Source organism: Megalopta genalis, chromosome 11 (assembly GCF_051020955.1).
Source record: "Megalopta genalis isolate 19385.01 chromosome 11, iyMegGena1_principal, whole genome shotgun sequence".
NCBI classification, from domain to species: Eukaryota; Metazoa; Arthropoda; class Insecta; order Hymenoptera; family Halictidae; genus Megalopta; species Megalopta genalis.
This window is the reverse complement of record NC_135023.1, coordinates 2,053,500-2,114,045: the sequence shown is the minus strand read 5'-3', so window position 1 is coordinate 2,114,045 and position 60,546 is coordinate 2,053,500. Positions and strand designations below refer to the sequence as shown.

At 40.1% G+C, this 60,546-nt stretch overlaps 1 long non-coding RNA gene across 1 annotated transcript; it reads right to left on the bottom strand.

Annotated features, from left to right (window-relative positions):
- Positions 1–12,755: 12,755 nt before the first annotated feature.
- On the bottom strand, positions 12,756–48,269 carry LOC143260264 (uncharacterized). Its single transcript, XR_013034398.1, has 3 exons — positions 45,462–48,269; positions 45,051–45,394; positions 12,756–12,886 (listed from the first exon to the last, which is right to left on the bottom strand). It is a non-coding gene; the product is annotated as an uncharacterized LOC143260264 (long non-coding RNA).
- Between the last annotated feature and the right edge of the window lie 12,277 nt (positions 48,270–60,546).

The window sequence follows — 60,546 nt, the reverse complement described above, 5'->3', positions numbered from 1 at the left end:
CAGTAAATGAACCGTTCAGTGCACATATCGCTTAACTCCATAAAAGAAAAAGTTGAGAAACGCGATGAAACGATGTACATTGTTTTCTAAAATTCCTGTTATAATATAGATTCACACATATAATGTAGAGTGCATAAATACAGATATAGCTTTCATCTGACGCTGTATAAAATTAATAAGAAAGAATAGCCAAAAAATAATCGTCAGTAATGTTACAGCTTTTATGTGACTGGTGGAGTTAATCAATTTGGCAACTGAAAAAAAGTAGTAAAGTTAAATTCAGTCTTTAAATTTTTAAGTTTTTTATTACAGAAAAAGTTAGTTATTATATATTTTTATTACAGCTTTTGCATAAACATGAATGTTCACAGTTCTGTTATATTATATTATTTGTAATTAATTCATCAGAAATATTATAAATAATGTCTTCTTCATCAGCTGGATGTGAGGATTCGTCATTTCGATTTGTTGTCAAGTTTTTATAGTAATCATGTTCAACAGGAGGAATGTATTTTAGCAGGTCCATCATGTCTCTCCATTTTTCCCTTGTCACAGTTCTGCCTTTAGGATATAATAAAGGCTGATATATATTTTTCAAACTTTGCGGTCTACCTGATACAGATTTTCTTAAATTAATGGCTTTAAATTCTGTATCTTCATTATAATCACATTTGAATTGTATGAGATGGGGTTTGGACCTTTCTAATTTTATCCAGCGTATTTTAAGCCAATTTACTGGAAAGCCTGTGACGGTTACTTTTCTGTTAATGATTGATTGTTCTAAAGGTTTTGTTGAAAAAATATCTTGGTGGGTCATTTGGATTAGATGAAATGGAGCTTTCTTTTTACATGTTTTGATTATATTGTACCAATCATCTGGTGAAAAAATGTTTTGATTTTTTTTCGCACGTGACTCAATAATGGCAAAATCTGAGTCATTAGGCAAATAGCTGTGCCCACTTACCAAAAATTTCATTTCAATTGACTCAGCTCTTATTTCCATACTCTGAACAAGTTTCAATAAACTTAAGACAGTTTTAATATTTCTGTTTTGCCCGGTACACGAATCCGAATATGTTATTATTTTTTCAAAGTTTGTAGCGTAAGTCTTTATGTACTTTATTAGACAAGATGAAATTTCTTGAGACCCACGAGATCCTTCAGTTTCTGGCCAAACAAACATGTGGCTTATATTTTTAATGAATTCATGACATCCGAAATTATAAACACATAAATTACGCTTATAATAAGCTACGGATGTGGTCAGCTTGGGAAAGGACAAAGCTTCTTCCAAGTCGAAAGAAAATAAGAAAACTTTTTCTGATGTTGCCATTCGGTCGGCAGCCATTTGGCTGCGAGCCCGTTTAGCCTCTTCTAAGTGAGTTTCCTTTTCAATTTCTGCCATCTTCTTTGCCTCACCGTCTGAGGATTGAATTTTTATTTGCAAAGCATCACAATTTTGACACGTATCCTTTGATGGTTGTTTAAAATGTAAATTAAATTTTGTAGAGAACACATTATAGTAATACTTTTCTTTCACTGGTACTACATTTTCCTTTTCACATTCTGTGACGTATAGTTCACACATCTTCTTAATATTTAAGTCAGGATCTAAATATTGTCGTCTTGGATTATGAGCTCTAGTGTAGTGACTACGGTATCAACCAAAGATGTAACTTGTTCTTTAGGACAACATTTGTATATCCGCCCATCGCTCACCTGATAAGTGTCTCTAAAATATTTTTTGCAAACGAGAATATCACGTGTGTCTTTTCGAAAGTAATATGTAAAAGAATGTGATCTTCGTTCTTTAGTTTCATTCGTGGGGCGCCTTCTTTTTATTTCGTTGACTTTAATACAACCTCTTAAGAAAATATTTTGGTCAAGCTGACTATGTAATCTATAAAATGCCTTCATGGCAGTCTCTCTCTCATTTGAAAAAATTTTTTGGTTGCACTTTTGGCGGCATCTGCATTTTATATCGACAAATGTTTTTGCAGGTATTAAATTTCCTCCCCTATTCCTATATGCCAAACCTTTTGTTCTGTTATGCTTTTGTAAATTTCGTGTCCATTTATCAGGATTACAACTTCTTTTCCTCCCGATCAACGTGTTTGTTGCGAAATTTGTACTGTTGCAATCAGATGAATCCGAGGAAAACGATAAACGTCTTCTTGAACCACACTTTCTGTTAATAAATCGTATTGAAGAACCATCACTGTTTTCGTCATCCACGTTGTTATTAGTCTCACTCATCTTGGTTATAACGGTATAATATTTATTTCTTTAAAAACAATCTGGGAGTAATGATGAAAAGACCAAGAAAATATGTAGGCCGTGCAGTAATGGTGAAGTAGACAGTAACATTCAGCGTGCGAGATCACTGTTATACTAACTACCGTTTGCATTGCGCTTTTTTTTAATCTGTTTGTCGATGCGATTTTATTACCAATATTATTGAGAGGGGGGAAAGCATCTTCGGCTGTTTAAAACAAAGCGTTGATGCATGACAATAAAGCAACGATTACATTAGGGTATGGAGTTAATCAAAATGACTTCTGAAATAAATTACTTATTTTTCAATGGCCAAAAAAATGTTGCCGTTTAATGGTGTTAATTTTTATTACACAGGGAAGTTATTATAAATATAAAAAGTTATGACTATAGCAAGTGCTTTGACACATAAATTTAAGATTTTTCAGAAAGTGGAGTTAATCGATGTATGCACTGAACGGCTCAAATAGCACGCAGTAGTAAACTTTTCATTCTTACAAGGCACAGTAACTCGATCGAAAACTACTATTTATATTTTGTTAAATATTTTATGTTCCTTATATATTTCAATTATAATAAAATTAGTAGTTATGTAAAAGACATCAACATATATGACATCAACAACATAAAAGACATCAACATAGAAAATCATATAATTTATCGAAAACTTCAGACGCCACTTTAATGGGCACAGTAAGTGACATACTAATCCTATCTGGCTATCATACAGAACTGAAAATTAACAGTTATGGACCTATATACATAATATCGATTTTAAATGTCGGCATTCAACTATCACATTTCTCCTTGGTGCTCGAAGACATCGTCGCTACTCGGCAGTTATTTTGTGTGCGTTGAGTTTTTTGTTTCAATTGATGGGTCAAACAGCGCGTTCTAGTCAGCCTGTCGCAGTTACATAAACGGATATAAAGGACATAAAATAGCACGTGTGCATACTTCGAATAAAATATCATTATTTAATTGGATACGCGGTATTGTGCTTTTTGTTTATTTCCATCATTAAACAATGGAAACTGTTTGATGAGAATTTTTGGATTCTCCATAATTCTTTCACGAACTGAAACCGATGTCATAATTGTTTTCAATCTCTGCTTTATGAAGGTATATTCAAGAATGTAAAAGTTTGAATCTTCAAAATTCTGGCAAAAGTTATCCGCAAATCTATTCGTAGCCTTCATATAAAGATAAAGATAAAAGATGAAAATTATATTCAACGCCACGAATAAATACGCTTTGAATAAAAAATGTATGTATTGGAAATGGATGTAAAAAGAAATGTGCACTGATACTTTCTGATAGAAAAATATCTTTACTTCGCGACATGTGAAGAAGCTCAAAGAAGAAGAAACTCAACGAGCTACAGTGCCGGACGAATAGATAGCACACTTTAAAATTAACGTAATTTAGATTTATTTAAGGTAATAGCCGAGATTCTAATACTATATAGATTTGTAAATTACTGTTATGAACATACACAAATAAAATAAAATTACGTTACGCCAGTTTAAACAATTTTACTTAGAAAAAAAGAATTTTTATGGAAATACGGTGGAAAATAATGATGGCATATTTCACTAAGAATTATGTTGCGACTCCATGTAATTCCAAATAAAAAAAAACATGAAAAAAGTGTAAAATAAAATATTTTTTTGTTTAGGATTTAGTTTTCGAGAAAATCGAGATTGAAAATTTGCTAAGCGCTGTACATCGCTTATAGCCGGAAAAGCGTATGTACAAAGCAAGGTTTAAAACCTGGTTTTCTCAAAAACGAAATCCTAAAAAAAAAGAAGTCACTCTATATCTTTTTCATTTCTTTTTTATGAAGAATAACCCGGTGACCGCTTGTATATAGTTTCAGGAATACCCTGTACATATTTTTCAACAGGGTGATGCCGCGAATTTTTTTCTCGAGGATTAATCAGCAAGATCATATCGTTGAAAATTGTTGCGAAAATCATAACCATGCATTATGCAAATGGCAGATAATTTCAAAAGATTGCCGAATGATAAAAATGTATTTAAGATGATAAGAAACAATTAGAACAAAAAACTAATAAAGAAACTTCGTAGATAATGACGACTGTTAATAAGTGGAAAGATGAAGCCACAAAACATTAGGCATTCAATATTATTGCTTGATTTATTGACATACATAATTTTTAGTTAAGTGTGCTAACATTTTGTCCGACTGTATTTGCATAAAAATTCTCTTTTTTTAAATAAAATTGTTTACACTTGCGAAATGCAATTTTATTTCATTTGTGTATGTTTATAGTGGTATTTTGCCAATTTATATAGAAACAGTATTTTAGTTGTAATGTTACATAAATAAAAATTACATTAGTTTTAAAGTATGTTATCTTTTTGTTAGATACTGTATTACCCCGAAATGAAAACTAGAGAGCATAATCGGAAACTTGAGACCAAGCATCCACATATTCGACACTTTCCTATCTTTATTTGAAAAACGATTCTATGAATATTGATTTGTTTTTGTTCTGGAACAATGTAGTTACGTGTTGATAATTAAGTGGTATTTTTATTTGTCGGACAAATTCTCGACTAATAAAATTATTTATTTCAAACACATCGAATAAAGATACTTATTTTATTAGGACCCTCCACAATATTGCATAAAGATGAAGAAATATCTTTTCTTCGTAACGTTTCTATAATTTATTATCTAAATAATGTACAACTCTGCTAGGTTGTCATTTGTTTCGCAATTACAAGATGCAAATGAATTTCAGCATAAATTATACTGCAAAAATATCGTACAGTATTTATGATGAAATAGTTGAAAATGTTAAATGCTAGATGTTTTTAATCGAGTAGTACATATATTTAATCGATCCAAAAGTTTCAGTCATATTACTACGAGATCGATTAATATTGTATTAAAAAATAATGCACCGTCAGACATAATAAAATTCGTTTATTAGAAGTAAGTTAAAAAGATTAAATATTTAAATTATGGAAAAAATTACAACTTAAATTACATTGCACACACACACACACAGCTACTGCAGTAACTCGAAATTTTATATTATTTTCACGATTCCCTTAGTTTCGTTAATATCATTTAGTCCAAGTAGACTAATAAATATACGATCAAACCCTACCAGAAAATCTGAAAAATTTAAAACACTGATTGCAATAGATTATGTATTGAGGAACAGTCTTTTCTCTATTCCTGCGAAAAAGAAACATATCAATTATTTTTCTTCCTCATTATTTTGAACCACAATTTTCAACAAAGAAGAAGCTGACAAAATTCTTTAATATATTAGGAAAGGTCTATGGTTTATTTAGAAATGGTTTCATAAAAAAGAAACGAAATACGTCGAGATACACCATATGCTGTGCAATGCTTCGAAATTCTCGTTTACGATAAGCATAGTTTCAGGACAGTCCTTCCGTCCTTGACAGCAATTGCAGGGAATACTATTTTATGGCACCTTCAAGTGGCTTTCTCGTTTAGGGTCTCCGACGAGAAGAATCAAGCCGTCAGAGGAATGACTTACAGACGACTCGAGACAATAGATACGAACATGTGTACGCTAGAGGCGAGCAGGACAAGGATGGCTCGCAACATCGAGATCCCATTGAATTAGGAAAGGACGAAAGAAATAGTATAAGCTTCTGATAGAATTGTTCGGTACCTACGAATGCATAGAAACATACGCCGCTTAAGTTATATAATCACTTTTAATGAAAAACAGCGATGTATCATTGACTGTAGTTTTCATAACAGTCTAATAAGATGTTGGATAACCCTTGGATTTGAGGACTGCATTGCATCTGTGTGGCATAAATTCAATTAATCGAACACAAAACTCAGTCGGAATTTCTGACCATATTTTCGTGATTGTTTCCATTAATTTTGCTTTATTGTTAAAAGATCCCATTCCCATGTGATAAATAACCAATTGTCGGATTTCAAAAGACGTATTTCTTCCTTTTCATCCCATTTTCACAAGTAAAGCGTCTGATATCACCAATAATTTCTGTGGTACCGAGTTCTTACAACGAATTTTTATTTATTTATATAAAATATGTGTTAGCGGCGTCGTCAATGTAATACAATATTTTACTCTGGCATCTAAGATGTTGTGTCCGAATATTTTTGCGACGTTAAATTTTGTAACAATCTTGTTTATCGCTTATTATACAAAAGAACATGTGCAATAACTAAACAAAATTTATTTTTCTACTTACTTTAAGAAGTGCTTTATTATATGAGAAAACGATTCAATAATACTGCCATAAACAATAAAAGGGAGCAATAATTTTTCTAATAATATCGTGTCCGAATATTAATGTGAGTCACGTGTATCTATTTAATATAAAGGATGTGAAATAAAACTGTAATAAGAAGTATATACATTCGGGTAAACGATGGAATAAAAAATGCTCAAAAATTACTTTTGCCTATATCTTTATCCGAAATATATTTAAAACATTAAGAACTTAATTTTGAAAAAAATCGAGAAAGAGCAATACTTATGAAAAAAATTAGCCTCATCGGCGCTCGCACAACGTTCAAAAGACTCGTATCTCGCTCGCTCCATCAACCAACGACGTTGTAATCATAACGAAGATTTTGTATATCACGCATATCATAGTTTCATATCTTGAATTTCGTGTTCCTAGTTAAGTAATCGTTTCTTTAAATGTAAAACCGTTTAATACTGCATAATATACTTATTAAGTGGACAATATTATACTTAACCAAGTTAAGTATGGAGAAAATGTCGAAAGTTTGGTTTTTATTTTTTATAATATTGTTTCACCCCCACAAAAAATCTGGCAGAGATTGCTGACAACATCAGAGATTGCTGCTTTTGGCAATATCCTCCGATAGAATTAAAATGGCGAAGACAAGATGTGTCATTTCCGAAAAATTTGCAACTTTCCGTTTTGTTTTTACGTTCTCTATTTTTTGTGATCACATTTTACGATCGAAAAATCTGAAAAAATTCTCTAACATGTGGCCTGTTATACAAAATGGATCAAATCTTTTTAAAAATTTTAAAATGCCATTGTTCATCAGTTGGTAAATATGAACAAAACTTTGAAACTGTTTTAAGTAATTATATTTAATTACATATTTTGAGGTTAGCAATCTGTTGTTAAGAAGTTAAAAATTTTTAGGTTAAATCACTGCATACTACGTCGACGTATTTTTCGTTTGCTCTCTAATGCGGCTCGGTTTGCGCCGAATGACGTGTTTATGATTAATCTATTAATTTAATCATTTTCCAGTTATTTTACCTTATTATTAATAAAAATATTAATACAACTTCGACAAACACAAAAGTAGACAGCAAATAAAGGATGGATATCATTATAATGCAATGCGACACTTTTTTATTTCTTATTTTTTCTTAACGGTAATTGTAAGATTTTTCTCACTGTAATTGTGAGGTTTTTGTGATTAAATTAAGATCAAATACAATATAATTTTTGTAAGATTATATCTTATAAAATTACAAATTTTATAAAAAATATAAATATACTTTTCATATTAATACTTACTTGATTATAATTTATGGTAAAAAATTTGTTTGTTCTTATTTTAATCAGAAAAATCTTACAAACACATTTACGCAAATTTTATTTAAAAATAAACAAAAAGAAGGATGTTTCATCTTTGCATTATGTATTTTGTACCTGTTGTCCCATATTCAAGCCCGGATTAGATTACGATCCATGTGACTCGTTCGACTTTGAATTTTTTCGGCATGTCAAGGGGAGCCCCCAACCCCCCTCAGTAGTAAGTGAAAAACTACCTAGAACTACCATGCACTTATGCAAACAAAAATTACGTGTTCTAAGCAAAATGACCTATGCAAACGTAATAAGTGGTACCACTCAAGAAGGAATTGAGCGAATTTTCAAGAAACCAATCACATTTCAAGATAGGCGTATACAATCCTGTATGAGTGGAGAGTGTTCACAGTCGCGATAACGTGGGAATGATTGGCCTCTCGAATGTATTTAGAATATTGATTCAATTACGAATTATTTTAATCACGAGTGTAATTGAAATACAATATAATATATATGTATGTATAATTATTTGTTGTTTGAAAGTTTAAATGAAAGAGAAAACAATTACTTATTAATTATCTGAAATAATAAAATTTGTTTATTAATTACGAATACGATTTCAATTGTTACTTATTAATTATCATTTAATGGTTAAGTATTTATTATTCATGCGGTATACCGTGTCCAATAAATAATAATTACGTCGTAGTTATTAATAATATTTTAATTTATTTATTAAGTACATTGTAATTCGTAATTAATGTAATTGAAATACTTAGTATTTTGTAATTATACTCCTATTTAATTACAAATCACCTTGTATTTTAATTAAATGGCGATCTCAATATCGAATTACATTGTAATTGAATTACTTTGTAATTATAATTCCTTGAGAAATTCAAATGTTCGCCAGATCCTTATCCTTAATCGATAAGGATTTGATGAATTGTCCGCAAAAGACCGCAATTTCTAAAGAGCATTCCATAAATCGCTCAAGTACTTTTCCAACTAAGGAAAATCCACTGTAGGTTGGTTCCTCAACTTTCTCAACTCAACTTCCAAAGCTATACAATTACGCTGTAAAGGTCGTGACGAAGAAAGAGAGTCCCGCACAGCGGTGTGGCGCGTCCACCGCGTGAACGTTATAATTTTGAACATTATAACTTTTTCACCCGCTAGACGCGCCACGTCGCTGTGCGGGACTCTCGCACATGCGTCGCTTGTCCTCACTCCTTGCGTAGCCTTTTTCGTGAACAGGTTGGTCGTAACATATAAATTCCTTACCAACAACAAATACATATATAGGAGTGTGGTGACATGAAACAAACGTCTGACTTGCAGAATGTCTTGTCGAGCACTGTCGTTCGAGTATGTTCAAGTAGACGCAAGTGTAGCGCGAGGCTACGCCTACTAACAATGCTGCATGTTCGATAATTTCAATCCCCGATTTACATGGATGGATCTCTCGATAGGAGTCATATAGTATTACATAAAAGTCATTGACGTACCATATCAGCCGCAAGTTTCGAATCGTTATCCCATTAAAAATAGTATGTCATTCCCATTCCTAATTAACCCGCACTTTTTTGCTAATTTTCCTTTCATATGTCAAAATTCAAGTGTTTACCCATTATTTCGTCTATAAACACTAATTCTCCGACTCAGAGAGAGATTTGCTTCGCAAATTCCACTCTCTTTGTTTTATTCACTTCAGTGATGTACGGTTGCTTCCTCACAATTTTGCTTTTAAATCCTGCCCAATGTAATCTGAATCGTTCTTGTATGCATTTGATTTTTATTTCGTTCCTGGACTTTTGATACAATCTCAGACGCACTTATATCTGGCTTCTTTTTAATAATCCTAAGAATTTCATGTTTTTGTACTGTTAATTTTTTTGGTCTGCCACTCGGTGCAATATTCTTTCTTTTCTATATTTATTTACTAGGGTAAGTGGGTTATTTACTGTGTTTGTTCCGGCCGAATCGCGGACCGCGGGTCAACGCACGTTCGACATTCGATGTACGCCGTCTCGCCGTTTTTGTCGAATAAACGGCGAGGCGGCAAGACAATAACACGATCGACGTGCGTTGGCCCGACCGTCAAACGCTCGCCTCGGCCGTTGTAAACACGCGGCGTTTTGCCTTAGGAGGCAATGACCCGGCCTTCGACGCCTGACGATGCTTCTCCTTGAACATCGGCCAGGTGTCTATATATACTGCCGCAAATTTGATAACGGGAGATTTTTGGTAGACAACGTTATCGCTTATAGACCAGTATTATACAGCGCCCATGCGCCCATACGAAGCCGAGCTTCCATTTGATAGTCTCAGTGAAGCCGTGCTTCACTTCGTAACAAATTCGTAGCCGTGCTGCAATTTATACGTCGAACGGAGCCGTGCTCCAAGAATTGTAAAGGAGGACTGCGGAGTCCAACAAATAAATCGTTGTCGTCTCCTCACAACTTCCGGCGGTTTTTTTGTGCCGTGCGCAACAGTGTTCATTAAAGTGTCGTCCTAAGTTTTCGACAAATTAAATGGTTTTCTTAACCCTTATCGCAATTCTTAAAATATTTAAAATATATGTTGATTAGTGGTGTGCGTGAACTCGGGATTTCCCGAAACCCGATGCTTGGAACGGGATGAGGAGATGTGTATCGGGTCGGGACGAGATCGGGACGACAATATTCAAGATTCCTGAAAACATTCGATTTCCTATGCTACCAATTATTACAAAACGACACATCGCCGTACCTAGTACAGAATTGACTAGCGAAAAGATGTTTTCAACAATTGGAAATATCGTTGCAATCGAGAGAACCAAGCTATTACATACTGTCATACGTAGAGAATTTTAAATCAAACTATACATATCTTACTTTTCTGGTTTGTTAAAAAATATAAAATTTTGCAAAATAAACTGCAACAATGGAAATCAAAATTTTTTAACCAGTATTTTAAGAAGTCCTAAACATTTTCGGAAAACCCGAAAGTTTCAAGATCCCGTCCTGATCCGTACTCGCACACCTCTAACATTGATGTCTATTATATAATATAAATACACAAATTTTATGATAACCGAAATATATAAAGAACACAAAATAATTAACAAAATCTAATATAAAAATCAGTTTTCGATCGAATTACTGCGCTCTTAAAAAATGAAAGGTTAATTACTATGTGTCAGTAACTGAGCCTTTTCTAATTACCATGTGCCAATTTCTGATCACTGATCTAGTTACCGTGTGTCGATTTCTGTGCACTGATCTAATTAGATCTAATTTGATGTAATCAGTTCTAGGTAAATACTAAACTTCGAAAATTGTATGAGCTTTAGGTATCATAACTTATTATACATGTTTCAGTACTTGCAATATTATTTTAAAAAAGGAAAGAAAATTACGTGCAGTGTCCATACATTTCACAGACCAAGAAATTAACGTTAAATGCAATACGCAGTTTGTCATAAGAGGGCTCTGTAATCACAACGCACACATAAAAAAAGACATGAAAACTTAAAACAAGACGCAAATATATCTAGGCAGTGGATTAATTATTATTTTTCTGTAATTTTGTCGAGTTTTATAGATATAATAGTTTATTCTTTTGTTTTGGAAAGCATGATTTTTGTATCTTTTTCGTCTTTATTTGCAACCTGATTCATAGGGCAAAATGACGTCAAACCATTATTAGAAATTTAAGAAGTTAGTTTCTGCATTTCATAAATCTTAGGATGTTAAACTTTTGATTCGGTTGTGAAAATTACAGGTGAAGGGAACTAGTCAAATAAAATGGTTTTCGTTCTGTGACACTATGTTTCCTGAAGCATTCTGTTATATCTTGAATATATTAGATCAATTGAGAATAAACACAAGAAATTATCGTAAGATCGGCAGTACCCCAAAGTAGCCATGTTGCAGTAACGAGGACAATCGTTTCCGACTTCAAAATGTCGTGGCCACTTAACATATAAGCGACTTTTTAGCCGACATTTCGAGCTCTACATTTAATTATTATACAATGCACTGAAACACTTGACTGAGCATTCATCGCAGGTAACTGTTAGGATAGCTGTTAAAGTGATAAGGTACCCTGCGAGTTATTGACCTAAAAATATAAAAATAACTGTCTGTTAAATATGAGTTACCTAGAATCATATGATACAGCAACCATTAACTGCTATTGTAAAAAAATACTTAGTACCTAGAATTGTCGTAATGGGAACGTCAACTTCTGCCAATTAAATTCTTATTCAATGAAGAACGGCTCCATTCCATTCGTAAAGTAATACATTCAAAAATAGCATATCAGTCATCCCTTTCACAATACATACCTGGTTTGTGAGAAATAATATTCACAGCCTGTCTGTAATTTAAATGTTTACAAGCGAAAAATAGTTTATCAAGAAACTTATAAGAAACAGGAATGCCTTGCAGCGACACACGGTCGGCGATCAAATATCCATTCGAACTGTCTGCTTTCAGATGTCATGGATTAGGTGAGAAATATCTTCCCTGATGTTTATAAGCCTGGAAATGACTTTATTCTTTTACTATTTTCACGTGTACAGCAAACTTCGCTGATGAAAACGTCGCCAGCCGTGTACCGATACGGAATTATAGTCGTCGATTGTCAACAACAATAAAAACAAGTCGTGAGGATTAGCCTAGCTTCCGATGTAGCTGAGTAGAATCCATTCTTCTTTTAGTTTAATAGCGAGGTTAGGACCTCGTCATCCGGTCTGGTAACGGTCAGATGTAGTTCAGAACAACACTTTTCCGTCAGCCCGGCCGTCTTACGGCGAGGCCATGTCTGTGGACCGTACTGATCTGTTGGTGTGAGTTTTACGATGTACCCGCGGTGACGTTTGTATAAATGGACCTCAAAGGTCGTTACGTTACCTTTCATTTGGCATCCTTACGGGCATTCTTACACTATTGTTTCAGATGCATCGTAATCGGCTGATATTGGCTAACGAGACCGGCGATACCGATGCTGCAACGAAGCATCCCGGAGGATCGAGAGCTTCCGAAATATTGAACTGAAAGAAACAGAACGTCGCGATCATTCTCCAGCATTCCAGGAACGTGTCCAGGAAGAAATAAAAGAAGATCGCGGAGACACCGCAGATATGTATCAATTTCGATCGTGAATGTACACATGACCATTGTACCATTTTTATATCTTTACATTTGTAGCGACCAGTCGTGCGCACAATAAGATCTTCAGTCCTCGTGCAAACGGCCAACGTAATTTATGACACTCCTTCGAAGAAGCTATTTTTGAGAAGACAAGCTCACCACTTGATAGCACATGTTTGCACAGTAGAGTCTTTTTAAGAAATTCCTCAATAGCTAAAGAAACCGTCATAAATTAGGAGAGTTTCCGAAGGGTACTCGAAGCGGGCCCAGCGACCCAAAGGCCATGTGGTCCGACGTGGGTGACCCGGAGGAAAATTTCCACACGTTGTCACGTACAACTCATCATCCCCTCCGATTACCGAGCCATCCCGAAAATACGCAAAGAGCGTAAGGGGCGGGCGGTAAAAAGGACAAAATGAGCAACGCTGATTGGAAAGGCCCAACGCGTGGGGTTGACCAATCAGGGTTGTTCAAGAATTTTACCAGAGCAAACGGCGAAACGAAGAATCAAACTCGATCACTGTATCACGACTCGTCCACAGACATAGTCCGCGAAATAAAAAGAACTTTCTACCACCGCACGCGAGAGTACTATTAATTACGAACAGACCCTACCCGAAACATTTTTACATTTTTATTAAATTATTTCGTCATTAAAGTTATACTTCGAATACGCCCATCCCAATCCTACAAATACTCCGGCGGACAATGATAAGGAACCTCAATATTTCTGAGGATGAACACCTATTTGTTTATATACATGGAAAATGAATACACGTCACAATATGGTAGTATTTTTGACGTAATACATGAAGAAATGAAATAAATCGTTCGATTCATTTGTTATTTATGCAAAAAAGTGAAATTTTGTGTGGACGAAATGATAAGGCACTTTAAATATGGAACAAAAATGCTTTGACGTTGTCCCCGTTTTGACCGGTGGTCAAGCTGGAAAATGAGGCCAACTCCGGGATTTTACAGGCTCCTAGGCAGACCACCCGACATAATGCACGATATTCGGGAATTCGATTCATGACGCAGGAAAATTCGTTCGGGTAGAGTGCCAGGCGAGCCCACCTGAGACGCATTCGACCAGCCTATCTTTCGGACATCCGATCCCTTTTACCTGCGCTATCATGTACGCCGTTATAATTGTACATGCATTCGATCACGTACGCCACAATGACAAAAGGTATAAAAGAGTAATAAAACAGTCGTTCATTGGTAATCAAGCATAATACATTCCTTACCTTACTTATTAGCTCTGTATTATTACGCCACGGCTAACATACGTAAATTACTGAATAAAACCGCGCAAGTAACATGCAAATACGAGGCATAATTCGCTGATCACAGCACAATACACGTGTGCCAATAATTAGGCCAGTATCCTCCCCCTCCCCTATATATACTTCGTTTATGCTAAAGTAGCTACTACCATTTGGGACCAATTGTTTTTTTCCACCTTGTGCCATCCACGTAGACCGAGAATTTTTCTCATCAAGTATACTTAAAACCATTTATTTGTTGATCGCGTCTGCGATTCTGTAATAAAGACTCGACGTGTTTACATGTATTTAATCGTTTATTTAGGTTCAACCATTCCGACTAACAGTCTCCCATTCTGGGATAGTTCCAGCCCCGAACAGAAATGAATAACACATGGAAGGGATGAAGCTGGGTTATGTTAGAGGAGGAGGAAACACAAATTTTTTGAAAAGATGATTATTTATTGTATAATAAGGATGACGAAGAATTATGACAGAGGAAGAAAATTGTAACTTTGTTTTTAAAAATTAATTATTTAATTATTTATTTTTATTGGGATTATGGCTTGGATTATTTATTTACTGTACAAAGTTTTACTAAAACTTTTATTATAATTTTTATTTTTAAGAAGATATATGTACGTTATGCACGAACGACTGATTGCCCAATTTCAACTAACAGACCGCGACTGAATTTCGTCCGCGTATATACCTTTTTGATGTGATCCTCTCCACCAATTAAAGACGGTCATTTATCGCGTTTTACATTGTATGCTACCGCTGGTGTGCTCTAACGACACCGGCGATAATGGGTGTGTATCGCGGTGTGTATTTATAAATTACAGTTTATATTACCGCCTGTGCGCGCTTAAGAAACCGGCGCAATGAAATCTGATAATTTCGAACTTCAGTCCCAAGCAAAGTATAAATTAATTTTTGTCCGAGGCTACAGTTACTTCTTCAACAATTTTAGATTACAACTATTACTACTACTACTACTACTACTATTGGTTGTCCTTTTAATAAATATATGTACTATTAACTCTGAATACACTTGGTAATGATATAATGAGTAAAAGAAAAGTGATAATAATAGAGTACACCTATATCGGCCATGAATTGAATTTTGATGAAATCGAATCGATTATGAATTGGGTACGAGGTGTGAAATCCAATCGAATAAAAAAATGGATCGTGTGCTACGAATTAGTTCGCGGTCAATTAGTATAACAACAATCCACCACCGTCCCTGATAGATCCGCATTTTTTAAAAATTGCTACGCAATACATCGTTCTTTTCTAGCACATGTTTATATATTTTGCATGTTTGTATTTTTTCAGAAGTAAACAAGCTGTAGGATCAAAAATGATGCGCAACGCAGGAGTCGACGAAATGAAGATTATTCGAGCAAGAAATGCTCGAAAAATCTCAAACCCATATTCATTGTCAGAAAGCATTTCATCATCGAGGCAGGGATGCAGAAGAAATCACGTGCACGATCCATCATCGCCGAAGGATTCAACATTGTGGACTTACGGTCCGTGGTCGAACAAGCTTAGTGATAGGATATTACTCACGAACGTTTGCATGTTCCACCGGTTTAAGGAGCTCAGGATTAACAACAACAATGTGCGTCCCGACATTTCACCGGGACGTTCGAGCGACTCAAATGAGTTGCGAGCTAAGATATCTTGACGCAGTATTGGAACCTAATACTTTAGAAGAGACATTGTCAATTAAACAATATCAAGACCATACGATTCGTGGATTAAGAAATAGATTGGAAACAAGCGAGGAAAAACATTATGAATTAAGGGACGGTTAGTTTATAGGAAAATAGAAAAATTAATAATGATAAATTGTTATTTTACGTACCCGCGTGTTTAGAAAATAATATTATTAGACTAATGACAATATATATATATATATATATATATATATATATATATATATATATATATATATATATATATATATTATATAAATATATATAAATATATATAAATTATTAGGCTCATGACAATTTGGGGCATGTAAGTATTGACAAAGTCATCGATGACATAAGACAAATATACTGGTTTCCGGAAATGCGACAAAAGATTAAACAATATATTAACAATTGTTTGAAATGTATTGAATTTTAGCTAATTAGTGGTAGACAGGAGAGGTTTTTGCATAGTTTACCTAAAGGTGACCTACCATTTCAGACAATTCATGTGGATCATTACGGAGAAGTGTGGAAAAGGTTTTATATATGTTTTGGCAGTAGTGGATGGGTTTATACCAAATTCGTTAAACTGTTTGCTTGTAGATCGACAAGATCTGAATAAGTGATTCGAAATTTGACAGAGTTTGAAATGAAGCATTGTGTCAGATTGTTCGAAAACTAAAACGATACCGGATTGTGAATAAGTTTAAGTTTGTGTGTGTTTGTATGCGTATTTGTTGCATTCCGTAAGACTTATTTTTATTATTTCTTATTTACGTTTTGTGTAATATGAATTGTATAATTTTGAAGATCTAACTCTTGGAAATAAAGTTGTGATTCTTTGGTGACCATGGATGGTCATTCTACAGTTCAGGATTGGCTGAACTGTAGAATGAATCGTGTTAGCTGTGAGATGCGATCGATAAGAAGATTGTTTAATACATTACGATGTTTATTCGAGCCGAGCCTTTGTGAAATAAACAATTTAAAACTTCGACTCAGAATAATAAATTTGCCGATTCATTTCCTACAGTATCATGATACAAATGTAGAGCGACCAGATCTGGGATGAGATCCTGACTACAGGAATCCTTCCCAACTCCCCAATAGTTCAAGAAACCGAGCCAAAAACAAAACTATATCAGTCACCTCCTACGAAAATGCCAAACGAGAATACGCCCCAACCAAGGACCAAGCCATAATACTGCATGCTGTAGATGGTATTACCGTCAGGGACTATGCATTAGCCATAGGAAAGATAATAAGCCCCAGATCTATCAAATACATATCGAGAATTTCAAACGGTAGGGTATGCACATACCTAGATAACAAAGAAACTGTCAGCAACATAACAGCAATATTTAAATCAATTACCATCAGCAACACAAATATTGAAATCCGTCCTATGATTTCGCCGACCCAACGTATCGAGCTGTCAAATGTAGCATCGATCATCCCAAATTCAGTAATTGAAGATGCATTTAGAACCAATAACATCAAACTCTGCTCAAGAATAACCGATCAGAGCAGAGATATCTGACCCTGAATTTGTGCAGCTTCAGACGTCAAGTATACGTCGATATCGACGTCCTGAACAAATTTCCAAGCACATTCTTAATTAATTTTGACGATACCCTACACAGAATTTGTGCCTCTACTGACAAACAGATTTGCTTATTATACAAAAGAATATGCGCAATAAATAAACAAAAAATTTATGTTTCTACTAACTATAAGAAGTGCTTTATTATATGAGAAAACTATTGATTCAATAATACTATCATAAATAATAAAAGGGAGTAATAATTTTTATAATAATATCGTGTCCGAATATTAATGCGAGTCACTGTACTTGAAAGCAGTAATCACAGACCCAGATTTTGCAAACATATTAAGTTTCAGAAGAAGACAAGTCTACAAACTTGTTTATAACAAGTCTCTGAATATTCACCACTTCAGAGAAACAGATCTGCTTCAATTGTAATCAATCAAGCTATAAGCAATGTCCTAACAATACAAACACGAACGAAAACGGTTCCCAAACCGATCCGAATATAAATCCCCTCCCCCCGCATTAACGTATCAATCATCAATGATATATTCATATCGGTCTACGTATTGTCGAATATCAAGAAGGCAGGACAAATACAATGGAAATAGAGCCAGAAGAATCCAACACAAACAAAACGGAGAATAAGAGACCGCTATCTATAACATCAGAAGAAAGTCATATCAACCCAATAAAATTAGCGACTTGAATTTCAAGATCTCTGCTACAATAACATTAAAAAAAGATTAATCAAACGAACAGAACCACCCTTTTGCAACACGTGCAACCAAACTATGTCGACCAACCACGTCCTTTTCGAATGCAGAAAATACGAAATATCAAGACAAAAATACAAGATACTACCCGTCGTAAAATTCCTAAAGGAAACCAACATCTCCCAAGAAATAAAAACAAGAAACAGGACAATAAACCGTCGCTAATGACATGAAGGTCGATGCGACGTTAAACCTGAAAAAAAGATTCTTGGTCTTTTCCACAACAGTTTTCTTGTACAAATTCGTTGTATATTACCATCGCTTATCAAAAATGAATATCACGAGCCAGGCTCGCGAACGAGAGTTAGTCGCGATTCTTATAATTGTTGTTACAAAGCAGTTTAGTTATTAAAATTTAAGAAATCCCTACAAAATGCAAAATACAAAAGTGTTAGATAAAAGCAATCATAACGAATCCAGTGATAGTAACGTGTTTGCGCCAATCACAAAGCGTGTAAGGCGTATGATTATAGTTGGGAGTAGTGAAGAGAAAGGTACGACAATCATGGATTTGCCAGAAAGTAAAAAACACACCAATAGTTTGGAAGTATTCTGAACATCATGGAAAAAAAGCGTCTATTTTAAATAATTTAAGCGAGAATCCAACAATGTTAGACCTATTTTTTATTACATTTGATAACAAGTTTCGGGAAATGCTGACCATGAAAACAAATCGCTTCGCACATCAGACAATTCACGACGAGCGAAAAGACGGCATGTGGACGACACTTGGTATCCTGTTATCTTAGATGAAATAAAGGCCCATTATGCACTGTGAATTTTGATGGGTCAAGTGAAAAAAATCAAATATTTAACTGTATTGAACTAGAAGAGCTGTAGTAGAAACGCCAATATTTAGACAAACGATGCCTTTTAAGAGATTTCGGCAAATTTCGAGATTTTTACATCTCTCTGATAATGAAACTGCTGATAGTGATCACCGACTTCTAAAGATAAAAGCTATCATCAACCTTTGGAATGAAAAATTTAAAGAAATTTACACACCCAATGAATATGTCAATATAGACGAATCCTTAATGAAATATAAAGAGAGTTTAGCGTACAAACAATTCAATCCATCCAAAAGAGCCTGATTTGTATTAAAAATTTACAAATTGTACGAGGCAAGTACCGGTTTCTGTCACGGATTTAAAATATATACTGGCCAGTACAAAATTGATCGAAATGATAGTGCGTTAGAGAACGTTGTGATAGAGCTGTCATAATTTATAATAAACAAGGAATATACTTTGTCTGTGGATAACTGGTACTCTTCACCAAATCCGTTTTTAAAAATTACACCAGAAAAAGGCAAACGTAATCGAGACAGTGCGCAAGAACAGGAAAAATATGCCAAACGCCAATCAAAAGCATATTTTGAAGAAAGGAGAATGTATATGAAGATGTTGCAATAATTTGATAGCTGTGAGGTGGAAGGACAAGCGCGACGTGTATATGATATCAATGAAACACGAAACTGGAGAGATGGTCGAGTAATCAAACAAAGAATTACAGAAAGTAATGAAGCCTAAATGTATTCTGGAATATAACAAGGTTATGGGTGCAGTTGATCATCAAGATCAGTTGTTTGCCTGTTTCCGAATCATGAAAAAAGTCATCGAAGGATGCCGAAAACTTTTCTTTTGCATGTCAGATATGGCTCTGTTCAATACCTACATTATGCATAAAGCTATTCACAGTTGAAAAAGGGAGACTTATGTTGATTACGGTATAAATATAGCAGAAGCAATTTTACAAATTGTCGAATTACCGGACTACAAAATGCGTGGAAAATTTAGATCAGTTGAAACACCTCTTCGACTCCAAGTTCATACATAAATATAAAATTCGAAGCGAAACGAAGTGAGAATGCGCGAGAGGTAAAGTAGCTTCTGCCGGAATGTTTTAAGAAGTATCATACCGTGGAGGATTTCTGGAGTTGTACGTATTTTCTTATTAGATATTCATTCAAGGTAAACATTTTTTATGATTGATTTTTTTTTCTTTATAATATGCTATGTAACAACAAACATGATTTCTGAGGGTGAAAAAATAATGTATGTAAAATTTCAAAGCGACTGGATAACGGTAACCCGTGTCGCATCGGGTTCAGAGATTTGAAATTTCTATTATGTACGTTAATTTTAATATAAATGTGTACCACTGTTTTAGAGGCGGTACTAAATATTTTTTATAATAAAAATGTAATCTTACATGTATATAATATTATCGTGACTTAATTTAAAATTATACGTTATAATAAAATTAATTGAAATATCTTATAAAATGTCACATACTGATCAATATACGGCTTTTATTCAGATTGATTTGCTGGCATCTGGATGACGTCACCGATAATCTACTAATACTTGTAAAATAAATTGTTTATTATATTCATTTTTCATTATAATAAGCTATTACATTCCGTGATAAACTTCAAGCCTCGTCTTACACTGTCATTAACTAATTTTAAATTCCTTACTATTTCTAAGGCTCTTTTATACGTTTCATCGCTTTTCGGAATGGAGGGATTATTATATAAAAATGCTCATTCCATTCAATCAGACACGAGAAAGCTTGAACATGATTAACTAGACATTATAAGTACGATTATAGGAGAACGATGCACCCCGATACATGTCATACAATTTTTATTAGGCTCTCAGGAGGAAGAAAGAAGAAACGTAAATGAAGAAACGAAAGAACTTCAAGAAGAACCGCAAGATATGATTTTTCACAGTAACGAAATTGTGAACAGAAATTACGTATTCTAATCGAGAGAATAACATTTGAAACTGCACACGCTCCGACGAACTCTCCTCACTCTCTTTCATTTCTCGAGGCCCATACCCAATAATAACAATCACATTCACATTCTCCCTGTTTTTTATTATGTTGACTTATATGTCTAATCATGTTTGGAATAATAGAAAATGTTACCTTTTATCTTTTGTAATAAACTTGTTCCGTTCCGTAGGACCTCCCGTAGAATCCTCATCCGCGGCATAAATTCGCCAACGAGCGAACGCAATCGCGGGTCGAAAAAGCTCGACTCGCTTCGCACACACATTTTGGTCCTTCGAGCCGGATCCGCGACACATTCCGGTCCCTCGAGCCGGATAAGTGCGAAACAAACTGGTTTAATTGATTCGGTTAATCTCCCGACCACAAGTCTGGAAATATGTAGTCCTATGCTTTTCTGGCCAGTGCTCAGTCGATACACTTGACTAAACCAATTTCACACCAACCGATGATTTTCGAAAAAGAATTTCATAATTTTGGTATTCTAAATAATGTTGTATACATAATAAATCTCACAGGTGTATTTTAAAAATTGGTGAAAAAAATTTCTTTAATGATATTACAATAATTTAAATCTCTGTAGTTTCGGGAAAATACTCTATATACTATATTGTAGTACCATATAGTGTTTGTTTGAATTAGTTTTATTTATTTTGATCTTATTTTTATTAATAAATATTTAGCGTTATTTATAAAACTTACATTTGTAGGATAGTAATGCATAAATGCTAACTGAAAACGTGATCATTTTTTTATATCATTATACTCGAGGTAGGAAAGTTAATTCTTAATTCTATCAATTCAAATGAATTCTGCAGTATTTATGGAGTATATTTTGATTCCAATAGATCATTTTGGACATATGTTGCACAATGTAGTCATCGAGACGAGCTTTTCTATTTCTTCCATCGAATGTGTCGACCCGATGTCGCGTTCAGTGATGGTTCGTGAAAGAAATTATTCGTAATGAGACTTAATTCTGTTTGTACTATACACAGTATTGTACTATAAGGAAATTATACATATATCTGTTTGAACCGTTCAAACGAACACGGTAACTCCTACTAACGTATAGTTTAAAGCTAACGAGAAGACTTTTGCGACCAACGTGTCCGCACTGTGTATAGTCGCCTTCTCGTCAAGTCGGAATAATGCATATAGCGGCTTGAGTACGAATCATGCATAAATAAAGTGTGGATAGTAAAGTATTACTATATTACTTTCATGCATGCTATAGCGAAGACAACCTGCAAAATTGACATCACTTTTATCAACACTAAATTAAATCGTGGGTTTAAACATGAATGTTGAGTATTATCAAAATCTGAATCATAATAACGTTCTATGTGAAATATATAATAGAATGAACCATCTACATCTTACAGTTGTATGTATTTGCGTAACCGGAGTATGAAGTTTTGGAAATATGTAGTACTCAGGAAGGCTCATAAAGTGCAAAAATAAGTTAAATGTTCGACAATTTTCAAAATTACTAGTTCGTTATTCTTATAAAAGTTTATGTTGCAAATATATCTTTTCGTTGGGAACTCTAGTAGTGTTGGAAGGATGAATTGGATAGTGGACTGTACAGTAAAGAACGCTAGTGTAATAACACTAAATATATTTTAACCAATAAGATTTGTACAGAGCAGCATAATATACAATAGAATGATAAAATCTATTGATGTATCATGAAGGTCACGAATTTATACGATCAAGCGATCAATTTATGATTACAAAGCTGTAGCGAAATTTGCAAGTGCAATTGATTATAGCGAAGCTAGGCTGCAAGCACAAAAGTATACAGACACTGGACTGCAAGAGCAGAGAACTTAGAGTTATATATACTAGCGCAACTATATGTATCTACGTAACAGTAGTTGATAACTAATGCCACGTTCGCGGTGTGAGGGCCTATTTATTTCGTTGTGAATATTGAAAACTAAGCAGCATTGAAAGTTCGTTACAGTGCACGAAGGCAATGACCTAACGAAGAGCGCTGCATGGGAAACAACGAAAAATAGGTAACGGATTTGATATTGGGATTATTGGAAGGTGATAAATACATTGCGACGCTGCAAAAAAAGACTGTTTGAAGTGTTTACTACGGGTTGTCTACCTGGACGGGCGTCGAACTCGAACAGCTGAGCTCGACTTAATGTAAAAAAACTAACGTCGCGCTAGAGTTCTTATGCATCGAACCAAGTGATACCAGTAAAGAGGAGGTAATGGACTGCATTAAATGGAACATTCAGATTGAGAATACTCCATTTTTTATTACTGCAGAGCTATGCATTCTTGGTAGTTTGCAGAACATTTCTTGTACTCTACGCGCCCGAAATAACTAAATGTTTTCCTAAAATGGTTATAATATGGAGGAAGAAAAGCAATGTAACAGTAGTCGTTGGTTTCATTAGTCGAAGGCAACTATGGCTGGATACGACAACGTTACTTACCTAAGTATTAATTACAGGAAAATATAGCCATTTTCAAAGAATCATAAATTAACTTCACAACTATCGACTTCAATTTCCAAAGTATTTCAGAATAATTGCTGATTAATTCAGGGTTACAAAATTTCAAATAGTGTACATAACTAGAAAAGTAACGCGCAGTGGATACATTCTTGGTATACTGGCAACAAATATTAATCACATAATGAAAAATAGCAAGAATGCACGATTCCTAGTAAATATTGAAGTGGAAATACAGAAAGCAGGAATTTGCTTGCTTGATGATTTACAGTTTTTGCCGTCAACAAAAACAGATTGGGTCAACATGGAAGTTGAGTGATGCAGTTTTCATGTCAAGATTCACGTCAGTGTTCAGCAGATATCCAGATGACTATTGCGGAAGTAACCAACAAGAAAAGTAAGACTACATTGATCTGAATTTCGACGTACTTTTGAAGCAAGGCTTTGAGAATTGCTTTTGGATCTTCCATACCAAACTTTCCTGAATTTGGTTAAGAATCTGAAATATTTACTTCTCGGGGTGAACAGGACCGGAAGTGTTTCTGCGAAGCCGTGTATATTATCTATGAATCAAATTGTGCAGTAATGGTACCAAGAGTCATTGAAATCTGGATCGGTAATTTTTATTTACTCGTCATTATATGGTGTTGCCTTCCATTAATTAAAAACTTGCAACCATATTTGGATAACAAGCAATACAGCTTCAGAGGATTGATTTCTCCATTCAAATCCTACTGCCACTAGAGATATTGCTTTCTCGAGTTCGTTGATCAATTTACTGTCTGCTTCCTATTCTGACACGATTAAATCAAATACTCTAGATGTATAAAAATCCATGTTTAAAATGTTTAAGTTGGAACATTCATTCGATGAAATTGATAATGCAGATTGTCTAGTTGTAGCAACTTTTTCGAGGACAAAACCTTGTTGTTGTCTATTAAGTAAGCTGTAAAGTTAAAAAGTAGGTGCGTCGAATCTTTTCGAGCAAACTCAAGCATTTATAGCATTGCAGAGTTAATGCAATTAATAAACTTATTTCTGAGGTTTTTCATAGTAGTGTTATTGGTTTAAATAGGTCTATGATTTATATTGGACAGTATTTATCGCAGTTCTTCTTGTGAAATGGAACCGCATTGTATATTATGTGCTTGAGTACGAACGCTGTGTATTTCGAACCTACACTGATTGTGATACACTGCATTGGTTTAGGTTGAAGTACGGAAAAGACTCGGTCAGGAAAGAAATTTTTCATTCTTATTGGAGGTTTTGTAAACGTTTTTAAAAAAGACAGAAATGGTAAATGTTTATATTGTTTATATAACAGTGCAATACATTCTTCGCAATATTTCGGGTCGTAACATTCCAATTTGAAAAAATCCTTCTCGCTAGCATTGTTTTTATGTGAAATGAAGTCATTTGCATAATTTGGGCTTGATCGAGTTTCGGAGATGCGTTCGAGACTAGTTTCGGATTGACAATACCTTTTTCAGTAAACTTGACAATTTCGAATTTGACGAACGTCATCAATTAAATTGTTAGAATATTCAAAAATCTTATTTCTCTATAATCATAAATAAATTATTCTTGATGATATAATTAAATAAGTCAATGCGGGTGAACTCCTGGGGCGAATTTTACTTCTGTATTCTATCGTATTCTGTAGATGCTATTTTTATCGCTGGTATGCAGGGTTTCTCAAAATAATGTTACTTGAATTGACCTCAGGAACCCTCCATTTCCGCAAGTAACATAATTTTGAGACACCCTCTATATGGTGTCAGAATGTTCACTTTACTGTACACTAGAGGTAAGCAGGGATCTGAGATTTCAGGATAGAGTCGGGTCGAAAATTTCCTTTGAGTTTGGGTCAGAACCCGAAACTTTTGGTCCCGAAATGTTCAGAAATATAGTGTATATTACATATTACATGTTACTTGTGAACTCGCCATGAAATCTATATAGCGGGGCAGTGTCCTTCGGGAGCCGGTTTTGCAAGTAGCACCTTGCTTCTAGGCTCCTGGTGAAACGCTGACGAGTGGTTGTTTTTGGTTTATGCTGTGATGTTGGATCCGTTGCTGCCTGTAATCCAGACTTATCAAGTGAATTACGTGATTGTGGTTACTTGCAGGATGTAAAAAATTCATTTTAATGAGTGACTGAAGGAGAAAAATTTGCAAAAAAACTCCGGCTTGAGAGGATGCCGTTGAATAATATGGTGAATAATATGATTATATTGTTACGGTGACTTGTCCGAATCAAGTCGCTGTAACGTGAAACTGCCCTGTTGTGAACAACTCCTTAAAAAATAATAGAAGATAGGTGTTGCCACGGAGAGTGTTACCAACGGACAATCGGAGAGTCGAAATCGGACCGTCGAACGAGCAACATTTCAAATTGAAAGATCTGAACTATAATCGTATTGAGTTGTATTATAGTTTATATTCTTTATTGTAAATATATATAAAATGCCGCGACGCGAGAGAAACGGAGTGATTCGCAACAATATGATAAGTAGAGGATAGGTGTGGAGAGGAAAGGAGGGTAGGGTGAGTCAGCGATGAGGAAGTGGGGGTGTTGAATTGAGTGAGTAGTGGTGTATTACCATTTGTTGCTTTGAGTGTGATGGGGTCAAGTCAAGTTGAATTAGGATTGTACGTGGAAAAGTGCTGAGAGTTGGAGTTAACTATTTGTTAAGGCTCGAGAATTAGTAGGTTTCAAGATTATTGGAGTTGAGAGGAAGGGAAGGAAAGAGGAGTTCGTTGTTATGATTGTTGTACTTTGTTGAGCTTGTAGCTCCTGTAGTGGTTGTTGCTCTAGATGACGTGGAGAACTTCAACGTTGAGTGTTCTGTTGAGCAGAGGGAGTGTACAAGATCTGTGTGTATGGGCTATAATTGCCGCAGTTTGTTGGTTATAGTTGCTTGAGATGCGTCATGGACGGGGGTAAATGAAATGTAATTATTGGACGTGCGAATTGTAAAAAGAGATAATAGGAGTGCAATGCATGCAACCGCGCAGGAACATTTGCTATGTTACGAGCCGAGGGCCAGGCAGCTTTGCGTGGTCAGAGGTTCGATGCGATTGGGATTTTTTATAAGGGAGATTGCGTGGACCAGCCGATGCTTCTTTCAGCACGGATGGCTACCGAGTAATCAGGATAGGATTTGGATAAACTGGATAGGATGAATAGAATAGATGATAGAATAGAATAGAATAGAATAGGATGCCTCGTAACTTTTGCAAGAAAAATTGAAGATACACCTCGAGTAGTTGTTTATTGGTTAAAAATTTGTATATTATTAAATAATTAAAAATATATGATAAGTTAATTATATTTAAGAATAATGTTAAGATGTAAAGATTTATAAATTTAGATTACTTCTTTTGAAGTAGAATTGTTAATTAATCTATGAATATATAAAGATATTTATTAAATATTAATTATTTGTTTAATGGATCCATTAAAATATATCTATGAGGACAGATAATATTTCTAAATTTATAGTTGATCTATTAAAAATATATATTAATAAATTTAATAATCCTGTGATTTTTTTATATTTTATAAATTTATAATATATATTATATAATTCTCTAATTATAGTTAATTAATAAAATATTTGAATAAAATATAGATATTAATATATATTATAATAAAACGTAAATATATATTTAAATATGTATTTATTATACAGGGTGTCCCAAAAATGTCTCGCAATACGGAAATGTGGGGCAGCTGAGATCATCCTAAGTAACTTTTTCCTTCGCGAAAATGTAATCTGCAGCTTTGTTTACGAGTTATTAACGAAAAACACTGACCAATGGGAGGTGACGGCGCGAAGTTCGAGAGCCCGCAGCACGAGACTTTGACAGAAGGTCCGGACGGACTCGAGCCGCGTTCGAAGTACTGAACAAGTCACGAAGCGTGAAATTTCCGGATTTTTTTTTACTATGTGAAAGTGATATTTTTAAACAAAGAGCTGTTCATCTTTATTTTAGAACGTCTGAATATTATTTATCATTTTAATTTTCTAGTGTGCATGACACCTCATGGGTACCATATGAAATTTGTATGCAAGGTGTACAGTGAAGATTAACAAAGTTCGTAAATGATATTTTAATTTAAATAATTCGGTGTCCGAACAGAATTCAACGAATGATTTGCAAAGCTGATTTAATAATAAATAATCGCATTAAGAAACGTAAAGGATTTGTTTATTAGATCGACTTATTATCGATTATCGTGAGAATGTATCGATGTCCTCTATTGTCTATAGCATATCGTAGAACCTCGACGATGTCGGCTTGCCAGAGATTGTTACGTAAAGCAATACCAAGAAGTATAAAAAAAGAAGGAGTTGAGCCGTTGCCCAACTCTCTAACTCTTTATTACAAATAATACAAGTTTTATATGATTTACAATAGTTTATACCGAGTACAATAGTTCCGTAGCTGGTGGAGGATTCGTCAAGGCTGAGGTTTGGTGCGTTGGAGACTGGTATTTATATCGGTCTTTGTCAGGGGTTGGTGCTTCCAGAACATTCGGCGACGGGGCCATGTGCAGGATCTTGGGTGGGTTATCTTCCGGATGACGTAGTGTCTGTGTGTAACATGAGAATGTATTAAGGCCCTTACAAGATCGTCGAGTCCTCGCACGATCGCTCGCCTGCGCGGGAAGAAACGCCTCGCCGGAGCATGCAGTTCGTTCACCAAGTTTACTTTCTCATCGCTCATGATTACCACTGACACCTCTCTCTCTCTCTCTCTCTTGCTTTATCGGGTCCGCGGTCGCTTCAAAACGAAAGATGAACGAATTCTTCGTTTAACTTTATGCTACCGAGGTTTCTCGGTTCAATCATTATCTTCTTCATCTATGTTTCAACTCAATATTTGTAAATCTATCGTTCCAATTTTCGTCCACAGATATCGCTTGATTGGTTTCGCAGCAATTCCAACGAATACTCGTTCTATCGAACCACCTGTTAAATTTATCAACAGGCATTTCATTCATTACTGCAGTAACGAGTATCGAACGATTTAATTTATAATCAATCCGACTTCTTCGAAGTTCTTCGATTGCGGATATTATTTCGTTGTCGTGACCAGTGGGCCCGGCATTTTTCGATGCCATCAGCAATATCAAACGATACACCAGCTCGTTCGGATCGTCCCAATGCACGTAATCGATTGGATTGTTGGTTACGCGCATCATCGTTGGAATTTGTATACCCTTTCCGCGCAACGTCGAAAACATCGGTCCTACGATAGTTTTGTACTTGTAACCCTTATTCCCCATCATTTGGTTACCTCGCTGATGCGCGCGCGTAGCGATGAGAATGTTTCTGTAAATATCCTTATCGACCTCGATGTACAGGTTCTCGTCGGGTATTCTTTTGAATATCAATTCGTAGAGACCTGATAACGATATCGTCGTTGCTTTTAACATCAAACGTGGTGTTTCCAAGTATCAGTTTGTCATTATAAAAATACACTCCATACACGTTGTCCAAATTTTTCGGTGGTCCGCTAAAGGAATTGCGCAAGTATTTGCTGGCTAAAGGTCCAAGATTGTTGAACAAATGTTCTTATTCGTCGCGGTGCGATTCAGGACTTTTCAAAATGTTTCGCACCGATGATTCCAACGATGCTGTGGCCGTTGGAGACGATTCGAAAGCTTTCTCTTGTTGCTCCGAAAGTATCGTAGGTATCGTTTCGTGCGTCTTATTGCCACCCGCCTCGTTAAGGTCACTGTTGCCACTGTCGTCGTCGTCATCGTCGTCGTCGTACAACACATAGCCGATGTCATCGTTGGTAAGGACAGGGGAATATATTTTCTTTTTCTTCTTCAAATGCATCCTTGGCGTTAAAGCTGCTTCGTCATGCTTCCTCTTCTTCTTCTTGTTCCATTTTCTCTCTACTTTCTTCATAGAGAATAGCGACTGCGTTTACGGATCCAACGGCCGATCCGCTATCGGCATATTATCGTTCGCTTCCGTAGCTGTATTTTGAACCAGCTGTTTCAACGGCTCCTCGATCGGGCGTAAATTCGTCTCAATGTTCGACTCCGTATTCATTTTCCCAACCTTCATAGCTAAACTATTTTTACGTATGACATCACTGGTCTTGGCTATTTCTTTGGCGATCGCGGCTCGCCGGTTTTCCTTAGACCGACGCATATCGGGCGGTACGATGCGACTTCAACGACTCTTGCAGTCCAAATGAGCCCCGATCACAGTACGACAAATTCGTTAAACCGCGCCTGTAACGACCACGATTCGCAGGGCTGTCTTTGTCGATTACAAGGAATCCGTACTTGTTTCGCCAATACCTCGTACAAAGTGCGTTGAACGTTTCGAACGACATATCTGTATTCATATGATTCGTGACATCTTGATTGAATAGAATCACTAGATTTGCATTGTCGCGAATCAAATGTTTAGGTATTCTCGCGTACGATTGCGACAGATAGAAACAACCGATGTGCGAATGTCTGCCTATCGCGAAATATTCTCTCATGACATCCTGTTCGTCGCAAGCAACGTCGTCAAAGATAAATATCGAATTCGGCCGAGCATCTGCCTGAGGAATCACGTCCGCGTTGTCCGAGTAGGCAAAATAACCTACATCCCCCACGGACGAGAACAAGTTGCTCAAGTATTGATACTATGGTTGACGCTGCGATTTCGAATACACGTACAAGTTTGCGAATCGCAGCCAATTCGGACTCTCCAACAGACTAATCATAACATTCGTTTTACCCGCTTTGGGAGCTTTGGAAGCGTTGACAGATGGCGCTGCTGGGGTGATCAAAACAATAAACGATGCGAAAGCTGCGAAGAAACAATTGGAAGAAGCGCGACGACACAATCGCGCTATGGAGGGCCGCGGAGTGTATCTCGCGCCGTACAAACGTGGAAAAGGAATGAAGAAGAAAAAGAAGTCAAAAGAAAGGAAAAAAGATAACTCGACGACGGACGTGGAATTGAAAATCGTCTGTAAAAAATTACCGCATTTTCGCGGAGTTTTCATGCGCGATGAATTGCCGAAACAAATATGGGTAAACGAACGAGGAATAGTGAATCTGGATAGCGGTCATGGTTCAGGAACGCACTGGGTCGCGTATATAAAACATGATTCGCGAGTCAGTTACTTCGATAGTTTTGGAGATTTTCGACCACCGATCGAATTGATTCGTTATTTCCGACCATCACGTACAATCACAAGATTTATCAAAGTTACGACGAAAGCGTGTGCGGACAATTGTGTGTGAAATTTCTGCGAGGAACTCTGATATAGTTCGTCGCAAGGATGTCATACACGCTCACGTTATCGGGAAGAAGTAGCGTGTTAGCATCCAAGTACTTCCCGCCTATAGATCTCAACAATGCCGATTACGAAGTGGGCCTGCTCGATTTGCAAACTTATTACACAATACCAAACATCAGTTCAAATATCGGTATTGGGATTTTGGCTTGGATTATTTCTCAAATAAATATGATATTAATTCCATTTCTTAAACAGCTTTATTTTTACTTTCATTTGAGAGAAGGTATATGTACGAACTGACGCCTGCTTATATACCTTTTTTGGTGTGGTCTTCTACACAATCAGAGGCGGTCATTCATCGCGTCTTACATTGTATTCTCGGTGCTGGGATCACTAACGGTCAGAGCACGATGTGTTCTAACGACACCGGCGATGGTGTATGGCGGCATCTTTGATATACAGTTTACATCACCGTCGGTGCGCGTTGACGAAACCGGCGAAAAACGTAATCTGATATTTTCGAATATCAGTCCCCAGAAAAACCTGACCAGACCATTTATTTCTTATATTAATTGAACAATGAGAAAAAAATTCTGTTATTGTACGCCTATTCCAACTCTCATTTGGATGAACTTCTGTCCTGGAAGTGGCTTGGTCAGCATATCTGCCAATTGATGACCTGTTGGAATATATTTTAATATTACCACTTTATTCTCTACCTTTTTTTTTTTTTTTTTTTTTTTATTAACGTGGGGGAAATCTGCTGGTAAGACCCGCCCGAAGGACGGGACGGGGGTAGTGCGGGGTTTGACCCGCTAAAACCCCCACGGCGGCCTAGGGCGCTGGCGATTAGCGGGGGAGCCACGGGAACTCTCAAAGAACACAACCGCGGCTCCTCCTCGCCTGGCCGGCCACCAGGATGGAATGGCGGTGGCCGGCCGCGTCCCGGGGGGGAGATTATCCACCCCCCATGAATCATCTTGATTCGGCGGTGCGGGGGACCGCACCCCACACTGCCTCGTCACTCCCAATATGGGGAGGACATCTTCAGTTGGCAGGCGGCGGGCAATTAAACCAGCATAATCTGGTACACCCGCCGCCCGCCTATTCTCAGCTGCTCGGGGGGGGGGGAGCTCTAGGCGTGGGCGCACACGCCGCACCCCCCGCTCACGGCGACCCTGCTCGGCAGCCACCTTCTGCAACATTACCTGTTCGCAGAAGGCGATGGCTGCCGCCCATTTTCTCGGGCTCTCCAGCATGGCCCCAACTAAGCTGGAGAGAGCGAAGTCGCGATCAACTTCCCTTCTTAGGACTCGGCGCAGCATTGAAAAGGCGGGGCATACCTCCAGTGTACTTTATTCTCTACCTACTCTCTGGCAAAGTGATATTTAATATCGATATGTTTTGATCTTTTGTGACTAGTTGGGTTGTTTGCAATACTAATGCAACCATTATTGTCTTCATAGATTACAATGGATTCTGATATATTTACTTTGATACTGGTTGCTAAAGATTTTAACCATAATGCTTCTTTAACTGCTTTAAATAAAGCCATGTATTCAGCCTCAGTCGAAGAGACCGCGACTGATGATTGCTTTTTCGTATTCCAACTAATTGTATATTTTTCGAACAATTTAAATATATAACCAGTTGTGTCGTTTCCATCCCAATCTGAATCAGCATACCCTGCTGTCTATCAAGATGTTATCTTGATAGACAGCAGGGTACAAATCCATAATTCCTTATTTCTTTTATTTGTGTATCTGCTCAAAATGCTCACAGTTACACATAGATCAGGTCGCGTACAGATCATAATATTGTTACGTGCCGAGGGCCAGGCAGTTTGGGTGGCCGGAGGTTGCATGCAATTGGAATCTTTTTGGATGAGGTGCGTAGACCAGCCGATGTTTATTTCGACACGGGTGGCTACCTTTTAGGTTAGGATGAGGTGCGTAGACCAGTCAATATTTATTTCGACACGGGTGGCTACCTTCAAAGGGGTTTGGATAAGGTGGTTGGAGGAATTGGTGTTAGGATGCCTCGTAACTTTGTTAAAAAGAAATAAGGATATACCTCGAGCGGTTGAGGTATACCTTGGTGGGTTCTTACCTATTACTGGTTCGAAGCAGGAGATGGTAATAATTGAAGTGGAAACCAAAAAGCTGGTAGAAACTAATTTATTGCGCGCTGGGTTTAACAAGTGTGAGTGTGTGTTTGTGGACTCTAAACGCGCTCTTAGTTTTTCGCACTGAGCCGGCGGGGGCTTTCGATTTTAGGCTGTTACCTCTGAGATTTGGTTGAAAGAGAATTTAACTCGATCTTGCTAATGTTTCCGTCTCAACGAATGTCACGAAACTAGCCCGCTTCCCGGTCGCGTTAGAGCCCTTTATATACTAAAATTTTATGGGAAAAATGGTAGTGGCGGTGTTGCTACGTGGTCCGGTTCCAGAACGTTCGTCGTCGTACCCCCTCGGAGGCACTCGACTCAAGATATACAAATCCACCCCCGACTGGCTGCCGCCAGCCTGGCGTATGCCTTCAGGAAGGAATATAAAAAATACGTGGGAAGATTCCTCGTATGTTACAATATACATCAAACAACCAATAACATTTCGACAAGGTGCCTCATATTGTTCGTCTGAATTCAGGGCTTCATAATTACCCCCCCGTGTCCGCTACCTTGTCGTGGTGGGGGGCTTCGTGCCCTAATGATCCTCAAGGCTGTACCGGCGGGGATTTTATTCCCTGGCAGGTTCTACCTAGCCGGAGTGGCTTGAGGTGAGGGGCCAACTAAAGTCGGACACATACCGTAAACCTGTGGTCATGTTTTACAGGAACGGGGGTCTTGCCTTAACCGGCCGGACCGCGAGGATGACAACCTCTCTAAAAAATCCCTAGCCCCAAGCAGTGTTGCGCGGTGAAGAGGGCGTAGCTGGAGTAAGCGCCAGCTACGGTTGGTGGGTGCACCAATCGTTAGCGGACAACCCCGGGGTACCTGGCGACCCCCCGGTCGTATTAGCCTTCCCCGGGTATGGCGGCTCTACCCGGGGTGACCTCCTTTCCGACCACACTCGTGGGATGAACTATGGATTCTTCTTTTTCAAAAACAACCGGGGAGGGGGGTAACGAGCGAGAGGGAGAGGCGTGCGAGCCAATCGTGCGCCTAGAACGATATGTAGAGCCGGTGTCGCGGAGGCTTTCTGCCACACGCGGCACAAAGAGGCCTGCGGAGGGCCTTGGCGACTGCGACGGGGGGGAGGAGTCGGACTTCTCCGTCTCCTCCCACCACTCGTCGCAGAGCGTCCCGGGCACCTCCAGGAGGAAACGGGGCCGGCCACCGACGACCGGGAAATACGTTGGCCTCCAAGAGGCCAAACGCAGACAGGCTGAGGTTGATAGAAGCCTCATAGCGGGCATTTTCGACCCGGCTGCCCCGGGGCCGAGGCCTGCGAGATCCAGCGACCCGCTGCCGGATGAGGTTGAGGTCGCTGCGGATTTCCGGGGCCGCCCGACGCGTGACGTTGCGGCAGCAGTAATGGAGTGCCTGGGCGATGTGGCCAGAATCTCCAGTGCTGCGACGGGACTGAAGGCCAGTGCGGTGCGGTCCCTCCGGACGGCGGCCCTGAGCAGCCGGGTGGGCGTTGCGGAGCTGGCAGTTCGGTCGGCTCCCAGCGCCACCCGGCTGTTGGAAGCCGAGAATGCCCAATTAAGGGAGCAGTTGGCGGAGTTGCGAGCTGAAGTCGCCCGACTCCGTCAAGCGGTGGAGGCGGGGCCGGCTGTTGCCGGGATGGCTCCGCCGCTGCCCCCTGGTGGGGGCAAGGGATTGCTGCCGGATATCGGCGCTCGGGGGCCCCAGACCCCTGGGCGAGGAGGGTCCTCGCCCCCACCCGCGGCTGTGCCAGCAGATTTGCTGGCACAGATCGGCTCCGTTATCGATGCCAAATTGGCATCGTTCAGAAGGGAGCTGGTCCCGCGGGTGCGAGGCCCACGATCGGCGGCACCCGTGCCGTCCGCCCCACCCCTGCCGATGGACAGGAGGGGGGGAAAGAAAAAGGGTGGCAGTGGGGGAGGGACTGTGGTCGCTAAGGCGACACAAATGCAGCCCGCCCCTACTGTTGCGCCGCCCTCCACCACACCTCCAACTGAGGTGTGGTCAAAGGTAGTTGGCCGGAAGGCCAAAAGGGCGGCTGCCGCAGATAAACCTGCGGCAGCTGCCAAGGCTGCTTTGACCCAGAGGGCGGCGAGGCGGGTGGCACCGGCTGCTCCCAAAAGGGCTCCCCTGCCGCCGCGTCCACCCCGCACGGCTGCCGTTACTCTAACGGTACCGGCCGGCGGGGCGATGACTTACGCCGAGGCGATGGCCACTGCCAGGTCCAAAATAGACCTGGCAGAAATTGGCATCGCCTCGCTGAAGCCGAGGAGAGCGGTGACGGGGGCAATAATTTTAGAGGTCCCCGGAGCTGATGGCGCAGCCAAGGCCACTGCCCTGGCCTCTAAGATGGCTGACGCGCTGGCAGGGACCGGCGTGAAGGTCGCGCGCCCAATCAAAAAGGCCGACCTTAGGGTGCGCGGCCTGGTCGACTCGACCACGCCGGTGGAGGTCGCTGCAGCTGTCGCCCGTGTGGGAGGGTGCGACCGGGGGGATGTGAAGACCGGCGAAATCCGGTCTTCCCCCTCTGGTTTGGGCACCCTCTGGGTCCAGTGCCCTGCTGCGGCCGCACGCAAAGTTGCGGTCGCCGGCAAACTGACAGTGGGCTGGACCCAGGCGACAGTGGAGGCCCTCAGCGCCCGGCCCTTGCAGTGCTACCGCTGCTTTGGCTTAGGCCACACGAGGCAGCGGTGCACTGCGGCTGAGGATCGGTCCGGCTGCTGTTTTGGGTGCGGCAGTCAGGACCATAAGGTGGCTGGCTGCACTGAACAGCCAAAGTGCCCGCTTTGCGCGGGTGCTGGCAAGCCGGCCGGCCACCGCCTCGGCAGCCGGGCGTGCCCTGCCAGCGCGAGACGCGGCAGAGGGAGCAGGGGTAGGAGAACCACGACGGCCAAGGCGGCAGCCGCCGTGGCAGCTACTAATACAAAGGATCCGGCACCCAAGGATGCCGCCGTTGCGCCCGCGGGGGCGGTTGGGGCTGATAAAACCCCAGACGCCACCGCTCCCGCGGCGGCGATGGAGATTGAGGCGCCGGAGTAATGGGGCCTACTGGCCCTATTATTCAGGCCAACCTGAACCGCTCGGTCAGGGCACAAGACCTTTTTGTGCAATTCCTGGCCGAGCGGGGTGCCGGGTTGGCCGTAGCGGCGGAGCCGTACCGGGTCCCCGACCATCCTCATTGGATGGGGGACTTGGACGGCTCCGCTGTTATAATATGGGCAGGCCGGCCGGGGTCCCCGGCGTGCTCCGTTATCGAGCGCGGCCGGGGATACCTGGCCGTTGACTGGGGCGGCACCGTGGTTGTGGCGATCTACGCACCTCCGAGGTGGTCCCTCGAGGAGTATGAACAGTATCTGGACGTGGTGGGGAGATGCGTCTCTCGCTGCCAGCCACGTCCGGTGCTGGTCCTGGGGTACTTCAACGCCAAGTCTTCAGCTTGGGGTTCCCCCAGGACGGACCCGAGGGGCCGGGAGGTGCTTGATTGGGCGGCGGGACTCGGGCTCTGTCTCCTAAACACGGGCTCGGTCCATACGTGCGTGCGGTATAACGGGGGGTCCATCGTTGACCTGTCATGGGCAACGCCCCCGGCCGTGCGCCGTATTACGGGGTGGAGGGTGGCGGAGGAGGTCGAGACGCTGTCCGACCACAGATACATTGTTCTCGGCCTCTCCGCCGCCCCATCGACGCCCCGACGTCGCCCCGCTGATGAGGGATCGCCTCAGCCACGGTGGGCGCTGAAGCGCCTCGACCAGGACGCTCTGATGGCGGCATCCCACGTCGTGGCCTGGCCGGCAACACTGGCCGGGCCAGTCGACGGGACAAGGGAGGCCCATTGGTTCCGGGGCGCAATGACGTCGATTTGCGACGTCGCCATGCCCCGGGCCAGGGTCTTCCCGAGGAAGGCGGTGTACTGGTGGTCGCGCGCGATAGCGGATTTACGCACAGAGTGCGTCCGCGCGCGACGCCAGTACGCCCGCGCCCGTCGACGACGACGTTCCGACGTGGAGCTGGCTATCCAGCTGTATGGGCGATACAGGGAGAAGGTGGTCGCCCTGCAGCTGGCCATCAGGCAGGCGAAGAGCCAGGCCTGGCGCGACTTTCTCGGGTCTCTGAACCGAGATCCGTGGGGGCGCCCATACAAAATGGCGATGGGACGTTTACGTCCCTGGGCGCCCCCTCTGACGGAAAGCCTGGATCCGGGGATGCTCGGACGGGTCGTGGACGCGCTATTCCCCGTCAGCGGGGAGGCGTCCCGGCCCGTCCCTCAGCTAGAGGGACATGAGTGGTCCCCGGATCTGGAGGTCGCGCCGGAGGAAATGGCCGGGGTAGTCAAATGGCTTCGGGGCAAGAATACTGCCCCGGGGCCGGACGGTATCCCCGGCCGGGTCTGGTTGCTTGCCATGAGCGTCCTGGGCGGGAGGCTCAGAAGCCTCTTCTCCGGGTTCCTGAGGTCCGGGGTGTTCCCGGACCTCTGGAGGAGAAGTCGGATGGTCCTCTTAAGGAAGGATGGGAGGCCTGCGGATTCTCCCTCCGCGTACCGGCCCATTTGCCTCCTGGACGAGGTGGGCAAGATCTTTGAGAAGATCATTGCTGCCCGCCTCGCCAGGCACCTGTCCCGCGTCGGCCCCGATCTGGCGGACTGCCAGTTCGGCTTCCGGGAGGGGCGATCGACGGTCGACGCAATCGACCGTCTAAAGTCCCTCTCGGACAATGCCGTGGCACGGGGCGGGGTCTGCTTGGCGGTGTCGATCGACATCGTCAATGCGTTTAACACCCTGCCCTGGTCCGCCATTAGGGAGGCCCTGGTTGAACACCAGGTGCCTCCCTATCTGAGGCGGGTGATCGGGGCCTACCTGCGGGACAGGTGGGTGGAATACCTGGGCCGGAACGGGACGATACGGAGGGAAGTGGACTGCGGGGTCCCACAGGGGTCCGTGTTAGGACCACTCCTGTGGGACCTGGGATATAACGCAGTCCTGGAGAAGGCCTCCCTGCCCGACGGTGCCACCCTTGTCTGCTATGCGGACGACACGTTGGTGGTCACCGTCGGGGACACCTTCGAGAGGACCATCCGACGAGCAGAGGTTGCGGTGGCAGCCGTCGTCGCGAAGATCCACGATCTGGGGCTGAAGATGGCCCCGGAGAAGGCCGAGGCCGTCTGGTTTGGACGGCCTCGGTCGCGGCCACCGGCCGGATCGTGGATCTGGGTTGGAGGAGCCTTCGTCGAGGTGAAGTCCGAGATCAAGTATCTCGGACTGATCCTCGACAGCCACGGGAGATTCGGGGCGCATTTCGGCCGCCTCGTCCCCCGGGTTGAGAGGGCGGCGGCCTCGCTCGGCCGCCTGTTGCCCAATCTCGGGGGACCGGATAACATGGTGCGTCGCCTATACCTAGGCGTGGTGCGGTCCATGGCCTTGTACGGCGCCCCGATCTGGGCGCCGTCCGCGAGGGCAAGCCGGCGCATCACTTTGTTGTTGCGCCGGCTTCAGAGACAAATGGCCCTTCGTCTCATACGAGGTTACCGCACCACGTCTACCGTGGCGGCGCTTGCTCTGGCGGGAGAAATTCCCTTCGAGCTGCAGGCGGCGATGCGCGCCTATGTTTATAGGCGCATATGCATCGCTGGCCGGGCTCGGGGGGACCCGCCGGAGCAGGAGGCGGTCCAGTGCTTCGAGCTCCAGGCTCGGGGACTTGCGCTCGCCAGATGGCATGCGGAGCTTTGTTCCCATGCCGGCGAGCGCGTCCCTGGGGCTCTCCTGCCACACTTCACCTCGTGGCGGGAGAGGCGGTTTGGCAGGCTCACCTACCGTGCGACGCAGGTGTTCACCGGGCATGGCTGCTTCGGTGTATACCTGTGTCGCATCGGTCGGGAAGCGACGACGGTGTGCCACCACTGTGGCGCGGAGGAGGACTCGGCGCAGCATACACTGGAGGTATGCCCCGCCTTTTCAGTGCTGCGCCGAGTCCTAAGACGGGAAGTTGGTCGCGACCTCGCTCTCTCCAGCTTAGTTGGGGCCATGCTGGAGAGCCCGAGAAAATGGGCGGCAGCCATCGCCTTCTGCGAAGAGGTGATGCTGCAGAAGGAGGCTGCCGAGCGGGGTCGCCGTGAGCGGGGGGTGCGGCGTGTGCGCCCACACCTAGAGCCCCCCACCCCGAGCAGATGAGAATAGGCGGGCGGCGGGTGTACCAGATTACTGGTTTAATTGCCCGCCGCCTGCCAACTGAAGATGTCCTCCCCATATTGGGAGTGACGAGGCAGTGTGGGGTGCGGTCCCCCGCACCGCCGAATCAAGATGATTCATGGGGGGTGGATAATCTCCCCCCCGGGACGCGGCCGGCCACCGCCATTCCATCCTGGTGGCCGGCCAGGCGAGGGGGAGCCGCGGTTGTGTTCTTTGAGAGTTCCCGTGGCTCCCCCGCTACTCGCCAGCGCCCTAGGCCGCCGTGTGGGTTTTAGCGGGTCGAACCCCGCACTACCCGCACTACCCCCGACCAGCAGATTTCCCCCACGTTAAACAAAAAAAAAAAAAAAAAAAAAGGGCTTCATAATTAAGCTTACTTTCAAGTGGAGTATTTATGGGTTTACAATTATCCATATTAAATTTCTTCAATACTTTTCTAATATAAGTACTTTGGTCTAGAGTTATATTTTCTCCACTCCTTTCAATTCTAATGAAACTGTTCATTACCTGTTCATTAAGTAGTCTTTGAAATTATTCATCTTTACGATATTAGCTGTCGCAACTACCAAATGATCGACATACAAAACTACATAGATATTTTTTGAAATATCTCCTTTATCTAAAATGTAAGTACAACGGTCAACTGGGGAATTCTGAAAATCTTTTTAAGAGCCTTTTCGAATTCTTCAAACCAGCATCTTGCTGCTTGTTTTAATCCATACAAAGCTTTATTTAATTTACAAACTTGATTCTGTTTGTTTTCAATTCCCTCAGGTACTCTCATATAAATTTCCTCCTTTAATATACCGTTTAAAAATGCGGTTTCTACATCCATATGATGGATTAATAAATTAAATTGATTAGCATAAGCAATTATAAATCTGAAACTTGAAATCCTTGCAATCGGAGCAAAGGTTTCATTATAATCTACTAAATACTTTTGGCTAAACGCTTTTGCAACCAGCCGAGCTTTATATCTTAATGGGTTTACAAATTCATCATCTTTTATCGTAAATACCCATTTACAATTTATTATATTTCTATTGCTAGGACTTGGTACTAATGTCCAAGTTTTATTCACCATAAGAGAATTAATTTCTTCTCTAATAGCTTGTTCCCATTGTTCCCTATCATTTCTGTTATTTGTTTCCTGATACGATGCAGGAGTTTCACAAACTACCGATTGTGCACACATCATATAATCAATCGGCATGTCCTCTTCATCATATGAAATGTGCGGTTTCCTTTTAATCCTATCACTCCTTCTTGGTTCTGATAACATTCTTTTACTGCTATTTGTACTATCTGTATTTGTACTATACTGAGAAGAAGACCTATCTACTGTTATTTCAATATTATCATTATGGAATTTTTCATTGATTCTGTTTGAATTTATACTCTCTAGTTTATCTGTTTTTCCATCAACAGACTTACTATGATCACCCACTGATTTTGACTTTACGTCAGAAACATCAGTTTTATTTCCGATATTTTCCGAACTTAAACTATCTGGTTTGCCATTATCAGATTTCTTTAATTCCTTTATTGAGTTTGACATTACGTTAGAAATTTCAATTTTATTTTGAGATTTTTCACAACTAATCTCTTTAACATTTGCTACCGGCCTTGACTTTAGGAAATTAACTTCGTCAAATATTGTATCCCTGACAACGAAATACTTTTCCTTTTCACGTCCCACACTCTATACCCGTTTGTTTCATAGCCTGCTAGTATTCCTTTCCATGTCTTTTCGTTACATTTGGTTTTACTAGTTTTATCATGCACATATAGTGTAGAATCAAATATTCTTAAATATTTTATTTGTGGAAGTAGTGATTGGACCGCACACGTCCGTATGTACTATAAACAAAGGTCTTTTTACATGATCTTTATCTTTTTCCTTTTTAAACGGCAATCGTGCTTGTTTTCCATTAACGCAAGCTTCGCATAAGTTATTATTTGGTATTATTTTATTTACCAATTCGACATCGCTAATCATTCCTTTATTTCTTAACTCTAAGAATTTACTTTTTTCAATATGTCCCAAGCGTTCATGCCATAGTTCAAAATTACCTTTGATAATACTGTACATTTGGACTGAGTTTACTTGTTCATGCTTTATTTTAAAATCTATTGTAACAAGATTGTTCGAGGACTTACCCCTGATGATCGCCTTACCGGATTTAAAAATCTGTACACCTTGTTTATCAAATACAATCGTATTACCCATACTTTGCATCTTTGATACAGAGAGCAAGTTATATGGTACTTCCGGCGAATATAGGACGTCCTTCAATTCTCCTGCGACTCCTGTGTCACTGAGTACTTCCAGTGTGTCCCTTTTTGTTGCCATGATGTATTTTCCAGATTTTGTCACTGATATCCTGATCGGTGTCTTCAGCTCCTCGTTTTGCTAAGTCTACCCTATTGATAATATGGTCGGACGCTCCTGAATCCAATAAAAATTAAACCCGTTCTCTTCTATCTTCAGTGCATTCCACATATCCTGCCATGAATGCAAATCCATCTGTATTTGCAGCATTTGTATTTTGCTGCACACACTGCACTGTTTGTAATGTTCTCCTGTTTTCGCTATTTTTATAGTCCATGGTTCTCTTGTGGTAGTAACAATCCTTCTTTATATGTCCTTTTCTTCCACACTGGTAACATTTTGTCTTCATGTTCGTAGACGTTTTATTTCGTATTTAAAAATTTCCACGTTTTTTGTTTTTATAGGAAAGTCTTGATTAGTGAATCTCCTTTTATTATTATTTTGTTTAATTGCCCGAAGAATCTTTATACTTGAATCGGCATTCTCATTTAACAACTTCACCTCATGATCCAATAGCCTGGTTTTTACGAATGCAATACTTAAGTTGTCTTCAGCTAAAGTTTCAATAGCTGTTATCATTCCATCATAAGATGATGGAAGTGTTAATAACAAATGAGAAATTACATCTATCTCTTCTAATTTTCCTCCAGCTGCTTTCAATTCAGTGATTAGGCCATCAAATGTCGTGAAGTGTCTCATCAATGGGGTATCACTTTGCAATTTTATACTCAGTAATTTCTTTTGCAGAGCCAGTTGAGTGGTACACACGAGGTGTCATGCACACCAGAAAATTAAAACGGCTGCCACGGTTAAACTTCATATTATTTCGGGTCCGAAAAATTAGTAAATATTCTTCAGACGTTCTAAAGTAAAGGTGAACAGCGTTTTTCTTAAAAATATCACTGTTATGTAGTAAAAAAATCCGGTAAGTTCTCGCCTTGTGACTTGTTCAATACTTCGAACGCGGCTCGAGTCCGTCCCGACCTTCTGTTAAAGCCTCGTGCTGCGGACTCTCTCGCGGACCCTCTCCCTCGCATCGTCACCTCTCATTGGCCAGTGTTTTTCGTTAATAACTCGTAAACAAAGCCCCAGATTGCATTTTCGCAAAGGAAAAAGTTACTTCAAATGACCTCAGCTACCCCTCATTTTTGGCTGTTAAAATAATCGTCGAACACCCTGTATAGCGGTATCTTTGATATACAGTTTACATCACCGTCGGTGCGTGTTGACGGAACCGGCGGAAACGTAATCTGATATTTTCGAATCTCAGTCCTAAGTAAACTATAAATTAATTTTTGTCCGAGGCTAAAGTTTCTTTTTCGACAATCGGAGACAATAAATTCTATTTCGGCGACGAGGGTGAGGAGATAAACATCCCGGACGGCTCGTACGAACTGGGGGCGATCAACGCTTACTTGAGGCGTGAGATAAGCGCGCGGTATCCTTCTCCAGCCAAAGATAACAACGATGTAGAATATCTGCTGATCCTACGAGCGATCAACAATACTATGAAAAGCGAAATTAAAAGCGCATATAAGATAGATTTTACGAAACCCGACACCGTGGGTCCAATCCTAGGATTCTCTAGGAATCGCATTCTATCACCGAACACGTGGCATGTATCGCACACTTCCGTGAATATCATTAACACGAATATTATTCGAATAGAATGCAACGTAACCACCGGTTCGTACGATAACGGGAAACTGATTCACACGATACACGAATTCGCGCCTAACACGTCGCCGGAGTATAAAATATCGGAAACACCGGCACGAGTCATTTACCTCCTGATCGTTACACGATCAATGGAAGATTTAACGGTTCGCATCGTGGACCAGTCTGCACGTTTGATTGATTTTCGAAACGAAGAAATCACGGTTCGGCTGGACGTTCGTCGAATCGTCTCATAACCTTGACATAGCCGTTATGTTAATTCATAATAATAATAATAGGATATCGAATACGTCGAACATAAAAAACGGCGCGCCATTTCGACAATAAGTAGAAGAAGAAGACGAGGAAACTAACCGAAACATGGAATATCTGCGATCTTTGGGATTCATCGTTACCAAGTAATCGAACTCGCTTCACCGCCATGTCCGACGACATTCTGAACATCTCTGAGGCACCAATCTTCGACAATCGAATAACTACGATCGACATGCACATCTACAATACGTACGCCAACACAACGTTTGGAAACAGTGATGAGATAAGAATACCCATTCAACATCAAGACTTGTACACTCTTCCGTGTAAAAGCTTCCTATACGTGGAGGGAAGACTCAGCCTACCGGGAGGATCGACCAACGACACGGTGGCTCTAGAGAACAATGCGGTAGCGTTTATGTTCGACGAGATACGTTATGAACTGAACGGAGTGGAAATCGATCGGTCCAGAAATCCCGGTACAACGACGATCTTGAAGAATTACATCAGTCTGAACATTACGAAGAGCAACGCGCTTGTGATGTAAATTTTCACACTTAGATATATAAAAAACTTTATTTCATTCAAGCTGGTTACGCCTGAATGTACAATACAATAAATGAACACAGTACAAATTTTAATAGTAACGACGGACAGCAATTTGATGTGTATGGGTCAAAACCCTGATTCCAACTCAATGGTCTGTCTTTGATGTGCGGTGATTTTATACAGGCTCTTATCTCGCTCCACGTGGAGCAGGCTCTTATCTCGCTCCACGTGGAGCAGGCTCTTATCTCGCTCCACGTGGATCGTAGTCGGCTGGACCTCAACCGGATGTTGTTATGATGGTGTAACGGGGCGTGTAGGCTGTCACACGCTGTCCAACGCTGGCTGGATATACAGAAACGATGATCAACGGAGGGAAACTCTCACCGTAACGCTTACGAATTTGCTACATTTCAACTTTTGCGGGCATATGAACACATTGCTAGACTTCTGCGAAGATTACAAACGTGTTGTAATAAATGCTCGGCACGGATTGATTTTGATTCGCGAGCGCAACGACGCTAACGCGTTACGAAGCAGGTCCGACAATGCGAAACCTGTCCTGGATTTGTATAAAATTCAATGGAGAATGCCGCACGTCACTTTGGATGGAATACACAAGTTGTCGATGCTGCGTATGCTTGAGAGCGAAAGATCGATCAGCATGAGTTTCCGTTCGTGGTTACTGTACAAATATCCGATGCTGCATACAACCACGAAGCACACGTGGGCGATAAAAACAGCTCCGCAAATGAAAAAACCGCGGTACGTGACATTCGCGTTACAAACCGAAAGGAGAAACGATTTAAAGAGAAACTCAACCCAATTCGATTCGTGCTTATTATCCAATATTCGACTTTACCTGAACTCGGAGATGTATCCCTATTTTCGATTGATGCGTATGCTTTTACACAGCAAATTTACAAATTAAAAAATATTTTAAACTTTGTATTACATTTTTTTTATTCATCGTTGTCGTCATCATCGTTGATGGACAAAACGGACATTGCGCGCTAAACATATATTATAATCAAGCGTTTTTTAAAATAAATTTTTAATTTCATTAATTTTCAAACTCACAATTATTGCACACGCCTCTGTCTTCTCCTCCATCGTCTGGTGAAGGATGCCACACTCGTCCACGCTTCTTGGCGGTATCGACGTCGTTCGAGGATCGTACGGACAATTCCTGGACCAAAAGCGATGCTCCAACATGGGTTTGTCCCAGGCTTCCCACCAATAGAGTTCTATGCCTCACATGAAGCATTCCATGAAATCATCCTCCCTCAGATAATAAAATCCAGCGATCGCGAGCTCCTCCGGCTTAATAAACGGGACCGGTCAATTTTCAAAGCTGCGAAGCCTGTCCTCTTCGCACCGATAATCCATACGTTCTAATGTTCTCTCTCACTCTCTTTCTCTCTCTACAAAAAGGCGCGATAAAAATAAAAAATAATTGTAACTGAAAGAAAAAGAAAAAAAATGTGTTACCTTTCGATTTCATTAGCCACATCCAAAATACACGAACTTTGCTCAAACAACAATGATATTGAATCTTCTCTTTCGAAGTTCGCGTCCAGCAATGGAGCCTTCATGGTATGTGGTATTCTTGATTCATCGGTTCCGCGATCAATGAATTGAATTTCGGACAGCCGAGATATTCCAAATTGAAACTGCGAACTCCTATTTTATTTAAAATATTTTTTAAATGTTTGTACGCGACGACGGGATCCTTGTAGTCTCGAACGAAATTTTTTATAATAGTGCCAATGTCCTCTTGTTGATAATTCTTTTTCCCCTATAAATTTTTAAATAGAATCCCGTGCACGAAATTCGAGACATGCCATGCAGACTTCTGATCGCTTCTGGATAAATCCATGTAGCGAACGCGCAATTCGAATTCAAATAATTCATATTCAGCGCTATGAGCATTTACGATGGCTAATTCTTTACAATTAAATTTGTTGGCTACGAAGAAACCGTCCATATCGACAATAAAATCTATTGCGGGCATCTTAAACGTAAACTTACTTTTTGCAAAATATATGTCTATAGCAACACGCACCTTTCCACTGTACGACAACGATTTAATTTGCTCCGCGTTATGCTTCATCTATTTATTAACATGCACGCACGCGCACTTCACTCTCCACAACGTCGTAAAAATGCAAGCGCTCCCTCTCTAATCTACCCCTCTCTCTCTCGCTCTCTCACTCTAAAACATTTCGTACAATGTAAAAATGCAAGCGCGATAAAATAACGCCACATGATATTAAATTCAATAAGACAAGAAGACTGCATAGAAATCGTCTCCAGACTCGTTACAAATGCGATGCATTCGTCGTGTGCGACGGAAACCGTTGCGAAAAAATGGTTAAACATTATAATTAAAGACATTATTTTATGTCGAATAATATCACTTTAATTAGTATATACTTTCATATATTTTATCATTAAATTAAGAATATATGGTTACTTTTGTTTAAATCAAAACAACTACCGTGAGAACTGTTTCTAGATCAAGATTTAGAAAGGTTTTAACTATTTGTATTGTTCTGCCTCTGTTGCTCTCTCTTTCGATGATTAGAGGAGCTTGCCAGACAAATATTATCTGAAGCAGAACTACATACTAAAGGAGGTGATAAAGATCCAACGGCGAGAGAGAAAGAGCACTGAGAAATTTCTTTGAAATTCTTTTTAACCTCTTTGAAGTAGGTTTGCAACTGAAAGTCTACCAAATGCTCAAAGAGAAGAACGAAACAAACCTGATTGCTGTAACAATGAAGTTTTTGCATGATAAGCTTAAGAAATTAATCAAAAATATTTCCAAATATGATGATTTGTGTTGGGACAAAAGGTTGGACAGAAGAGGAGCTTGCAAGACCGAGATTGCAGAATCTATAGCCTACGTATTAGCTGCTGTGGGTAAAGTAGATTATTTTTTTTTTTGAGGACCTGATTACAGGTAGTAGAGGATTCAGTATAAAGCCTTTACAGGAAAGTTGCAAGCAATATGCGCAACAAGTTAATCAGTCAAAGGAAGGCTCATGTTTGGGTAATGCTTTAAAAGGAGAATATGAAAGCTTTGTGAATATATTCCAAACATTGAATTTACTGCAGAAGATATTGAAAATATGGGTTCCGGTTCAGAAATAAGAAATCTAAAGTTGAAAAATGTTCTATGCGGAAGTCCTGAAATTGAAGGAAAATTGATATATGAAAAGTATGGCGCAAAAATTAGGTAAGGTGGATCCAGCTGATAATATTATTTATATGATGAATTACAGGAACCATTTTGTACCACTTCTTAGTAATATTGAAAAAGATATAAAGAGAAACATGAAAGTTTCTAGAGAGGAAGCTCGTGGTAATGTGATATAGATTCAAACTCGAACAATATTTCCAAATCTTACATTTCTATGCAACTACGAGATATTAAAAATAACTCACACATACAAAGTGGTCATTCAAGGAGTACAAGTAAGGAAAATCGTGAAATTGGTGCAAGCTCTAGAAAACGTAAACATACTGTTACGGACAAAGATAGTAAGGTACCAAAAAGTGGGCACATTGATATAAATGATACTAGCAATGAGGATTCGGAATTTCTTAATGATTTACAAGATGGATCTAGACGGGATGGATTGAGTAATGCTTATCAACGTATTCCCCATCAATTGATTGGACTTATCTATCAATTAGACTTGTCGATTCTCTGCTTACTAAGGAAGTCCATATATAAACATAAATATCCTTCATTATCGTTAGCGTTTGAAAAGTCTGATATTGATAAGTTTAGTAACATTGTTCTTTGCTACGAGAAGAGGTCTATTAATCTACAAATTGACGGTCTATTAATCACAAATATTATACAGATAATAATATTAGTTATGCTAGATTATTTACTAAAGAAAATCGAAGTTTTTCCATGAATAATTACCTTAATAGTTTTGTTAAACATATAATCTCTAAGACAGATGATTTATCAAATGATATAGAATACCTTGTTATCTACAGGGTGTTCTACAATTATTTTAACAGCCGAAAAAGAGGGGTAGCTGAGGTCATTTGAAGTAACTTTTTCCTTTGCGAAAATGCAATCTGCGGCTTTGTTTACGAGTTATTAACGAAAAACACTGGCCAATGAGAGGTGACGGTGCGAAAGAGAGAGAGAGTCCGCAGCACGAGGCTTTGACAGAAGGTCGGGACGGACTCGAGCCGCGTTCGAAGTATTGAACAAGTCACGAAGCGTGAACTTCCCGGATTTTTTTTATTACGTAAAAGTGATATTTTTAAGAAAAACGCTGTTCATCTCTACTTTAGAAGGTCTGAAGAATATTTACTAATTTTTCAGACTCGAAATTATACGTAGTTTAACCGTGACAGCCGTTTTAATTTTCTGGTGTGCATGACACCTCGTGTGTACCATATGAAATTTTTATGCAAGATGTACAGTGAAGATTAACGAATGATTTGCAAAGCTGATTTAATAATAAATAACCGCGTTAAGGGACGTAAAGGATTAGTTTATTAGAGAAATATGAAAAATATTATCAATAAGAAACTCACCCATTTAGTTGAGAATGCATTTGCTGACTCGTATGTACTGACCTCGTACAACTAACAGCTGATCCCAGGTCGGTGGCCGCAATATTCGAGGGATACTGTCGGAGGAACCTCTGATATGGTTATCAAACATTGATCAGTTAATTAATCACTAATAATCCAAATCACTTGTGGATATTAAGAAAGATCACTGAGACTCGTTCGCGTATAATCGTTTATTCGACGCGTTCGTTCGGAAGTCCACGTTTCACTGCCGAAAAATTCAGGCCTTGACTGTGGGCCCTTGTTGTTCGTCATTCGGCCGTCCGAGGAAATGACACCCGATACCATTTTCTTCGCACGGCCATTAATTACGTTCTAAGAGCGCAGGATACCGTCGGTGACAGCGGGTCAGTCGCAGTTTACGTCTCTGCATATCTTGTTTATTTCATATGGTGGTACCCTGCGCTTCGAAGAAAACGGTATCGGGTGTCATTTCCTCGGACGACCGAACGACGAACAACAAGGGCCCATGGTCGAGGTCTGAATTTTTCGGCAATGAAACGTCGACTCCCGAACGAACGCGTAAAATAAAAGATTATCCGCGAATGAGTCTCAGTGATCTTTCATAATATCCACAAGTGATTCGGATTGTCAGTGATTAATTAAGTGATCAGTGTTTGGTGACAGTGCACTGAAAGATCAGCTGTACAGTATACGAGGTCAGTGCCCTTCGACATCGTGAGCCACAATTTCAGCCAGCAAATACATCCTCAACTAAGTGGGTGAGTTTCTTATTAATAATATTTTTCACATTTCTCTAATAAACAAATCTTTACGTCCCTTAACGCGATTAATTATTATTAAATCAGCTTTGCAATTCATTCGTTAATCTTCACTGTACACCTTGCATAAAAATTTCATATAGTACACACGAGGTGTCATGCACATCAGAAAATTAAAACGGCTGTCACGGTTAAACTACATATTATTTCGGGTCTGAAAAATTAGTAAATATTATTCAGACGTTCTAAAGTAAAGGTGAACAGCGTTCTTTTTTAAAATATCACTATTATGTAGTAAAAAAAATCCGGAAAGTTCTCGCTTCGAGACTTGTTCAATACTTCGAACGCGGGTCGAACTTCGAGTCCGTCCCAACCTTTTGTCAAAGTCTCGCGTGCTGTGGATTATGTCGTGGACTCTCTCTCTCTCTCTCGCACCGTCACCTCTCATTGGCCAGTGTTTTTCGTTAATAACTCGTAAACAAAGCCGCAGATTGCATTTTCGCAAAGAAAAAAGTTACTTCAAATGACCTCAGCTACCCCTCATTTTCGGCTGTTAAAATAATTGTGGAACACCCTGTATACTAATTTAGGCTTGAATCTTGCGAAAGGAAAAAGATTAAAAAGGGGACGATTTAAAAACTTTTATCCGTCCAAATTTGATAGCATGGAAGAACGTGATATCATATTAAGAGACTTTTTGTTTATAAATGATAATATACAAGGGCGTGGTTTTTAACAATTTGCGCGAGATAAAATAATAAGAGAAGAACTTTTAAAGCGATTAGAATTTTCGTCTGCTATGCAGACAGTAATAAAAGATAGAAAATATTCCCAGAAAGAAATAAAAGAAGCATTTTTGGATAAATTAGTATTTGCAGTTAATCAACCTAATAGAGAAGAAGTGAACAGCATTATCAAAAGTGAAATGGAAAAAAATAGTAAAGTTCACGACGGTTATGTAGCATTACAAATCAGTTTCAAGCATTACGTTGCTTTACGATGCTTTATGTTTGTTCCGGCCGAATCGCGGACCGCGTTTCAACGCACGTTCGACATTCGATGTACGCCGTCTCGCCGTTTTTGTCGAATAAACGGCGAGGCGGCAAGACAATAACCCGATCGACGTGCGTTGGCCCGACCGTCAAACCCTCGCCTCGGCCGTTGTAAACACGCGGCGTTTTTGCCTTATGAGGCAATGACCCGGCCTTCGACACCTGACGATGCTTCTCCTTGAACATCGGCCAGGTGTCTATATATACTGCCGCAAATTCGATAACGGATGGAATTGTCAACAATTTCAGTGCAGATACCATTACAAGTTTTATTCAGCGCCCTTGCGCCCGTACGAAGCCGTGCTTCATTTTTATAGTCTGTGCGAAGTCGTGCTTCATTTCATACTAAGTTCGAAGCCGTGCTTCAAATTTAACCTCTGAACGGAGCCGTGCTCCAAACATTGTAAACGAGGACTGTGGAGTCCAACAAATAAATCGTTGTCGTCTCCTAACGACTTCCGGCGATTATTTATGTGCCGTGCGCAACAATGTTCTTCGCTTTGTTCCGCGTTGTTGCTTAAAAAAGTATTACGATGTTTTACGTTGTTATACATTGTTTTTACGTTGTTTTATATTGTTTTATATTGCTTTACGTTGTGTTACATTGCTTTACTTTTTTCGGATTGATGATTTACGGTGTTTTACGATGCTTTACGTTCTTTGCTTTGTTCCGCGTTGTTGTTTAAAAAAGTATTACGTTGTATTAGTTTGATGTACATTGTTTTTACGTTGCTTTATATTGTTTTACATTGCTTTACGCTGTGTTACGTTGTTTTCCTATTTCTCGCATTGATGATTTACGTTGTTTTACGTTGATCTACTTTGTTTCACGTGGTTTTTTAAAATAGTATTACGTTGTTTTACGTTGTTATACATTGTTGTTACCTTGTTTTATATTGTTTTACATTGCCTTACGTTGTGTTACGTTCTTTTACTTTCTTTCGCGCGCATTGATGATTTACATTGTTTTACGATGCTTTACGTGCTTTGCTTTGTCCAGCGTTGTTGTTTGAAACATTATGACGTTGTTTCACGTTATTATTCATTGTTTTTACGTTGTTTTATATTGTTTTACATTGCTTTACGTTTTGTTACGTTGTTTTCCTTTGTTTCGCATTGATGAATTACATTGTTTTACGATGCGTTATGCCCTTTCCTTTGTTTCGCGTTGTTGTTTAAAACAGTATTACGTTATTCTACGTTGTTATACATTGTTTTTACGTCGATTTATATTGTTTTACATTGCTTTGCGTTCTATTACCCTGTTTTTCTTTGTTTCGCATTGATGATTTACGTTGTTTTACTAAGCTTTACGTCCTTTACTAAACCTTCTACTTCGCATTGATTTGAAGCTAAATCATGTGTTTCGCATGGAATTGAAGCTGACTCGTTTGTTTTGCATTCAGTTCAAGCTAAATCATTTATATCGCAAATATATGAAGCTAAATCATATGTGTCGCATGAATTTGAAGCTAAATCGTGTGTTTAGCATAAATGTAAACTGCATTATGTGTTTCGCATTGATTTGAAGCTAAATCAAGCGTTTCTCATGGATTTGAAACTGAATTGTCCGTTTCGCATGCATTTGAAGCTAAACCATTTATATCGAATGTATTTGAAGCTAAATAATTTGTTTCGCATGGATTTGAAGATAACTCGTTTGTTTCGCATGCATATGAAGCTAAATCACTTGTTTCGCATGGATTTGAAACTAACTCGTTTGTTTCGCATGCATTTGATACTAGATCATTTATATCTCAATTACTTGAAGCTAAATCATTTGTTCAGCATGGATTTGAAGCTAACTCCTTTGTTTTGCATGCATTTGGATCTAGATCATTTATATCGCAATTATTTGAAGCTAAATCATGTGTTTCGCATGGATTTGAAGCTAATTCGTTTGTTTCGCATGTATTTGAATCTAGATGATTTATATCTGAATTACTTTAAGCTAAATCATTTGTTTCGCATGGATGTGAAGCCAACACGATTGTTTCGCATGCATTTGATACTAGATCATTTATATCTCCATTACTTGAAGATAAATCATTTGTTTCGAATGGATTTGAAGCAAACTCGTATGTTTCGCATGCATTTGAAGCTAGATGATTTATATCTCAATTACTTTAAGCTAAATCATTCGTTTCGGGCATGAAGCTAACTCGTTTGTTTCGCATTCATTTGAAGCTAGATCATTTACATCTCAATTACTAGAAGCTAAGTCATTTGTTTCGCATGCATTTGAAGCTAAACCTTCTACTCTGCATTGATTCGAAACTAAATCATGTGTTTCGCATGGATTTGAAGCTGACTCGTTAGTTTTGCATGCATTTCAATATAAACCTTCTACTCCGCATTGATTCAAAACTAAATCATGTGTTTCGCATGGATTTGAAGCTGACTCGTTTGTTTCGCATGTATTTGAAGCACATCATTTAGATCGCAAGTATTTGAAGTTAAATCATTTGTTTCGTAAGTATTTGAAGCTAAATCATTTGTTTCGCATAGATTTCAAGCAAAACCTTCTACTTCGCATTAATTTGAATCTAAGTCATGTGTTTCGCATGGATTTGAAGGGAACTCGATTGTTTCGCATGCACGTGAATCTAAAACATTTATATCGCAAGTATTTGAAGCTAAATCATGTGTTTCGCATGGACTTTAAGCTAAACCTTCTACTTCACATTGATTTGAAGCAAAATCATGTGTTTCGTATGGACTTGAAGCTAACTCGTTTGTTTCGCATGCATTTGAAGCTATATCATTTGTATCGCAAATGTTTGAAGCTAAATCATGTGTTTCGCATGGATTTGAAGCTGACTCATTTGTTTCGAATCAAGTTGAAGCTTTATCATATATATCGCAAGTATTTGATGTTAAATCATTTTTTTCGCAAGTATCTGAAGCTAAATCATGTGTTTCGCATGGATTTGAAGCTGACTCGTTTGTTTCGCATGCAGTTGAAGCTATATCATTTATATCTCAAGTATTTCAAGCTAAATCATATGCTTCGCATGGACTTGAAACTACACCTTCTACTTCGTATTGATTTGAAGCTGAATCATGTGTATCGCATGGATTTGAAGCTAACTCGTTTGTTTCGCATGCATTTGAAGCTATATCATTTATATCGCAAGTATTTGAAACTAAATCATGTGTTTCACATGGATTTTAAGCTAAACCTTCTACTCCGCATTTATTCAAAACTAAATGATGTGTTTCGCATGGATGTGAAGCTGACTCGTTTGATTCGCATGCAGTTGAAGCTATATCATATACATCGCAAGTATTTGAAGCTAAATCATTTCTTTCGCAAGTATTTAAATCTAAATCATGTGTTTCGCATGGATTTGGAGCTAAACCTTCGACTTCGCATTGGTTTGAAGCTAAATCATGTATTTCGCATGGATTTGAAGCTAACTCCTTTGTTTCGCATGCATTTGAAGCTAAATAATATATATCGTAATTATTTGAAGCTAAATTATTTGTTTCGCCTGGATTTGAAACTAAACCTTCTACTTCGCCTGAATTTGAAGCTAAATCACCATCTTTCGCATGAATTTGGAGCTAATCTATGTGTTTCGCATGAATGTGAAGCTAAATCATGTGTTTCGCGTTAATTTAAACCTAATTCATGTGTTCCGTATGAATTTGGAGCTTAATCATGTGTTTCGCAATAATTTAGACCTAAATCATGTGTGTCGCATGAATTTGTAGCAAAATCATGTGTTCCGCATGAATTTAAAGTTGCATTATGTGTTTCGCATTGATTTGAAGCTAAATCAGGCGTTTCTCATGGACGTGAAGCTACCTCGTTTGTACTGCATGCATTTGAAGCTAATTCATTTATATCGCAATTATTTGAATCTAAATCGTTTGTTTTGGATGGATTTGAAGCTAACTTGCTACTTCGCATTGAAATGAAGCTGAATCATGTGTTTCGCATGGATTTGAAGCTAATCCATGCGTTTCGCATGAATTTAAAGCTAAATCATATGTTTCGTATGGATTTGAAGCTAAACCTTCTACTCCGCATGAATTTGAATATAAATCATGTTTTTCGCACAGATTAGAAGCTAAGTCATTTGTTTCGCATGCATTTGTAGCTAAATTATTTATATCGTATTTATTTGAATCTAAATCATTTGTTTCGGCAGACCTTGAAGCTACATCGTAAGTATCGGCTGAATCTGAAACTAAAACAGCTTTATCTGCAAAATTTGAAGCATAATCGTATGCTTCGGCAGAATTTGAAGACAATTCGTACGTTGTGTCTTAAATTGAAGTTAACTCATATGTTTCGGATGACCCTGATGCTATATCATGAGTATCGGCTGAATGTGAATCTAAATAAGCTGCATCTGCTAAATTGGACGCTTAACCGAATGTTTCGGCAGATATTGATGCCAAATAGTATGTATAGTCCAAAACTGAGGCAAACTCATTTATTTCGGCAGAGCTTGAAGCTGTATAATAAGTATCGGCTGAATCTGAAGCAAAATAAGCTGCATCTGCTAAATTAGAAGCTTAATCGTATGTTTCGGTAGATATAGAAGCCAAATAGTACGTTAAGTCCAGAATTGAAACTAACTCATATGCTTCGTGTGACCTTGAAGCTATATCATCAGTATCGACTGAGTCTGAGGCCGAATCAGCTGTGTCTGCTAAATTTGAAGCTAACTCATATGTTTCGGCTGACCTTGAAGCTGTTTCATAAGTATCGGCTGAATCTGAAGCTAAATCAAATGTATCTTCTAAATTTGAAGATTAATCGTATGTTTCGGCAGAATCCGAAGACAAATCGTACGTTTAGTCTTAAATTGAAGCTAACTCATATGTTGCGGCTGAGCTTGAAGCTATATGATAAGTACCGGCTGAATCTGAAGCTAAATCAGCTGCATCTGCTAAATTGGAAGTTTAATCCTATGTTTCGGCAGATATTGAAGCCAAATAATACGTTAAGTCCAAAATTGAAGCTAACTCAAACGTTTCGGCTGACCTTGAAGCTATTTCATAAGTACCGGCAGAATCTAGAGCTAAATCTGCAGTATCTGCTAAGTTTGAATCTTAATCGAATATTTCGGCAGATATTGAAACCAAATCGTACGTTTAGTCTTAAATTGAAGCTAACTCATATGTTTCGGATGACCTCGAAGCTATATCTTGAGCATCGGCTGAACACAACGTAGCACAATGTAAATCACTGCAAAACAATATTAAACAACGTAAAAACAATGTATATCAACGTAAAACAACGTAATACTGTTTTAAACAACAACGCGGGACAATGCAAAGGACGTAAAGCATCGTAAAACAACGTAACATATCAATGCGAGAAAAAGTAAAACAACGTAACACAACGTCAAGCAATTTAAAACAATATAAAACAACGTAAAAACAATGTATAACAACGGAAAGCCACGTGATACTATTTTAAACAACAAAGCGGGACAATGCAAAGAACGTAAATCACCGTAAAACAACGTAAATCATCAATGCGAGACAACATAAAACTACGTAACACAGCGTAGAGCAAGTAAAGCAATGCAAAGCAATATAAAATACGTAAACGCAATGTATAACAACGGAAAACAACGTAATACTATTTTAAAAAACCACGTGAAACAAAGTACATCGCCTAAAACATCGTAATACAACGTAGAACAATGTAAAACAATATAAAACAATATACAACAGCGTAAAACGATATTATACTGTTATAAACAACAACGCCAAACAAAGTAAAACAACGAAAATCGTCAATGCGAAGCAAAGATTAACAACGTAAGACAACGTAAAACAATCTAAAAACAAAAAAAACAACGTTAAAAGACGTAAATCATCAATGCGATTCAAATAATACACGACGTAATGTGAACGTAATGTAAAACAATATAAAAAAACGTAAAAACAATGTGTAATAACGTAAAACAACGTAAAACTGTTCTAAACAACAATGCGGAACAATGCAATGAACGCAAAGCATCGTAAAACAGCTTAATGGTGATGGCGCATTGATGATTTACGTTGTTTTACGATGCTTCATGTTCTTTGCATTGTTCCGCATTGTTGTTTGGGACAGTATTACGTTGTTTTACGTTGCTATACATTGCTTTTACGCTGGTTTATATTGTTTTACGATGCTTTACGTTGTGTTACGTTGATTTCTTTGCTTCGCATTGAAGATTTAAGTTGTTTTACGTTGCTGTACTTTATTTCACGTGGTTTTTTAAAATGGTATTCCGTTGTTTTAAGTTACTATACTTTGTTTTTACGTTTTTGCTATATTGTTCTACATTACGTTCACATTACGTTGTGAGTTTTTTGGTTCGCATTGATCATTTACGTTATTTAACGTTGTTTTACTTTGTTTTTACTATGTTTTACTTGTTTTTACTATGTTTTACTTGTTTTTACGGTGTTCTTCCTTGTTTCGCGTTGATGATTTCCGTTGTTTTGCTTTTTTTCACGTTGTACTTCAATACAGTATTACGTTTCTTTTACGTTATTATACATTGTTTTTACGTTTTTAATATTGTTTTACATTACGATCACATTACGTTGCGTGTTTTTTGGGTCGCAATGATGATTTACGATGTTTTAAGATGCATTACGTTGGTTGCTTTGTTCCGGATTTTCGTTTAAAACAGTTTTAGCTTCAGATTAAGACTATACGTACGATTTGTCTTCAAATTCTGCCGAAACATACGATTAAGCTTCAAATTTAGAAGATACATTTGATTTAGCCTCAGTCTCAGCTGAAACTCATGATATAGCTTGAAGATCATCCGACACATATGAGTTAGCTTCAATTTAAGACTAAACTTACGAGTAGTCCTCACATTCTGCCTAAACATACGGTTATGCTTCGAATTTTGCAGATATAGTTGTTTTAGCTTCAGATTCAGCCGATACTCAAGATATTGCTTCAAGGTCGTCCGAAACATATGAGATAGCTTTAATTTGAGACTAAATGAACGATTCGTCCTCAAATTCTGCCGAAACATACGATTAAGATTCAAATTTAGCACATGCTGCTGATTTAGCTTCAGATTCAGCCGATACTAATGATAGAGCTTCAAATTCAGCAGAAACATACAATTTAGCTTCCAATTCATACTATACGTGCGATTTGTCTTCAGATTGAGCCTAAACATACGATAAAGCTTCAAATTTAGGAGATACAGGTGATTTAGCTCTAGATTCAGCCGATACTATAATATAGCTACAAGGTCAGCCGAAACATATGAGTTAGCTTCAATTTTAGACTAAGCGTACGATTTAGTTTCAATTTCAGTCGATACATAAGACAAAGCGTCAAATTTAGCAGCTACAGCGGATTTAGCCTAAGTCTCAGCACTTCCCTACTCTTCTCTGCTCTTCTCTGCTCTTCTCTGCTCTTCTCTGCTCTTCTCTGCTCTTCTGTGCTCTTCTGTGCTCTTTTCTGCTCTTCTCTGCTCCTCTGTGCACTTCTATACTCTTCTCTGCTCTGCTCTTCTCTTCTCTGCTCTGCTCTGCTCTACTCCGCTCTTTTCTTCTCTGCACTCCTCTGTTCTGCACCTCTGCTCTTCCTTGCCCTTCTCTGGTCTGCTCTTCTCTTATCTGCTCTTCAGTGGTCTGCTCTTCTCTGCTCTGCTCTGTTCTTCTTTGCTCTGCTCAGCTCTTCTCTGCTCTGCTCTGTTCTTCTTTGCTCTGCTCTTCTCTTCTCTGCTCTGCTCAGCTCTTCTCTGCTCTACTCTGCTCTGCTCTTCTCTGCTCTGCTCTGCTCTGCCCTTTTCTGCTCTGCTCTTCTCTGCTCTGCTCGGCCCTTCTCTGCTCTGCTCTGCTCTGACCTGCTCTGCTTTTCGCTGCTCTTCTCTGCACTGCTCTGCTCTTCTATTCTCTGCACTGCTCTAGAGTCCTCTGCTCTGCTCTGGTCGGCTCTTCTCTGCTCTGTTCTGCTGTACTCTGCTCTTCACTGCTCTGCACTCCTCTGCTCTGCTCTTCTCTGCTCTTCTCTGACCTTCCCTGCTCTGCTCTTCTCTTCTCTGCCCTGCTCTGTTCTGCTCTTCGCTGCTCTTCGCTGCTCTGCTCTGCACTTCTCTGCTCTTCTCTGCTCTGCTCTGCACTGCTCTGCTCTGCTCTTCTCTTCTCTGCTCTTCAGTGGTCTGCTCTTCTCTGCACTGCTCTGCTCTTCTCTGCACTGGTCTTCTCTGCCCTGCGCTCCTCTGAACTGCTTTTCCCTGCTCTTCTCTGCTCTGCTCTGCCCTGCCCTTCTCTGCTCTTCTCTGCCCTGCACTGCTCTGCTCTGCTCTGCTCTTCTCTGCTCTTCTCTGCTCTGCTCTGATCTGCACTGCTCTTCTCTGCTCTGCACTTCTCTGCTCTGCTCTGCTCTGGTCTGCTCTTCTCTGCTCTGCTCTTCTCTGTTCTTCTCTGCTCTGCACTCCTATGTTCTGCTCTTCTCTGCACTTTTCTGAACTTCCCTGCTCTGCTCTTCTCTTCTCTGCCCTGCTCTGCTCTGTTCTGCTCTTCTCTGCTCTGCTCTGCTCTTCTCTGCTCTGCTCTGCTCTTCTTTGCTCTTCTCTGCTCTGCTCTATTCTGCTCTTCTCTGCTCTGCTCTGCCCTTCTCTGCTCTTCACTGCTCTGCTGTGCTCTTCTCTGCTCTGCTCTGCTCTTCTCTGCTCTCCTCTTCTCTTCTCTGCCACTCTGCACTGCTCTGCGCTTCTCTGCTCTGCTCTGCTCTGCTATGCTCTGCTCTGCTCTGCTGTGCTCTTCTCTGCACTGCTCTGCTCTGTTCTGGTCTGCTCTTCTCTGCACTTCTCTGCTGTGCTGTGCTCTGCTCTTCTCTGCTGTTCTCTGCTCTTCTCTGCTGTTCTCTGCTGTTCTCTGCACTTCTATGCTCTTCTCGGCTCAGCTGTGCTCTTCTCTGCTCTGCTCTTCTCTGCTCTTCTATGCTCTGCTTTTCTATGCTCTTCTCCGCTCTTCACTGCTCTGCACTCCACTGCTGTGCTCTTTTCTGCTCTTCTATGCTCTGCTGTGCTCTTCTCTGTTCTTCTCTGCTCTGCTCTTCTCTGCCCTGCGCTGCTCTGCTCTGCTTTAATCTGCTCTTCTCTGCTCTTCTCTGCTCTTCTCTGCTCTGCTCTGCTCTTCTCTGCTCTTCTCTGCTCTGCACTTCTCTGCTCTGCTCTGCTCTTCTCTGCTCTGCTCTTCTCTGCTCTGCTCTTCTCTGTTCTTCTCTGCTCTGCACTCCTATGCTCTGCTCTTCCCTGCTCTTCTCTGACCTTCCCTGCTCTGCTCTTCTCTTCTCTGCCCTGCTCTGCTCTCTTCTGCTCTTCTCTGCTCTGCACTGCTCTGCCCTGCTCTTCTCTTCTCTGCTCTTCAGTGGTCTGCTCTGTTCTGGTCTGCTCTTCGCTTCTCTGCTCTGCTCTTCTCTGCTCTGCTCTTCTCTGCTCTGCTTTTCTCTGCCCTGCGCTCGTCTGATCTGCTTTTCTCTGCTCTTCACTGCTCTGCTCTGCTCTTCTCTGTTCTGCTCTTCCCCGCTCTTTTCTTCTCTGCACTCCTCTGCTGTGCTCTACCCTGCTCTTCCCTGCTCTGCACTGCTCTGCTCTGCTCTTCTCTGCTCTTCTCTTCTGTGATCTGCACTGCTCTGCTCTGCTCTTCTCTGCTCTGCTCTTCTCTTCTCCGCTCTGCACTGCTCTTCTCTGCTCTGCTCTGCTCTGCTTTTCTCTGCTGTTCTCTGCTCTGCTCTGCTCTGATCCGCTCTGCTCTTCTCTGCTCTGCACTGCTCTGCTCTGCTCTTCTCTTCTCTGCTCAGCTCGGCACTTCTCTGCTCTGCTCTGATCTGCTGTGCTCTTCTCTGCTCTGCTCTGCACTGCTCTGCTCTGCTCTTCACTGCCCTGCGCTGCTCTGCTCTGCTTTTCTCTGCTCTTCTCTGCTCTTCTCTGCTCTTCTCTGCTCTGCACTGTTCTTCTTTGCTCTGTTCAGCTCTGCTCTGCTCTACTCTGCTCTGCTCTGCTCTGCTCTTCTCTGCTCTGCTCTGCTCTTCCCCGCTCTTTTCTTCTCTGCACTCCTCTGCTGTGCTCTACCCTGCTCTTCTCTGCTCTGCACTGCTCTGCTCTGCTCTGCTCTGCTCTTCTCTGCTCTTCTCTTCTGTGATCTGCACTGCTCTGCTCTGCTCTTCTCTGCTCTGCTCTTCTCTTCTCCGCTCTGCACTGC